This window comes from Pyrus communis, chromosome 1, assembly GCF_041283825.1.
Source record: "Pyrus communis isolate YQ-2024b chromosome 1, ASM4128382v1, whole genome shotgun sequence".
In the NCBI taxonomy this organism is placed as follows: Eukaryota; Viridiplantae; Streptophyta; class Magnoliopsida; order Rosales; family Rosaceae; genus Pyrus; species Pyrus communis.
The window spans coordinates 4,604,566-4,672,525 of NC_142565.1; the positions used below are offsets into that span (position 1 = coordinate 4,604,566).

Here is a 67,960-nt window from a genome sequence, read left to right on the forward strand (position 1 = left end):
ATTTTCGTGTGTTTGTAGGTCCAAAGGGCTAAAGGAGCAAAAAGATGCATTTTGGAGACTTTTGGAGCACTTTTGGGCTAAGGACGGATAGCTTATGCTTGAAGCCAAAGTGTTGGACGAAATTGAAGACCTAATTGGAGCCAAAGTGTTGGAACCTTGTTCTCTTTAGTTTTAGGACATTTAAACCTTTCCTAATCCCAATCATGCCATGCATAACACACATCCATTCTAACACATTGTCATTGCACATGCATTTCCTTCATTAGTTAACCCACATGCACTTATCACTTATCATCACCACATATCATATCACTTAATCACTTATCACTTATCATCACCACTTAACCACTTATCATATCATAACCACATATCATATCACTTATCACTTATCACTTAACATATCATCCACCTACTTCACCTACAACATCCACCTACTTCACCTACACCTACAACATCCACTTCACCTACAACATCCACCTACTTCACCTACAACATCCACCTACTTCACCTACAACATCCACTTCACCTACAACATCCACCTACTTCACCTACAACATCCACCTACTTCACCTACAAATGACATAGCCATATGTTCCCTCCACTACTCCTATAAATACCCTTGCATTCATTCATTCATGGACATCTCATTTCATACACAACACACCACAAACACATCCCTTTCTCTCTTAGCCGTGAGTCTCCCTTAGAATCCAAACACCATTTTTCCATTTCCCTATTAATCCAAACACCACTCCCCAAACTATTCACACCATCAAACTATCCTTAGACCTTGTGCTACAACAACGAGGAAGAGAAGAGTGCCTAAACGTTCATACAATTCAAGTTTGAGTTGTTGGAATGTTTAGGTGTTTCTTTGATTTCAATGTTTAAATTCAATTCTCTTTGTTTGTACGTATAAGGAATGGAAGAGAAGAGTGCCTAAACGTTCATACAATTCAAGTTTGAGTTGTTGGAATGTTTAGGTATTTCTTTGATTTCAAAGTTATAATAAACTAAACCCCCTTTAGCTAGGGGGTGATTCGAAATATATGTTTATGCTTGCATTTTGATTTGATTAATTCTAATTGCGTTTCATAAGTTGTGGTTCAATTTGTTTAACCGTTTGATTGATAACTTATTTATGAATGTTTATTAAGAATGGGCGCTTAATTTTCATGCATCAATATGACGCTAGAATATAAGTGAGTTTCACCTAATAGTTACGAACTTATATTCACAAGTAGTGGAGGTTGCTTATAAACAATCGCGTTAAATAAATTCTTGGCATAAGTTTCATGCGTAGTCCATAGTAACGAATGCCTCGTCAACACTTAAAGTTTTCATGATGCTTAATGATCTTTGATTGTATCTTTATTGTGCTTTTCACGTAAAGGACTTTTGGAGAATGTTGTGAATTGCGTTGCGCTAACCCATCCAATTCATTAACTTAAGGAAAACTTGACGGTTAATTTAAGCGGACCTAATTGACCCGGGGCGTTGAGAATTAATGATTTGTTGAAATGCAATTGGAAATCGTTTTATTATGCAAGTATAACATATGTGGAGATGAACCCCGTAGCTAACTTTCCATCCATTTGTTCTTTCTTTTCTTGTTTCTGTTTTCATGTTTAATTTAACTTGTTATTCAATTATGTTAAACATGTGAAACTAATTTCTTTTTAGTTAGAGGCGAATTTGAAGCCATGGACATATGTTGGTTATGATTTGATTTACTCCAGTTATGAATTCATGAACTTTAGATGTGGGTTACTTTTCTGTTTTGATTAAGAACTTGTTTATGTATGTGGGTTGAGGGTCGACACTTAATTTGCATGCCTAAGATTTGATGCTAGGATATAAGGGAATTTCACCTAATCGTTATGAACTTATATTCATGAGTAGTAAAAATCGCTAGTCACGATTGTGTTTAGTAAACCCTAGGCTGGATTAACATGCGTATTCCATAGTTATGAATGCCTAGTCAATGTTTATGATTTCCGTTGAACTTAATGATCTTTGTTGAATGTCTCTATCATGCGTATTCCATGTGAGAGACTTTGATTAGGAATAATTTGGTTGTAATGCGTATCCCATTCAATCCAATGAATCTAGGGAAATCTGAAGGTTAATTTAAGCGGACCTAATTAACTTGGAGCATTGTCATTCATCGTTTGTTGAAGTCATAACTGGGAGTCAAATTATATGCTTATGTTCATGTGTGGATAAGGAACCCTCTAACTAGTTTTTCTTCATTCTATTCCATCAATTTCGTTTGTACAATCTGTTTTGTTTCCAAGTTTCTATTTTAGTTTAATTTCGTCCAAAACCAATCCCCCATTTATTTTAAAGTGTTAGATTAGTTAGAAATACATTTATTTTGTGTTTTTACGTTTTTTTTTTAGTCAAATCCAAGTAATTAACAATCCCTCCTAATCCCCGGTCCAGAACGATCCCTACTTATACATATACTACAATTTGACGAAAAGAGGGTTTAATTTGTGTGCGTATAAATCTCGCATCAGTTATCAATGTAAAACAACAGGCACATGGCTTTGTGCAATTTGAACATCGCCAGAAGTAATGTTAAGTAGACCTAAAAGGAAATTTTATGCTACTAAATTAGATGGTATAGAAGTAAATATTTTGAGGTTTACCTGATTTGCAGTGGTTTCAACCACAAGTTTCTTCAACTCTTTGTCTAGAGCAAGCCACTGCCAAGAAAGATCAAACGAGCATGTGAACAGGTTGAATGTCGATTGAAGCATCTAGTTGAATGACATGCAACAAATGCTATAAAAGTTGATGGGTTGTAAGAGTTGAAGAAACTTATGGTTGAAACCACCGCAAATCAGGTAAACCTCAAATATTTACATCAATACTATCTAATCTAGTAGAGTAGAATTTTCTTATTCAAATTTAAGTAATGCCTTTTAAAACCGAAACAAAAATGAGTTTGAAGTGTAAACCCAGATAGTGCTTGAAGTGTCGATTTACCCAAAAGCCTAGATAAAATCCTACTAACTGCTCTGATACAAACAAACACTTTTAAGTTAGCAAGTCTGTCATCATTTTCTGACAACTAGTTAATGTTAGATGTCATGGAAGCTGGCCGATGATACACTCGATAAGATCATGTCTTCCTCCTAACTTCTACTTCTTCGTCTCCTAGCAAGGGATACAAACAACAGTGTTGGTTTTAAAGAAAAACCAAATAGAGTATAGACATTGGAGGTAGCGAATGCTAACAGCCATATAAAAACTATTTGAGTAGAGACATATATGAGATACTACTGCCTTATTAGTTTGATAGAAAGACCATGCTAGTCCCCAAGGCAACCAGAAATTCAAAGAGGTCTGCTAGTCTAGCCGACAACAATCTGGTCAACTCGCACTCTATTTCATCAAGCGTTTGCATAGAACATGCATATGATACTTCAAAAAAAAAAAAAAAAAAAAAGGGGGGGGAATTATCAATACCACAGACTTGAAAAACATAACCAAGGCATACCATCCGATTTTTCCCAAGCCTTTGCGCATGTTGATTCCCATGGTTTGCTGTATTTTTTGTGAAATCAAATATTTTTTGTGAAGGCTATATCCCAAAAAGACACAACTTTTGCTATATAGCCTTCAACACAAAGGCTATAGGTGTCTTGATCCTTTCACCAATCAAATTTACATATCCCGCCATGTTGTATTTGATGAAAGTACTTATCCATTTCGGTCACTACACCTCCAGAAACCACCATGTTCAGATAAGTCATCCATCTTCATCACCACCATGTTCATCCTGTCTAGATCTCTAATTTAGTAAACATATTCCCTCTGATTCAAATCCTCCATCTTCATCACCACCTTGTGCTTCTGTGTCTATTCCTATTACTCAACTTTCATCCTCCATTGAAACCATTTCAGTAGATAATTCTTCCAGTTCTATTCCCACTTTAGAACATTCATCTTTGTTACCAAATCAGCCAAGTCATCCTCCTAAGCAAGTTAATTCTCATCCTATGATTACAAGATCTAAGGTTGGTATATTCAAGTCTAGAGCCTATGCAGCAACAAAGCACCCACCTTCAGTTGATATTGACTATGTTCCTACTACATACTTGCAAGCTTCTAAGCATGCTCATTGGAGGAAGGCTAAGTAAGATGAATACAATGCTTGCTGTCCATTGGTACTTGGTCCCTAGTTCCCTCTCATCATTCTTAAAACACAGTAGGCTGTAAGTGGGTTTTCAGAGTTAAGAAAAAGCCAAATGGCACTGTTGATCGATACAAAGCCCAACTTGTAGCCAAGGGCTTCCATCAACAGAAAGGTATTAATTTTCAAGAAACTTTTAGTCCGGTTGCCAAACCGGTTACAATTCGGATACTTATCACCTTGGCTATTCAATATAATTGGTTTCTTAACCAATTGGACATTAATAATGCCTTCCTTCATAGAGACTTAAAGGAGGATGTCTACATGCAACAGACCCAAGGTTTTGTTGAACTACCAGACGAACTTATAATATCGATAATCTCACGGTTGACAACCTTGGAAATCCTGACGAGCGCTCAGATGGTGTGCAAGGTGTGGTTCAACATCTGTAAGAACCCTCTCATGTGGCGCACCATTGACATGCGAGGAGATGACTTATATTCCTTAGGAAAAAAGTACAATTTGAAGAATATGTGTCGACACGCGGTTGATAGCAGCTGTGGTAATTTGGTGAAGGTCAAGTTCAAGTTCGACCACTTCCACGACGCCACTACTGTCCTTGAGTATATCACTGATAGGTATGTCAGTTTTGCATGTTTATATATTATTGTCACTTTAGAATTTGATTTTGTTGTACTTCGGTGGCTAAAATTTTCAACACTTTATGCAGTTCGAGTAGACTTAGAAGCCTCCGACTCGTGCAAATATTGTGTGGAACTGGGAAAAGTGGCCTCGAAGTTTCCATGGTTGGAGTACCTCGAAATTTCATTGTTTCCCGTAGGAATCTCACGTGAATCCTTGCTAGTGGTCGGACGCTCTTGTCCACTTTTGAAATCTCTTAAACTTAACAAAATCTGATACACTGGACAACGCACTTGCAATAGCAGGAACTATGCACGGTTTGCAGCACCTCCAAGTTTTCGCAAATGAGCTGACAGATGAAGGCTTGCGAGAAATTCTTTACTGTTGTCCTCGTCTCGTGTCGCTCGACCTGCGCTATTGTTTTAACCTTAGGGTCGATGGAGATTTGAGAATGAGATGTGCTGAAGGAATCAGAACATTGTGGCTGCCCGAAGATTCCATTGCCGACTATGAATTTGCTGAAGCAGCTCAAGACGACGTCATTTGTTCCGAGTTAGAACCTTGTCAGGAACGGCGTCAGTATAGAAGGTATATTAATTACGTTTATGATTACGATTACGATTACGATCATGATATCCCAACTTACGATGACTTTTATTTGAAAACAAAAGGGCCATACCCATCCTAGTAACATGGATCTTATTGTATTCTTTGTTAGAGTTTAGTTTGCTAGGGAATTTAGGAGCTTTTTTCCTTTGGGGTCAAGTTTGGGGTCAAGTTTGCCGTTGTTTTTCATCCGTTTTAAAGAGCAACACTTCGAAAAATAAAACTTTCATCAACTTGTATAATGACATGTGGTATATAATTTCATTAAAACCTCAAAATAGCATGCAACCCCAAAATTTTTTACGTCAACTTCCGTCAACTTGTATAATGACATGCAAACCCAAAAATATTTACGCGGATACTTCATCAAAAACTCCGGGATTCGATGGAGTAACGGTAAAGGAGTTAAATCAATTTGTATATAACAGACAATAAAATTGCATTACAAATGCGTACAAAATTGAACCATATTCTCTTGAACTAATTGTCCATCTATCAACTTAATGTAATTCGCAATCAACACGAACGAAGAAAGGGCGGGACGGACACCTGCTCGGACATGGAGACGCAAGGGTGAAGAATTTTTGCACAAATAATATTGTCATTGCTCTCTAACAGCTCTACATGCTGCTATTAGTACTCTTAGGTGGGTAAATTAACAAGACTTGAAAGTTTTCGCCATCACGCATGCAAATCTTTGTTCAACTTCCATACAGGGGCAATTTGGGGAGCAGAATCAGTTCCTACACCGCTTCCGTTTTCCACCCCCATTAGAGGATCAGACTCACCCTCTCCTGCCTGAAACCATTTCATAGGAAAAGAGACGACTTCATACATCACTTCGTTATTCAATGTTTACGAAAATGATTCAGATATCTAGAAAGTACGTCATGCAATTACAGAGATTAAGCAAAGTGGGCTAGAACCTGTGGTGGCTGCGTTGCTTCTTCAGCAGCCTTTTTCTGACCCTCACGAGTGCAAAAGTAAGAATATAAAACCATCCCAGCAAGTGCGACTAATATTCCGAGGATGTTCCTCCAGTCAAATGGATCATGAAGCAAAATATAACCAAATGCCAGCACAAGGCATGTCTTTAGATGTCCTAGAACTTGATAGGTGACAGGAGATGTCTTTCCGATCACAAGAAATGTGCTAAAGTTTACAGAGACGGAGATTAGGCAGGATATAATTATGAAAACCTGCAAAATCAGAGGGAAAACGCAATCAGTAATGCTTTCTAGAGAAAAGGGGAAAAAAATAATGATTTCAATTCTCACCAGCACTTGAGTTGTATACTTGAAAGCAAATACATTTTGATTCGTCAAGAACCAATCCAGAAACGGGCCAGTGATTAATAAAGTTCCAGATTGATATGGACATGATTGATACAGAAGTTGTGTTGAAGAAACCTTAAACTTCTTTTGGATGGTATTGGTCATCTGAAAGAAACTAGTCAAGGAAACAAAATTGGACAGCTGAGACCTATCGAAATGACCTAATAAGGGCGTGCATGTCAGCTCTTTCTAATGGAAAGTATCCAGCACTATGAACTGTGAGACCTGAACAGCTTCAGACTTGTACATGTAAGTATGTTTTTCAAGACGGAGAAAACTAATACAGGCAGTGCTGGTGAATTTTTTTTTCTTAATGCAGTAAAAAATAGAAGTGATTTAGAGACTTTGCATCCATGACATTAGACAATATCATTCAAGAATTCTTACGTCCAGGTATTTTCTTTCTTTAATTATGCAGTGGTATATGTGTCAATGGTTCATACTATAACACAAACTAGACAGAGATATTAGTCAAAAAAGAAAACTCTATCGAGGATACAATTTGGGCAACGCATGTTGTAATAACTGCAAGAAGAGACAAGACACTTCCAAGAGCATTAAGTTGAACATCAGTGACTGTTGCAATCCCAACACCAAGGAGCAGAACAAGGAGGGCAATCTGAATGCTCCTACTGCAATAGGAATTGAAGTTAAGATAATATTAGAATGGTAATAGGTAAGGAAATCAGAATATAAGATTATGGATTAACAATCAATGTTTCAGATTAAGAGGAAACTAAATGCAGTACGTTGGAAAGTTGAACCGTTATGTGAAAAGAGTAAATGGATTGAAAAACGTGAAGCAGTAGGTTCATTAAGTACTGAACATCAGCTATCGCAGCAGGAAGTGAACTGAGGTGGTCAGAATCAGAGATGGCATATGATAAATTGGCATCCAACAGTGATAAATGGTAAGGAATGCACCATCATAACAAGACAAAAGTCAACCCCTTGCCCCTCCTCTTCCTCCTCATACTTATTTATTTAAGATATAACAGCATTACTTATTAAAATAAAATGAAAAAGAGGCACAGACAAATTGCCAAAGTACTGTAATTATACCTTTATATGAATTCAGAGGGAAGGAAAATACAAGAAAAACCACAATATCACAATTTTATATTTCGCGAAACAATTATATTTCCACTGGATCAAGAATATAAACACATCATAAGCAAGTATAACAAGATTATATATGGGTAACATTGGGCAACAAATGGCTCCGTTATGAGTTTAAAACTTTGGATATGCTTGAACGAATCGGTAAACCAGCATCTGAGTAAAAAAATAAAAAATAAAAAAGGCTAAACCTGAATTTCTTCGCTAGAAAAAGGGTCTCCAATAGTACAGTACAAGGGATGATTGCCAGCTTAGTCATCTAGAATGCAAGAACAAAAGAGGATTTCAGAATTCTAATATCTGGAAAATGCTGAAACACCAAAGTTTTAGCTAGAAGCTACAAAGTCAAAATGAAATTGAAGGAAACAAATATACCTGATAAAAGCCAACTGAATTGAACCCCAGGCTCAGATTTAACAGTCCAATTGAGATTCCATTCAGAATGCCAAACCCCGTCACAGTCGTTTGATCAAGCGGTTTGTGCTCAAAGAATTTCATCTTTAAAGCCACGTGAAGGGAACAAAAGGTGACTAAAAGATGCCAGCTTGTCAAAGTTGTGGCTGCACAAATATGTATAACAATCTAATCAGTATTCACGGTAAATTCCGGTAAACCAAGTAAAAATTAACAGGATGGCAAAATCTTCCACATAACAATAGTGCACTCCCGTAATTTTCCTTCAAAAAGAACATTTAGTGGTGGGATTTACCAATGCGACCTGTTTGAATTGCTAAAGGACCCAAATTATATCTCCTAACTGCATCCTGGCTGAATTAAATTTCAATGCTGTTTAAAGTTGAACTACAAATCGAAAGCTATAATGAGTGGAATCACCCACAATAACTCCCCCGCCTTACCCTTTAAAACAGAATATAAAATTGCAATTGTTTTGAAAGCTCCAATTTTTGTTTCTACTTAAATTCGTTATTCAATAGCAACAACTTCATTAGTTTCATTTGTTTGCACATGAAACCTTCAAAGCGCATCATTCTTACCAAACTTAGATTTCTAAAAATTAAGGCAACCCAAGTAAATTCAGCATTGAATGCAATAAAACATATGGTCCAGAATTTGAAATACCAACAAAAATAAGGCAACAATGGAGACTGTGAAAAGCTTACCAAAAGTGAAACCCAAAGAACTAATGAGGGCCTTGTTGCAAATGACAATGGAGACCGACGAGACCACAGAGAGGGTCAACGCTCCCACTGTCCCCAGCTGAAACCTCGCGCCTTCCCCCATCTTTTTTGCCTCCGACCCAACCTCAAGCTGTCCACAAACAACCCAAAAACTATAATAAAAAATATAAAAAATCCATAAAACAAGAAGAAAACAAATGCAGAATATCAAGTGAGCTCACTAAGATTAGCAGAAACTGGGAAATGGGCAATCAGAGAAGCGGATATTAATGGGTTTAGAGGGGATCACAGTCTCAAACGACCCCAAAAACTCAAAATTTCAATCTTCTTTCTATGAAATAAGAGAAACAAAGTTATGCAGAATATGAAGTGTACTCACTAAAGGTAGCAAAAACTGAGAAATGGAATATCATAGCAATTGAGATTAATAGGTTTGGGGGGGATCACAGACTCAAACAACCCCAAAATCTCAAAAATCCATTCTTTTTACCATAAAACTAGAAACGAAATGCAGAAATTGAAGTGAACTCACTGAGAATGGCAGAATCTGAGAAATGGGCAATCAAAGAAACATATAATAATGGGTTTTAAGTCACAGAAAAACCCCAAAATCTTAAAAATTCAGCATCTTTGTCCATAAATCAGAAGAAAAATATTGCAGAATATGAAGTGAACTCACTGAGAGTGACAGAAACCGATAAATGGGCAATCTGGAGAACTAGACGTTGAGTTGTTTGGAAGGGATCAGAGTCTCAGATCTGATGGATGGCTGAGATCAGTTGGAGGTCAATGCCCAATTGGTTGTGTTGTCTGTCTCTGTGATTTGCTTGTAGAATTGGAGACTATTGGTCAGCTGATTCAAGAGAGATGCACCTAACAATTTGCGTCCAACATAAAAAAATACTTGTAAGAGGGGGGGGGGGGGAGAGAGAGAGAGAGAGAGAGGGAGAGAGGGAGAGAGAGAGAGGGAGGGAGGTCTCACAGCTGACAGAGAGCTGCTGGTGAGGTCAGTGGGTTTCGTGTCTCTTTCCTTTTATCTTTTCTTGCTGGAGAATGAGGGGGGAAGGACGCCGACGGTTAAAATACTGGATATATGACACTCTTGCAATCAAAACCGATCCCCTTCGCATCCAACCAAACTGAGCCACCTAATCAATGAATCCGGACCATTGATTCAATAATTATAAATAGAGGATCCTTCTAGATGTTATAATAATTGTAACTGTTGAATCAAATTTTAACGATCCGGATTCATTGATTAGTGAACTCAGTTTTGGTTGATCCGGAGAGGATCCTCTTCCGTTGCAATCTAGTCTCTATTTTGAGAATGATATTTTTATGATGCCCTTAGTACGAGAATCTTCGGGTTTTAACCGTTAGATAGTTGTTTAAAATATAAAAATTAAAATGTAACAGTTGAAAAATCATTTTATACGGGGCATTATAAAACTTTTATTAAAATTAGATAAAATTCTTGTATAAAAATAAAAAATAATAAATGAAAATCAAATCGATTACCTTATAGCTTATTTCCTTCTTTATTTTGAGATATTGTATACTGATTTTAAGGTAATATACATGGAGAAGTCATTAATTTGAATAATTTGTTCTTCTCCTACACATTCTTGGTGCTCATGGCTCATGAGAACATTGAGAAGCGTAATTTCTTTGAGGAATGAGAAAAAAATCTTGGTTTAGTAGCTTAACCAAATCATATGTGCGACCATATCACGAAGAAGGGATACTCTCTGATGGGGGGTCCTATACAGCTTAATATTATTTTCACAGAAACATTTCAGTCTCACATAACTATCATCATGCTATTAACCAGTGTTAAGAATCAAATTCAAGACGTGCCGTGTGGAATACGGGTCTGAAATTCGTCTCTAACCACTAGGTCACCCCAAGGTTTTTTTTTTTTTTTTTTAAATTATCAAACGATAGATTTTATTAAATTAAATGTTAAATTAGGAGCTAACGGAGTTCCATCCTACAAAACGAATCACTGTAATAAAAGACCGTTTGCCCCGCTTGTTACATGTTCATTGGTATCAAAGGACAAATATTTGATGTCTAATTGTCCACAATGGTCCCGCCAAACATCCGTACTTTATGGCACATGGAATTTTGTAGATCTGAAGAAAGTAGGTGACCAAAAAATAACCGAGGAACCTGTTCTTTTCGTTTCAATTCTACGAGAAATACTGACGAATTTTATAATTCCTTACTCTTCGGAGAGAAAGATATTTGAATTGCTTGATGGAGAATTCACAAGATTTATGCAGCACAGAGGGAGATGGGGATGGACAGAAGGATGTGGCTTCCACTTCTTACACCACCGCATGCGTCGGCGCTGCGTATCGGTTGTTTGGACGTCAAGAGTCAGTGCACAACTGCTTGGGCGGCGGTCAAGGTGAGAAAAATTGAAACTTTTTGTTTTATTTTATCTTTTAAGTTAAAAAGATCGAAACTTTTAGGACATTTCTGGCGTTTGGATTTGTGGGGTTTCTCTATAATTTCCTTTCCATCTTTTAAACTTTTGGGTTTTGTAATTTGATTATCTACGAAAACGAAAATGTTGTGCTTTTGGTTCTTGATTATCTGCAAAAACGAAAATTTTGTGCTTTTGGGTTCTTGATTATCTGATATGGAGCAATGTTGGGTTGCATTTACTGTGTAGAATTGATTGGTTAACTTGAATGTAGCTCTGGTTAATCTCGGAGTGTCTATGTTGCCAATTGATTAGAAATTAGAGTGACGTTGGATGGCGAAAGCCAACGGATGAGTAAAGGCGCAATGTAGAGGTTGTGGTAAAGAGGGCAGTTGATCAGTTTGCTCTTTAGTTGAAAAGAAATGTGTCTGTTAGTTACAACTGCCGGAGAAGCCTGAAAGTTAAAGAGTGGGAGAATGAAGGTTTTTTGGGCAATCGTTTTCAATTTTCTGTTAGTAGTTGAAGAAAAGAAAGAAAAACTGCGGGAAAAAACAATGTATCTTGTAGCAATCAATGGCATTCTTGGAGTGCAAATTTGCAATTACTTGCGTATTTTAGTGTAGGGGATAGATGTGTCGCAGGGCTTGTTGGGCTTGTTTTGTGAATCAAGTGACCGTCTTTTTGTTCGACTTAGGGAAACTGAAGAGCAAGCTAACTTTAGCGGTTTGTTTGAGTTAATTTGCATCGTATTGACTCTACCACCACATTTACTTTCCAAGAGTCTACTGTTGTTAATCCGTGATAGAGAAGCAAATGACATCTTTCCATAGTGCAAGTGTAAACGCTGCATATTTTTATTATGATCTGATGCATGTAGACAAACTTGAATCAGGTACATATATAGTAGGCTTCTAGTAGTGATCACCCAGTATGCCCCATTATCCAGTTGCTCGGAAATCTCACATTTGCCTATCAGTACGTGTGTACAACGCCTGATTCTTTTCCTGTCACATTCGCTCTTCCAGAAGTCTTTTGGAAATAGCTAGGCTAGTTGTTCCCTCGTTATTCATTCATGCATATGTGAACAACTTGAATGTAGGAATTGGATTTCAAGTATCTGAATATAGTAATGACTGACTCGAGAATGGTTTTCACTTGTTATTTGCATATCTACCTATCTTGTTTTGGCAACATTTTTCATAGTTCTATTCCTTACTACATCTCTTTTTCCTTTTAGCTGCTGATGTTTTGTTGAGGAAGCGGGGGCGTGTTTCCTTCGGCACTATCATTGTTTTTACAGTTACTTGGCTTGTGTTTGAGCGGTCTGGATTATCATTCTTATCAATTTGTGCGGACGTCTTGCTGATTTTGGTTGTACTCTTATTCCTTCGTGCCAACTATGCTGTTTATAGAAATAAGTACGAATTTTCTACTCTCCACTTGTATTATTATCAACCTTGCACAGAAACTGTTTACAAAGAGGATAACTATCATATTCTTTGAGTAGACAATTGCAAACATTACCGGAGTTAGTACTATCTGAGGAAATGGTTAACAATGCTGCAGCATCATTTTGTGTTAAAATCAACAATGTGCTGCTTATGGCTCATGATATCACTCTTGGCAACGATTTTAGACTGTTTTTCAAGGTCAGTGTTGCGTTGCATCTTACAATGATAATGTTTTGGAATCTATTTTCTAGCTGAAACCACAAGGTGTTCTCTTTCGACTTCTCATTTTTATCTGTTACTGATTCGAATTTATATGACTTTTACGAAGCTACTATGCATTTGACAGGTGGTGGTTTGTCTGTGGCTCTTCTCCGTCATTGGAAGCTTTTTCTCCTTCTTTACACTTGCTTATATCAGTATGTGCATCCTCCTCCTGTGTCTGTCAAATGAATGATCTTTGTGACTGTCTCTTTTAAATTTTTGTATATAAGTTGTCAAGTTCTGGACCCGTTAGGTCGAATATTTTTCTTGCAGAAACGAGGTGGTTGGCACATGTAAATTTCTTGTGAGATTTTATACTTGAACTTCTTTGATGGTGGCAGGTTCAATCTTATCAATAACACTTCCTGCCTTGTACAGCAAGCATGAAAAAACCGTGGATGGGTTTACGGAAAGATCCACCGGCAGTTTTCAAAGCATTACAAAATCGTGGACGAGGGTGTTTTTAACAGACTCCCCAGAAATGTACCAAAGGACAAAGATTCCTAATCCGGAAAATTTAGATTCAAACTCCTTGTCATCAGTAGCATACCGTTGAGTTTGGGATTTTGTTATAGAGATCGATATGTTACAAGGCCTAGCGGATTTTTTCCCGTTGTTTTTGTTCTTGTTCTGTCATCTGCATGTTGCTTTCTAATTGGTGTTGGTCGGGGTGTGAAACTTCAAGCTCCTTCGAGTGAAGTTTTCAGCGTAAAGCCATTTTCCCCGTTTCGCGTCTGAGTCTGGATTTGGTTTCTTGTGCAAAATGAACGTAAGCTTAGATGTATAGAACACAACACTTCTGCAATGCATGCATTTCATATAATTCCATGGTATTTTTTGCGATAATATCTCGAGTACATTGGCAATCTACGATATGCTTTATTTCACCATTTCGTTCTGCACATTACAAGCCAATAAACTTCGGTTCTACATAAGAGGTTCTGCATCCAATTACTCTGAAAGAAAGGTAGTCGTATATCTGCTAATTGCTTGCTTACGGTGCATTTTAAGCCTTAAGCAATTGATTGGCCTTTTTCACCCAAACATCGTAAATATCGTCTGCGAAGAGAACAAAGTGCACCTGCAACGAACATCGAATGAAAATGCCAGTGAGTTTTAGAAGAATATTCAATTGATCCATGAAAATGTAGGGTACAAGCATACATACCTCCTTTAGGCCATCCACAAACTCCTTAATTGTGGATAAAGATACTGTAGCTGCTTCATCGTAAGGATATCTGGAACAAAATGACAGTCAAGACGAGATTAATCTGTTAGTCGCTTACAACTTTAATGTGACAAGTCAATGTGATCAGATGTTACTATGATTCTTATCCTTCAATGTAAAGCTTACGTACTCGAACACCAATGGGAGTTTCGTTGTCAACTTACCCATACACACCACAAGAAATAGCAGGAAACGCGATATACTGAAGGTTGTTTGATTTGGCTAAGGTCAAGCTATTCCTGTAATCGATTTGCACAGGAGTTTTAATAAGGAATAAAGTACCAACACATTAAACCACATATCAGCAAGAAACAGATTACAACCTGTACGCAGCACTCAGAAAGGTTTCCGGGTTGCTGCCAGAACGGTACACAGGTCCAACAGTATGAATTACATGAGATGCAGGCAACTTAAAACCCCTGCATAGTATACAACGCAAGTGATCATTGATTATGTTCTCCACGAAACTACGAATCAAAACCAAGTGATGCCATATGCATAAATGGTGGCTAAATCATGAGAACTTACGGGGTGATCCTTGCTTCTCCGGTGGGACAGCGAACACCGGGCCTGACTTCTGGGACACTATAGCATGCTTGCAGAAGATCTGGGCCAGCAGCCCTATGTATAGCTGGAAGATCATTCAAAATCAGTAAAGCTATGGCAGGTTCGCTTTGAAATGTCAATTCAAAATCGTAAAACAAAATTACCTCCATCTGCACCACCACCTCCTAGCATCCGCTCATTCGCTGGATTAACCTACAAAAAAATGCCCATCGATATGCTCACATTCATAGAACTGGATGCTGACCAAGGAACTAAATTGCATTGAACCGGATTATATATTATCGAAAACATGGCACAAGAACACAATGGGAGCAATTTGGGACATTCATGGAACGAAGATACAGTGTACTAACATGGAGCAAGAAACAATATGAACCGTAATCAACCGGTTTCGGTTTCGGTTTGGATCCTCACATTCATGGAAACATGGCACAAGAACACAATGGGAGCAATTTGGGACATTCATGGAACGAAAATACAGTGTACTAACATGGAGCAAGAAACAATATGAACCGTAATCAACCGGTTTCGGTTTCGGGTTGGATGCTCACATTCTATCAATACGTGCACAAAGTTATATGCTATAAGCAGACAGAAGCACAAACCCCAGAAAATAGCAATCAGAAATTGTAAAACTAAAACTAAATTTACACAGAATTTGATTTGATATTTTGATTTCCCAGTAACAGAAATTCAAACCCATCAACCAATTCAAAGTTAAGACCCCGAAAGGGTGCAAAGTTATCATCTTTTCTTTTCCTATTATTTTCTCGAGAAACAAACAGAAAAAAAGAGAGAGAGAGAGAGAACGACACAGGAATCACAGAGTAAAGAGAAAGAGAGGAGGACTGACGATGGCGTCCGTGGAGCCGTCGACGGACCACTTGGTGATATCTCCCTTTTGGATTACGAGAGTGCTTGAAGCGGATAAGGGGAAGCGAACAGCTCCTCCATTAGACATGGTCGAAAGCTTAACAGAGCAGCGAAATCTTGCCGGGTTCGAAGGTGCGAGTCTGATCGTGGGAGCTGAGCTGAGAAGTCTAGATGCTCTGCAGAGGTAACTGGGCATCGCACATTGACTTGAGAGAGAGAGAGAGAGAGAGAGAGAGAGAGAGAGTACGAGGTAGTGTTTCCAGAGACTACCCGATTCGTTACTTATCTATTGGGCCAGCCCAGACCCCAGGCCCAGTCATGTACTTTGACTTTCAAGCTAAGCTTTTTCAACCACGAACGTCGAACTGAAGCTTTTCTTCTTTTTTCATCGTAACATTCATCCACCAAAATCAAGTCTTCCATGATTCCATTTGACACAGAAGCCATGAGCAGGTCCCGATTTGATACGATCCTCTCCACCTTCGTTTCGGTGCACCCTCACGAGACCTCAGCTCTCCTCCACTCGTCATCCTGCTTCTTCTTCGTAAGCTCTCCTAAATTCTCCAATCGTTTTTTCTAAATTTCAACGCTTTCTCAAATTTCAAGAACTGGGGTTTGGGATATGAGCTAAAGTTTGATTTTTCAATGCAGATTCTGTGCGCTTACTTCGTGGTGCTTCCGCTGCGGGACGAGGGTGCAATTTCCTTAGGTCTGTCGAGCCTGCCGAGCCTGTTTGTGGGGTCATTGGCCCTCACCTCCATTGCCGCCCCAGTTGCAACTCTCATCTTCTCTCTGCCCAACGTTTCGAAAGGCAAGGTATGTGTGTATTTCCGCCATTTTTTCGACGTGGTGAGCTTTGAAATTGTTGTTTTCTTGTGGTAAAGATCGATTATTTTCATGTGGGGTGTCTCTGTAACTTGATAATTTGGTTGAAAAGCAAAAGGGTATAGCTGGTTCTTGCCAGATTTCGATATGCGTGGTTTCTGTTTTTTTCGATATGGAGAGTTCGAAATTATTGTTTTTGTGGTAAAAATTGATTCTTTTGATATGAGGTGTTTGTGTAACTTGATAATTTGGGTTGAAGAGTAAAAGGGTATAACTGGTTCTTTCCTTGTTTTTTATATGTGTTTGTTTGCATATCGCTCTGTAATGGTTGCTTCTTGAAATTCCAGGCTTTGGTTTTGATGCTCAGGTTTTTTAGTGTATCACTTGTTGCATTCTTCTTTCTATGGCGTGCTTCGTCAGCCGGATCACAAGCTGAGGTGAAGGTGAGATGAAGTCTCATCGGGCTTCAAGTTGTTTCTGATTTGGTTGCTTTAACACTCTAGAAATATGTTCATATTGTACTGAATAGCTGCCTTGTGTATGGCTAGGGCTTGGTCACTGTAGACTCCGCGTCAGTAAACGACGAAAAGGTTGATGTGAGTCAAGCTGGCACTGCGTATTCCATAGCGTGGGAGAATCTTGGCTGGTTCTATGTCTCGGTCAGAATTGCATTGTTCCTCTGGGTATGATGAATATATCTAAATTGCTTCTTCTTCTTTTTTCCAATATCTATTAGAACCTATTTCTGAATATGTAAAGTTGTTTATTTATCAAACTTTATATGGTGATAAAAGTTTGTGCTGTTTTTTGAAGATTGCCTTACTTAATCTAATTACAATTTCTTCGACTTGGGCTAGAATAATCGATGTTATGGACAGTGAGGTATGTATCCTATCCCTGCCACACAAATTTGATTGCAATACAAAATTTTGTTACACGTGTAACTTGTTGGGTATTCAGTCAGGTGCAAGATTATTTGGTTTTATTGGTGCTGGTGCCACGCTAGGCCAGCTTTTTGGGTCATTGTTTGCCACGGGAATGGCTAGGTTGGGGCCATGTATGTTTCCTTATTCCATCTTTTGGAATCTGACAGTTGCGATAGTTTAAGTGTATCTTTGTGTGTGTTTGATATGTCTTAAACCATGGATTGATTTGTTGCAGTTCTGCTACTGTTTTCTGCTTTGTTAATGGAATTTGCTGCACAGTCGTCCAAAGGGATAACCCTGGATTTATCCCATGTCCATGAGAAATTAACTCCGATCAGGTCAACTATATTATCATATTGTTTTGTCACCGGATTCTCTGAAATTGTTGCATGCAACATTTTATAAAGCACAGACAAGAGTCAAGACTGAATTCTCTGTTACAATTTTGTAATAATCTGTGTAGCTCTTCCATATTAAGTGCATTATGAGCTATGGGCATCTCAAAAGAATGTCATACATGTTCTTGTCTTGGATTGTTGTTTCTTGTGTTACAGCTGTGGAGTGAATCACATAACTGTTGCAGCAGACATCTTAGATTTAACAATTAAGCCAGTCAAGAATGAAATTTATTGGGTTTCAAATTATTTCCAGTCTGCAGTTGAACAATCCCGAAAATTATAAGCTTGCATTCTTTGGCTTAACGTGTATAATATATGCGGTTATAAAACTTTGTCTTTCTTGACATGGTCTCTTTTTTGGCGTTAGAGAGTCTGAGCCTGATCGGAAAACTGAGCCTAATGGGCAAACCATTCGCAACAAAGGAAATTCTCCCAACTCACCTACTCCGGTGGTGAAGCCTCAGATGTGGGCCATTTTAGATGGATTTTGGCTTATACTGTCATCGTCTTACTTGTTGTATGTGTCCTTGTTCCTGTGGTTGAGTGCAGTTATCTCGTCATTCTTTTATTTTCAGGTAAGACCATCCACTATCACGAGGTCTAACTTAATTCTAAATTAGCCTCTCTATATTATCTGACTTGACTCAAAAGGGAGTCTTGTCTGCGGATATGTTGCTCTACCCATATATTTTCATCTTCCTTTTCTCCTGTTTTCTGTCTTCCGTCTGTCGTTATTTTTATCTCTACGCTGATTTTTATCTCTAATTTTTTGTGACTTCAGAAAGTGAGTGTAATTGCCATGACTGTTACTACCTCTCTTGGAAGAAGAAAATTGCTGGCTCAGATAAACAGCTTTATTGCTGTTTTTATCCTTGCCGGACAACTTACCATAACGGTATGCTGTTTTTCGGAGATTTTGTTATATAGCTGATACTTTGTCTAGTTTCTATAGTAACTAACGTGAGATATCCTTGGTAGAATATTTTCTTAGCTCATTTCTTGCTAAAAGCAGATTGCCCTAGTTTCATGTTTGCAGCTGTGTTTAACATTATTGCTTTTCTGCTTTCCTGCTGAAGGCATTCTGGTGTCCTATCTTGTTATGTTTGTGATTAATATGTTTCTTCTAGGCATCGCAAGAAAAATTAAAGATTCTTGAAGCAAATTAGGGAGTGTTTCTATAAAGCTGACTTTTTGGATTTTGGTAGTGGTTCCAGGATGAATTTTCTTTGAAAGTGCAATGCAACTCATCTATGACATTGTGAAACTGTTTATTTGCTGTCATAAAATTCGAACAAATGTTTCCATTGATGTGTATGCTTTGTATCATACATCATTATAGGTATTTATGTATAATCACATCCCGTGTTTTATGGCACTTTCACAGGGGCGTTTTCTAACTATAGTAGGGGTTACTACAGCTATTTGCGCGGCTCCATTTGTTGCCTTCTTAAATTTGGTTGCTATTGCTTTCTGGCCGACTTGGGTAGCTGTTGCAGTTTCTGAGACCTCGCGGAAGGTTTGTATTCTCTAAATTGCGCTTTCCCTTTAAGATAACTTAATCAAGACGGCAAGACGTATGCCTGTAAATTGCTAAAAACATGTTAAAACATACGTAATATGCATGGTGATTTTTCTTTCATTCAGATAGAAATGACGGTCAAAGTCTCAATATGAGAGAACATTGTGAAGTTGGATCTTAAGCTTTCTTTTTGTGTTTCTCTGCAGTTTGTTACTTATGTTATGACCAGGCCCGGCAGAGAACTCCTGTTTACCGTTGTCTCGCAGGATGAAAAATACAAAGCCAAGGTACGAGTTTCTGAATTCTTTTCCACAGGATTTCTTATTTGGTGCCCTACATTGCATTGATCCTGTTCCGTGAAATTTTAAGCAAATCACCCAACAATTTGAAACATTATTAAACCGAGTATATTGCAGGTTTGCATTGATGTATTTGTTCAAAGACTAGGAGATGCTACAGCCGCAGGAATGTACAAGCTACTTTTCAGCACTCTGAACGGAAGGGCACCAACTGTCTCGCTCTACAGCCTGCCTGTACGTTTAAATTTGTAAAGCATTTGCATTTTGTTCTTCCGGATTATTTCTATCGAACAAATAACGATGAACTAACGCTGGTCCTCTTTGTTCTTCTCCAGGTCTGTTTGCTATGGATAGTTACTGCATTTCATTTAGGTCGCCGTCAAGCAGAACTTGCAAAACTCCGGACACATTCCACTTCCTAATGTTTCTTGAACACATTTTTTGCTGTTTATCTACTGTAAAGATGAATCGTTTATGAGCGTTTAAAGAACTAATTATAAAAGGGTTCTGTTAGCTCCTTTTTTCGAGCAAGGGCAGCTTGCTGCTGTTTTGTCAAGAATAACAACGTAGAGCGTGTTGCCTCAGAAAAACCGAAAACAACATAGAGCATGTTGCTCCGGAGATAGATAAACAGTGTTGTAGGAAATGCAAGTGCTTTCCGTACTGGGAACAAATCTGCCGAAGATACACTACGATGAACTGCACTTAAAATCTTGACCAAAATATGAAAAGAACTGCACTTTTATTAAACTTGTAGTTGCAGATTCGTAAAATATCAGACTCGCAAGGACACAGCTTAAATACCGCAATCACCAATGAACCATTTCGATGCCACATAATTCTGCGGCCACATTATTTTGTTTAATCTTATACACTAAGCTAAATAATATATGATCGCACAGGGTAGATTGAAAAAAAATGACGAGCAAGCTTGATAGGCGTCCAGCGTCGAGCATTGCCCAGAAATTAATCCGCCATCTATCCCCTCTACCAACTCTTTGCTGCATTGCCTTGATCAACGATGTTGAGCTTCTAATGGCATGGGAACCTGTCAAGAACCAACATACCTTCACAATATTAACAAAGGATTGTGAAAAGACAACCAAAACACAGTGCAGAAACAGTTGCTTGGCCATGCGTTGGGATCGCTCGAAATCATTCAACACAAAAAGTATGTTTCAGAGCAATTTACAGCACCAGTATCTTCGGACATGGTCCAAATATTCGAGGGTAGACTGTCCTGTGATTATAGATTGAAGTTTTACCTAAGTGATCAAGTTCCACGGAGAGAATAGACGCGGTCTCTAATCAAGTTCCTTTCCCAGTCTGCTATATCCTCAAATGCATACTCAGGAAGACTCTCAAAGGGATCCTTCCATGGGTCAGTTTTGGTCAGATCATAGGTAGCTCCGCGTATTGCCCTCTTATTTGGCCCGCAAGGTCTCTTGGAAGTTAGCTCATCGTACGCTGCATTCAGCTGCACATAGTCACAATAGCTATCAAATTCAAACTATTCGTTAACTGAAAACAGAAAATCTCAATTTTCTTGAATAATATGGGCATGTTTCAGATTTCATAGTCATTTAGATGGCATAGAGGCTTCAATACTTCACTGGAAGTCTGGAACACTAAAACGGTCGCATGTTACCAAAGGGTATGGCATTATGCGATTTCTTAATGGAAAGAAGCAGAAATATAGCGATGAACAAGGACTCACATTCATTCCAAGGAACCAGTACATGTAAGCAATTGCTACAGCCGGGGCCCTTCCCAATCCAGCAGTGCAATGCACATACACTTTTCCTTTTCCCTCTGAGATGGCCCATTCGAGTGATGAAACTGCTTTAGGTAGACCATTTCGCAAGGAATCTGGATCGAAATCCTTTGCCTGCAGTAGTCGATAAACAAAGTAAGGCAAATGCACAAAGGGTCCCAAAACTTATTTTGTTGTTGGTCTGGAATATTTTCCAGAATCAAGCACGATGCTTCTGCAATCCGAAATCATGATGTCAGTAAAAAGAAAGACTTTGCTATGTCTAGAAAGTTTGGGACTTTATCCAGGTCATTTTAGTATGAATGCACTTTATCTGTTAAATGAAAGTGGGAGGGGATATTTGCTCACGGGTCTCCTCATGTGCCGGATTCCAAGTTCTTTACACCTTTTTATTATCGACTGCAAGTCAATTCCCCAATATTCAACATCCGTGTCCTGCTGCAAGTTTAAAATGTATGCCACATTCTCTTCTTCCTTCAGGTGGTCTATATCCTCCGGTTTCTGAGGCTGGGAGCCGACTATCAAGTCATCAGTAATCAGTGTGTAGTTCATGCCTGAACATTGAACACGAGCAATCACATTAGTTGAAGTCACTGGAATAGATTACAAGGTACTAATTCTATACTCTTAAATATTACGGGAATTGTTTATTTTCTTCCCAAATGCAGAACCCAAAATTCCCTTAGGTTAAACTTCACTTATCACCGTTGTCCCTACTCATTCTGAATTCGTAAAAAGACGTCCTGAATCACTAGTCAATTATAAAAAGAAAAGTCCTAATCCTCAACAAATTCAACAACAAGGCATTGCTGCTGCTGCTCAAAATCGTGGTAATCTACGCAGACTGACTGATATCTGATGAACTTTTCGCATCAAAGTACTGCAAAGTAATGAACTTTTCGCATCTTGTATCAAACTAAAAACAGTTTTCAGGACCAAAAAGAAGGAAAAGCAAAGTTGATTGAACTGGTGCCAGAATTTCTTACAGAAAAGGTGCAATGAAAAGTTAATTAGTAACCATCTTAAAGCACTAAACCTACATTTAAGTATAGATCAAAAGTGTGCAACTGGGTCATATATATCACACAAAGGCACAAAATTTAAAATCCAATAACATAAATTTAATTGGGCCTTGTCAATAAATTGCATTTAGCACTTTCAAGTTCAATCTTTTGATCAAACTACACCACTAATCAGAAAATAGAGAAAACCCCACAAAAGATAACAAATTACAGAATCATCAATTGATAAAAAAAAAATGAAATGCAACCTGAAATTACAGAAATTTATACGTGGGGAAATTACGAGACTGACCCAGATCATGGTGGTACTCATAGGGGTTCCTCATCATCTTCTTCATTGCAGCGTTGTATTCCTCCACCGTGTTCTTTGAAATGGAGGGTCTGCTGCTCGTGGGGTTTTCTGGCAATCCACAATAAATTTTGTTGGATTTGGAGGAATTATTGGATCCCATTAAAAAATTGCATGGAGATTTCTTAATCTTCTTCAAAAACGCATCGTTTTCAAGCGGAGCTACGAAGACTGAGCCAAAGCAACTGTTGCCAACAGTTGCCATTTCTCTCCACTTCTTTCTTCTTCTGCTGGAACCAGAAGTTTATACCAGACAGGTGATTTGTCCAAAATACCCCTTGGAATCAAATAAAAATTTCTAAGATGTGAGGGCAGTGAATGTGAATCTACCAAGTTCCAAGATGATAATTTTCTAATACAACAGATGGGTTTGGGATCATAAAATCAGGTTTCTCCTGGACCATATTATTGGTTCACTAAAGACCATAACCTTTTGGCAAGCTCCTTGGGCATATGGCTTTCACTTTTCCAAGAAGTTTTAGTTTAAACCACTTTTCAAGCCTTCACCTTTTGTGCATGGTTGGCATCTAATTTTCTAATATTTATAAGAGAGACTTTGAATTCGATCCCTAGCCATTAATATTTTTTGACTAAAATCTTAATGATATTCAATTTTTTATCAAAGTTCCTTAATTATGTACACCTCATTATTGCTATTAATATGTATTTCCATATGTTTGATATTAATTACTTGAAATGTTATGAGATTTAAAATCTCATATTATATGGCATATAAATTAAAAACGATTACAATAAAAAAAGAAAAAAAATTTGATTGAATAAATAGATAAAAAGAGGTAACAATATAACTTTGAATAATAATTGTCAAATGAATGTACTCATAGTGTAAAAAAATGAAAAAGGGTAAATTTTATTATAAAATATGTATACATTATAAATAAAAAATAAATAGATTTCACATTAAAATATGGGTACAATTTACATAAAAAATGGTACATTTACGGAAAAAAAGGGTAAATTTTACATATAACAAAAACGTTATATGTAAATTATGAGTATAAATAAAAATTTTGAAAATACGGGCACAAAATGAAATTAATATATGGGTAGAAATCAAAACTAAAATGACAATTGGTACAAATTAAAAAAGGGTTGCCAATTAAAAATGGTGCAAACTAAAAATAGAAATATATGATATAAAGTTTAACCATAAATATAAATATGCCAAATGTAATTTTAGAAATAAATTATGTTGATATGTAAATAATATATAATTGAAATAATGACGCTCATTAAAAGTTAGGGACCTTGATAAAAAAAATTAAAAAGAAATAAGGTTTTAATCAATGCAATAGAAGAAAGAGGGATGAGAACCTAATTTCTCCTTTTTATAAACTGTTATTTATAGTAGGTTAAACTGCGACTTACACGAGAAAGACTTGCATGCAATTGTTGCATTCAACGTTTTTCTCGTATGTACAACATTATATGAGTATGATATAATTGTATACGTGAAAGAGATGTTACATGCAAGTTTATTTCAACTTGCAATGACAAATATTAAGTGTCACTTGCACAAAGTGGAACTTTCTTATAGATCCCAAGATGCATATACCTCATGGTTTGATGTCACACGTAAACACACCGAGATATGAACAAATTTCGATTTGAATATATTAGGTAAAAGTTACACAAGAAATATACAACCGTTGTATGCGACGTTTTTTTTTTTTTGTATTTGCAATTTTTTTGTGAGACATAATTGTATACGTGAAAGAGGTTGCATGTACATGCATTTTTTTTTTTCAACTTGCAATGACAAATTTTAAGCCTCACTTGCACAAAGGCGAACTTTCTTATATATCCCAAGATGCATATACCTCATGGTTCGATGTCACACATAAACGCCCCGAGATATGAAGGAATTTCTTGTTTGGATACATTCCTAACACCATCAAGTTAGTGCCAGACACACTCAATAAAACATATATCTAAGAAAACTGGTGTATATTCGCATGAAAATCCCTGCACACCTGTCACTACTGTGGCTACAAATCATCAAACCACATTCTTATTTATCTCTTGATTTGCCTTTGGAAAGAACTCCAAAGCATGACTTTTTAGGATTAGAGGACACATGCACCATGGTTTATGTTTCGTGTCAGTCCAACACCATGCAAAGAATATGTTCTCAGAACCCTACTTTGCAATTCTCTATCCTTTTTGCCTTTTTAAATTTCACTGCAGAATAAGAATTACGGTTATTAACTTATCATATATTAGCACAAAAGAGTAATATTATCATCTGTCAGTTATCTGCTAAACTAGTCAATCACCTATCAAAAATCTCCTCCCAATGTACGTTTGTACGTATAATATTAGTCTCAATTATTTGTACACAGAAACAAAAAGCAGGATTAGTTCTCTGGTTGTGAGTTTGGTGCATACTTTTTGATCAATCCGTTAAAATCCCCACTAGAACAAGACAGGTGTTTGGTCAGTGGAGTGGTATCAAATATCCCCCCACTAAGCACTGCCTGCTTGATTTAGATGGTCCCCCTTCAAGAACGTTTTAAGTTGTGGTTTTTATAGAGTCCAATTAGCCTAAGCAAAAGCTACTATGCTAGATCATGACTAATCAACGTTTGACCTAGTGACAGTTGTCTTCGCTTGGTTCGAGGAAGTCTCATATTCAATTCATACAGGTGTGAGATTGGTATTATACATGGTCGATCTAAAGATAGTTGGCTTTTATTATGATGGTCCAAGTTTAACTGGCTCCTTTGTGATGGTCGAGCTCTGTTGTGAATGTGTTATCCAAGAACCTTTGAGAAGAGAATAATAATTTGTTATACCGAATCTGAACTTGAGCCTGTTCTGGACCTCTGGTTTGCCCGATGGAATGGCTAGTGCCATTATTCGCTTGGTTCAAGTATACTTTATATGCGCAACTTTTGTTTTCTTTTATGTTCTTATAATATAATAGTTATAGTTAATACTGGAAGAACAAATTATCCAGAGGACCCATGAAAGTGATAGATCGAAGAAAGGGAAAACTACATTTATATATGCACTGTTGTTGTCTTTGGAAATACAGTAACAATGAGAGAGACTCAAAACCAATTTTGATGAAGACTTTGTAACCCATTTTGGTGAGGTATTAAGAGATAAATATCCTAATCCGGTTTTCTTTTTGGTTTTGGCAAATAATCCCGTGTGATTTCGAAAGAAAGAAATAAATAGGGTTTGATTAAAGTGTTGATTAAGATAAAATTTTAGAGCACATCTACAAATTTTATGATGTGTTACTAATAGGAAATAAGCACGTTAATTAACACTCAAGTAATAATCCAATTATCAACAACCACGTCAGATGGTTTACAAAATATGATTTAAATAAATGGTCTACCCGAAAGATCAAGTCATCGAACATAAATAAGGGTATGTTTGCTATTGTTTTTTCCCAACTCAAAGCAAATCTAACTACGTCTTACAAAAAAGGTGGTGTTATTTGCACTCATTTTTACCTTCCATACACACCTCTTAATTTTTTTATGTCGGATTGAGTGAATTGAAGAGGGCCAAATGACATAAATTAACATGAAGTATTTAAAAAAAAAATTGAGGTGCGTGGATAACAACACCTTACAAAAAAATAAATAAATAAAGAGCTTATGAGTGTTAAAAGAGAGTCCAAGTGCTTTTTAAGGAAGCACTTGGTTTGTCAACAATATAATTTACATATTTAAAATAGAAAAAATATTTATCGCTTGTGAGTATAAGTATTTCATACAAATATTAAAAAAGAAGTTTACAGGTCAAATGATTGTACCTTAAATTCAACTCTACATTATTTGTATACAAAACAAAATAGATATCAATTTCAAAAAATAGAAACAAAAACAGAGATCCAAAAAGTCTAGCAAGACTTTTGAAACATGTAAAGTATGTACATGTATCTATGAACCCATTGACCACAATTTTTGCTATATAGGTGAAAATTGAAAAGTTTAAACTCCAACTTCAGCCACTTTTGCGTCTTCTTCTCTAGTTTGATGATCATGTGCCCCATTGATCACCCCACCTCCTCCGACCTTTACAATCCCTAATTTGACCAAAAGTTCTAGGCCCCAATCCCCTACGTGCAACACTACGAATGTCCCAATCCCACCAATCAGCCCATACGCTATGGAGTAGGTCAACGGCATTAAAAGCAACGTCACAAAGGCCGGGATCGCCTGCCTCATGTCGTCCCACTCAATCTCCACCACGGATTTCATCATCAGCACCCCGACCAAAATCAGGGGCGGCCCCACTGCCCAAGCCGGTATCGACGCCAATAACGGCGTGAAGAAAAACGCCAAAAAGAAATACCCCGCCACCGTCAACGCCGTTAGTCCTGTACGTCCGCCCTCCCGTATACCTGTAGATGACTCAATAAATGCCGTCACGGGTGACGTGCCCAGCAAGGAACCCACCACAATGGACGAAGCATCCGACATGAAAGCAAAATATTGGCCCTCGAAATTGCCGTCGTCGTCGGTGAATCCGGCGAATCGGGCCATCGAGTACAAAGTACCCGTGGTGTCGAGTATATCTACGTATAAAAACGTAATTAGTGCCTCCCAAAAATACCCCTTTCCAATATCCTTGAAGCTCAATGCCCCCGCCGTACTCTGGATTGTATGTATATCAACCACCTTTTTAAAATATTCATACGCTGAGTCTCCCGCGTCCGTATTGGGAAAGGCCGTTACTTTGGTGTTACGGAACCATGAAACGCCCGTCACGAAAATAATCCCGTAAATCATCGCCCCCTTCACATTTTTAACCAAACAATACGCAATAATTACGAAGCCGACCACGCCGAGCCAAAACGTCGCGCTTTCCATTCGGTCCCGGAGGCACATAATATCCCCCGAAACGGTAGCGCCCTGGATCAAACTAACGGTGCCGTTAGCGGCCGTTATGACGGGAGCCAAAGATGCCCGCGAGGAAGCGGGGCAGGCTCCGAGCGTCACCAACGTCGACGAACTGTACCCGATTAACCCGATTCCCTCATTGTTCTGCAACCCGATAAACGCCAGAAAAAGTCCAATACCAGCGGAGGAGCTGATCCGAACCGGTTTCGGGATCAATTTTGCGAGCTTGGCGCGCAACCCGATTGCGGAGATGAAGAGGAAAATCAAGCCTTCGATAAACACCGCGGCCAATGCGCTCTTGTACGAGACATTACCCGATCCGTGAAACCCGACGACGGTGTATGCGAAATAGGCGTTGGTGCCCATACCCGGGGCTAAAGCCAGCGGGAGATTCGCGAAGGTGCCCATGATTACGCAGCCGATGAGTGAGGAGGCAACGGTGGCGACGATAAGATCTTTTCGAACTTTTTCTATGCAGGTGGAGTAGCCAGGGTTGACTGGGTCAAATTTGCACGTCGAGTCAGGTTGGATGACCGATCCGGTGCAGTTTTGGAGAGACTGTGTCGAGTCTGAGCAGAGAGGGATGCAGTCCGAGACGGAGCAGGTGCCGCCAGAGTCGGAAAGAATGGAGGCGTTGACTGCGAGGATGTAGGCCATGGTGAGAAACGTGGCGGTGCCGGCGCGGAGCTCGGTGGTGAAAGTGGAGTTGCGCTCGGCGAGTTTGAAGTGCTTGCCGACTCGGGTTTTGGCAACGTACTTGTTGAGCCGCGATAGGGCTGACGGCGGCGGCCGCGGCTCGTGAGCCTCCACGTCCATCGAACTTTGTGTTGTTTTGTTGTGTTTGGAGAGATTGAGAGCTTGGAAGTCTCTGCTACTGCGGTTGTTGTTTAGTTGGCTTATACAAGGAAATAGTATTGTGGGGTTGTTTTATATAAATATAAATGTAAGGATGTATATAATCCATATATTTATATGTATCTATATGTAGAAGAGGTAGAGTAGTGGAGGACTAGTAATGACAAAACATTATGGGGTATGATATCTACACATCCTTTTTTACTTCTTACATACCTTTTTAAATTTCAGTTGTCGGATTGGATTGATTGAAGAAGATCAAATGATATAAATTAACAAAGAGTGTGTAAAAAGTAAAAATAGATGTGTGGATAGCATACCGCAATATTATTTGCGTGTTTGAGGGAAAGATTCCGAGAGGGAGAGGGAGAGGGGATCTTTTTTATGCAGTTTGGAAAGTATCTCCGTGTTGAAATTGTATTTCTATTTGGATACTGTTGATTTTGCGTTTATGGTTGTGCTTGCAACGGTCTATCATGCATAAAAATGGTTTATTACGAGTTTTTGCATTGTGAGACCTACTTGTAACAACGATTAATAGCTACTACCACGTGTGTGTGGGAATTAACAACCGTTTTTTTGCAATTCTCTTGTGTTTTTATATTAGGATGGTAGTTTTCTCACTTCTCATTTTCTTCGTGTACTTCTCGTTTTTCTAGCTTTTTATCGAATAAATTAGAAAATAAAGAAGAAAGATGCTGAAGGAGAAATCAAAACTGTGGAAATCAATACCGTGTATCTAAAACGATAAGCGTCCAGATCGATTCAAGTGAAATGGTTTCCCAAATACCAAACTAATCAACGGATTAGAATTCAAAATTCCTCTAAGTTTCCCAAATGAGTTAGGATTCTTATATGGACAGTTGTTGTTTTTCTTAAATAATTAAAATTAAGGTTTAAAGGAAAATCATTTTGGAAAGAACTTCAAAGAATATTCGTACTTGCTCGACTGGAAAAAGAAATATGTTGTATCTTGTGTTTTTCTTACTAATCATCATGTGCAATTTGAAATAAACCATGCATTGCATTTTCCCTTATTTGAAAAGTATAATTTGCCCACATGGGTACATTTTGAACGTTTTGTGGCGGTGTGATGTTAGAGAAATCAAAATTTTAAACTATTTTTTATAAATCGCATAATATGACGATTGATGATTAAACTTTTTTTTAAATCATTAAAAAAGAAGCATAACCATCAACTATCACAACATATTGATCTACAAAAAAAAATATCTAAAAATTTAGTTTTCCTAATATTTTCCTTTACCGAAACATTTTTATGTGGTCAGATAATGACGAATGGTGACAAGTGTGAATGTGGTGTGAACAATAGTAGCAGTCTTTCGAAAGTTTGAAACAAAATCAAAACTTATTTCCCAATCGAACTATTAAACGATTAGTATGAAATTTGTGATCAAACCCACCTAGAACCTTATAACCAATCGTTACTCGTGTATATAACAGCAAAGGTTGTAAAAAGTTGAAAGTCAAACTATGACTTCAGTCCACCCTAACCAGATTGATAAAGATATATTGCGACTTTTTAGTTTGTTTTAGGTATTTTTCTGAATTTTCAAGCATAAATTGCAGTCTATAGTAACGGCCTGATCTATAATATACCAGCGGTGGTGGAGCCAAAATTTTTGTTAAAGAGAGTTTATTTTACGTGATTACAAAATTATGATAAATTGAGCTTATATGTGAATATTACTTAAAAATGATCATAAGTATAGAAAATATTCTAATTTCCAACCTTGATATTGTTATGATTTAACAAATTACATTATAGCAAATGACACTTTACAACAATTGCGAAAAACAATCATGCATATGCACGTTGGTGCAAATTCGAATAAAAATAATTGGATATGGGTGCGAGGGTATTAAATTAAACATATTTTATTTGATTAAGATTTAAGAGGTAAAGAATGAAATTATAAAATTAAGTGTTGGACACTCAACCATGACCAAATTATATTTATAAGGAAGGTCAACTATAAATATATAAAAACCAAGCTATCTATATACCACATATAAATACAACATTTCCAAATATGTGAGAAAGGTCATATGCCCCTCCTAGGCTTTAACTTGCTCCGTCGGTGAATACAAGTAATATATGTACTAAACACGATAACATAATGTTGTTTTTCATTTAAATGATGTAATATGTGAATTTGTTGGTTGTTAATAATTAACTTTTGAGATTTAACACAATAACTATGTTGGTTTATCTTATCATAACTTGTGTTCTTCTTTTCATAAAAATATCTCCTCAATTATGCAGTTGTAAGATTCAAACTTTTTGGTTGTGACCATCAATAAGGGAACCACTAGTTTTAGTTCATAGAATGTGGGAGCATGTAGCAAAGTGGCTGCTGCTGTCCAGTTGCGAATTTTGTTTCTGAATTTGAAAAGTAATCGCTGGTAGAGACAAATAAACACAGCAAGTAGGGAAAAAATTTTAAAAATACAACACAGCAATGCCTTGAGGTTGAAGTTGACCTTCCCCCCTTGCTTTCAATATTCAGTATATATGTGTGAATTTGGTCCACGAGAAAACTGCGGCATGCATGTTTATCATTTGCGAGAGATTTTTCAGTGTATTTGAAATACAGTTTGGTATATTAAGTGTAATAGTACAATTAGTTAGAAACTTGAAATTCTTTTTAACCAATTATATTAAATACTTGATGTACCGAGCTATGTTTTCGGCACACTAAAAAATTTCTTCTTGTTTATGTGATTTTTATACTCAACTTCGATACCACTCTCCCTAATAGTAATATTTTCTTTTTTTTCACATTATAAAATAAAACGGGTTTGGGAATGCGGGGATATTCAATTATTCATTGCTGATACTCTTGATTATTTTGTTTATTTTTAAAATGAACACGAGCAATTAATTTAAACCTAATTACCAATCGGAATCAAACCTTAAAGTAAATGATGCGTCTTACAAACGCAGCAACAGTGCGCAGCTGGATCTACAATGCGGTGGTCCAATTAAGCAAAAGGGAGAAAGCTAGGGGTCAATGTGCAATAACTTCCACCTTTCAAGGATCTAGTAGTGGATTCCAGGTAATTGACCAGTAAAACACATTCTATGAACTGATCATGGTAGTATGATGAAGGGGGTGGCAATATTCTGGAAATTAATATATTATTTAATTGGCACAACTGATGGAATAAATGATTATTGCGTATTTGAATAGTGCATTATATTTCGTTAGAGAGTTGGTACGTGGTGACACTAATTGCAAGAGAGAATTTCTTGTGACAATAGCTTGTATTCGAGTTTACTTATTTATATGTGTTGTGCTCTCGAGTTGACCAATGTGCAAACATATAAGTATAAGAATAACAATAAAAAATAAAAAATAAACTCATTATACTATTAATCATAAAAATAAGGAAAAGTTACATCACATTATACTATTGTATTATTATTATTATTATTATTATTATTATTTTGGGCTCAATTATTGTTTTACAAGAGTTGTTAATAGTGTTAACCTTGTACATACATAAGGTGAAAGTTTCGGGTTGTTTCAAGGTGTCGTGTCGTGTCTAAACATGCTTATGCACACAAAGTCAATTGCCATATGTCGGTATACAAATAATCTTGTTTATTTTAATTGGTTTGCAACCAAATTTGTTTCTTCTAACTAGAGGGCTTAAAAGTCATTACCCATGTCCTCTTCTAAAGCTGCATGGAAAGGACATAAATGGATTGAAATCTCCCGTACGTATTCATGCAAAGTTACGACTACATATCATGATTCATGAGAACCCTAATTATTTGAACTGGTGAAAACAGATACTCATCGTCATCAAGTGTAAAGATAAGCTAGGTCTTCAATTATTGGGTGACAACTTCACGAGAGCAGCGGTGTCCTTGTTGGTCAGGGCACAGTGGTTTTCAGTATTGAATGCTGCATCTACTTCCATACAAAATCCGACAGGATATGGCAAGAAAAGAAGACTCAATGGTTTTTGGTCCTAGCTGCCCAGCAGCACAGAAAAATGCATGCACAATCTGGCTCAAAGTTGTTCGAGTCAGGTGTATTCTGAACAAATTTTCGATGTCTCGCAGCACGGTCATAAGGCATTGATGGTAGAATAATCTTCCTTTCATGCAGTCTCGATATATCATGAGACGGTAGAGTACTTTTGACTTCCGAAACAAATGATATGCCATAACAAAGAGCCGGTGGTCTATCTGTAAGAGTCCGAACTCGAATTTGGAGTTCTGATTAGGTCTTTCCTTGTTCCACTAAACCAACTCCTTGGGTTTGACGTTACTACTTTATGTAAAACGTGCACTTGCTCTTTCATTAATATATATTAAAAGTATGAAGTATCAATCATGTTGTCTATTCTTAACAAGTAGAATGATATACTATATGACTTGTATTTCTAGCCTGGATAAAAATTTCTCTTGTTTTAAAGAAACCCTATAAGAAGCTGCCAGCTAGTGATGTTGAAAAAACGCTTTTAATTTCCGTGCCAAACCGACCTACCTATTCCGTGACTTTCCACAAGCAAATCATTTTTACCTGTTTCCATGGTAATTAACTATAATAAGATGGTTTATGCAAATTAAAGCATGATTAGTTATGCTTCTTAAGCTGGATGGCATTACTACTTTCTGTGGGTTAATTATAATTATATGGTAGTAATGTAAAATTTCCTTTAGATGATTATGACAAGCACATAGGATTAAATTTTAGATTAAGCAGTAATTTCTTGCTTTATATGAAAGGTTGGGCGCCATGCACCCCACCATTTGAGGAACTTTTCTAAGTTTCAAAGTCTCAAATAAGAAGTGATCGAGATACATTGTGTCATTTAAGACAAAGTTCCTGCTAATTGTCTTTGATGGAGCACAATTGAGAAATACATGAAGTTAATTAGTTTGAGAAAAATGACATCTCATACTGCCCACTTGTATAATCATGGCATCTAGTACTTGGCACATTTGTGCTTTATTTTGATTATATAATTGTTAAACTTAAATTAATAGTTGGTTGCACTTTCATCGACTACTCTTTGATGTATAATTATTGGACGTTTATACACCAACGGTTGACAATAATTTACATGCGCATTTGCATACTATATATGTACAATTATCACATTATATAAAGCAAAGTTCATTTGTACTCGTAATTGAGATATGCTTAATATAAGAAACATTTCTTATTCCCTAATCATAGGAGTTTCACTGAAATTCCCAACCAATTTAGACAAAAAGAAAAAGAAATGCACTCATACACTTGGTATTGGACCCACAATTTCCATAGTGGCACTTTTCTCTGATACATCCATGGTGTGGAACTTTGAATGGCCAAGAAGAAGTAAGAGTTTATTTCTTCTTTTTTTTTTTTTTTTTTTTTTTCTTTTCTTTTAATCTGTGGCACTCCACAGTCCACACTCTATTTATTATATACACATTTTAGCATGCAGCAGGACAAAGATCTTTTGGCTTTGCTTTGTTTAGTGAAAGGTGATTTTATGTTGAAGTACAAGTTGCTTCAAATATCACAATCTTGTATCTCTCAATCCCATTTGCGTCCAACCATGACCATCCAAAAGATCTAAACTTTTCTTTTTAAACAATACTGAATCGGATCTACTAATTCATTTATACTTCAAACCATTTTTCATCTTATCAAAGTTAATTTAACGAGCAGGTCATTGACTATTGTAATCCTAACTCATTTTTCGGTTTTCTCTAATCCGCTCGCTAACTCTAGGGTTAGGGTTTGAGGCTTAGAACTAAGTAAGATGTCTCATATAAGTTATTAGTGCCGGCTCTGAGAGTATGCAAAAGATGCCACTGCACAAGGCCGTCCTAATTGGAAGGGCTCCCAAATTTTCTTTACAAGTAAACACCTACATAACATATATTTTAATGTGCCGGATAGTACTAATAAATCTTCCAGCGCTAGCAGTGGAAGCTTTTTGTCTATTCGCCCAGATGCGGGGTTCGAATCCAAGATTGCAAACTGTTTCGAAGTGGAGACCTTTGAAGAAATAAAGCACTATTTTACGCTCAAACAAACTTATTTTTAGTGCCGGCCCTGCTTTAAGTTATCCTTCTGCTAAAGCTAGGTTTTGGGTATTTAAAGGGAAACTAGACAAATGAAGAGGTGTAACTTCTTCCTTCAATGTATGACGGCATTCGTTTGCATAGTAATTACGTTTATGGTTGTCATGAGTTATATGACGGCTAAAATGGTTATATCTCATAGTAGTCTGACAGTTACATATGTGACATGATAATTAATTAAGAGTGTATACAACATGGAACTCATCCATTTTTGAGTTGAGAATTAAGGATATTAACCCTACAAAATCAATTACTTAAAGTTTCAATCTTTTAGATAAATTACTTACTCGAAGTTTCAATATTTTAGATAAAAGTGGTAGAGCCCCCCATTCACACCAAGCAGGCGAAGTTTCATGCATCTATTGATTCTATACATTTCTAGTGTCCAACTTTGAATTTTTTTTTGGGTCACTCCCTCTATATCAATATTAATTATCTTGAAATTAAATTAAATTATGTTTATGGACCAAATTAAAAACTGAAAAAAATGAAAAAAAGAGAGCATAATGCATGTGGTATGTAGGTTGATTTATATCAAAAGATTAGAACTCAAGAGAAGAGAGACTGAATGATGCAATAGCTTTAGCAAGGGGAGAACCCCCTCATGGCATGGGTTGGAGACAATTTAGGATGATTTATGATATATTTATACCATCTCTTTCTCCTGTCTTCTTTGGCCATTTTCAATGGGACAGTGGAGAACCAATTTTTTTTTTTTATTCTATGATTTTCTAAAGTATTTTTTATGATGGAAATCATGTGGGCTTACTCATCATTACCCTTTAAATCTAATTGTAATTAGTCCCTTTAATGTAATGGGAAATTTTTTATTAAATCTCGATGGGGGATGATTCGAACTTAAGTTCAAAGGAATAGACATAGTGCTCTATCAACTAATTTAACTTACATTCGTTAAAACGAAAAACCTTAAGAACATGAACATAATAATAATAATGTTGTTAATTGTTCATCATCTTTTTAGAAACGAGAAAGTTTATTTTAACATAGCGTGATTCGAACTTAAATTCTAGAACTGCTAACTGTTGATAATCTTTTCCCCTGCAATCCCCGAGCCGACCAACCCTAACATTTTTCATTAATTTGAATAATAAACAAAACGATTCGGATTCGGAATTTGAGTTGTGAGTCAAAACCCTGTGGGTTGCCAGCAAAATACCTGCTGCGATTCCACCAAGGATCACGTGGCCGAAGCATGTGATCCCAAGTTGATTCTCGTAGACCAGATTTTGATTAATCAAAAAGGGTAATGTTAAGGAGATTAAATTTGTAGGTAAAATTTTTAAAATTAAATGACATGAAAATTGATGATTGATTTATTACTTAAACGTTGATAAATATACTTATTCCTAATGATTACACATCATTTAATTTGCAAATTTAGTCTCTAAATTTAATATCTCTAACGTTACTCCATCAAAAATAGTTAGCCTTTAAGTTCTTGGAATTTAAGAGGTGGCAAAAAAAAAAAAAAACAAAACAGAAAATATATATGCTTCTGCTTAGCTTCCTCACAATATTAATCTGTGCATTTCTTTTTCTATGCGTCTTGCTCCATTTGGGTGCCATACAGCAATCAATATTGGAATATGCTAACATGGGGTCATATGCCAGCTGCTCCAAATGATGATGATAAAAGTTAGGCACCTTTATTAGAGTTCAAATTTTATGCATTCTTTTTATGTATGGTTTCTATTTAACCTCTATTATTGATTAATACATTTTAATAAACTTAATCTTTTTTAATTTTGTTGTCATAATTAAATTTAACATGCGTCAATTAATAAAGACAACAAAGATACCAGACACAAAATGAGTACAAAAAAATTAATCTTTCTTTATTATTACTAGTGACGCATTGGAGTGAAAATTCTCTTATGTAGACCCTAATAATGCATATTAGATGTAGAGCTCATTCGGATATGTTTTTAAAATGACTGGAAACACTTTTGGTGAAAATGTTTTTAGAACCAATCTTTAGTAAAGGTGCAAATAAACCCTAGAAAAGCACTTTAAGTGTTTTTGGAATCCAAAAACATTAAATTTCTCTAAAAGCACTTTCAATCATTTTAAAAGCACATCCAAACGAACCTGTAAATATGCATGGTTCTCCGATCGGCTGTATTGGTGCGTCTGTGAAGGCCAGTCAACCTGCTTATATATCTAATGCTTACTATTAGGGTTTGCGTGAAAAACTGGCTTCTCAATGAAATACATGCACTTTATTGACAGAAGATGGTGCATAGAATGTAGTGGTATGCATGGTCTGTTTAGTTTAAGTATACTTCACCTTGATATAAAATTGAAATGAATAAAATAATTAGTTTTGTTCGATTTGAATATGGATAATTAGTGAGTGGACCATAACAAAGTGGACTGATCTCAATTCTGATTCACAAAATTGGAGTTACATTAAGTTTACTCATTGATTTTTTTCTGGTTTGGTTGGACCCTGTTTCATCTTTTTCTGGTTCAAATATCTACCCTTGCTAAAACGGATATTGTAACGAACATCATAAGTACAATTTATGGTGTGAGCCCAAAAAGTCTAAGCCCAACGAAACTTGGGGATTGGTCAAATGGAACAAAAGATTGGAAAACCTCACTCATAATATGCAATCACGTGTAACTTCAAGCTTACAAAACCAATTGAGCCTTGATATAACAATAACTTCACAATAATTACAAGAAGTAATTCATCAAACAATAGTTTAAATTAGAAAAGCTTGAGATCATTCAAGTATGAGATGTGCAGACTTAGGAATAAGAATAATGCATATGCTGTTTTTGTTCTTGTTCTTGTTTCTGCTCACCGTGCCATGCCCACACATCTTTGAGAGCTGGTCTTATATCATCTTCCAACATCTTCCTAAATTCCAATGTGTCGCCATTGGATTTCTTCATCTCAACTAAATGAAAAGATGAAGTGAACTCAAAAATCTCAGCCTCTATTGCCAATGCACCCTTCCTTCCGTTATCGGATTTCTCGAACTTCAGTAACCCTCCATCTTTCTTGACTTTCAACTTCAAATGATGAGCAATGTTCTCCAGCTTGGATACAATTGATGAGGCAGATTGCACAGATGTGAACTTCACTTCTTTTTTCACATCTTGTTCTTGTCCCATAAACAAGCCAGACAAATCAAATCCACCAGAAAGAGAGATGATATCAAAAGAATTTAAATATGTAGGTCTAGGTCTAGCCAACTCTTGCTGCTTTGCCAGCTCAGTAGTCTGATCAACATCCGAAAAACCCGGGCTTCCGACTTCTGTTATAGTTGCAATTGGTTTGGAGTTGAACCCTTTGCTAAACCAGGGATTTTGCATTATGTTTGAAATGAAAATCCTTTTACTAGGGTTAGGGTTGAGGATTTTAGAGAGTAGACGTCGCGCTTCATTCGAAAACCACTTAGGGCATTCGTAATCTGCTCTTCCAATTTTCCTGTACATTTGTATCAGATTTGTTCCATGAAACGGCAGATAACCAGCCAAAAGCACATACAAAATCACACCACAAGACCAAATGTCAGCTTTTGCCCCCATCATATGCTTTTCTCCCCACAACTTCAGGAGCTACATAAGCAGGAGTTCCACAAGTTGTGTGCAAAAGACCATCTTGCCTCTTGGATTCCGCAAGCGCACTCAACCCAAAATCCGACACCTTCAGCGTTCCATTTTCGTCCAGCAGCAAGTTCTCGGGCTTCAAATCGCGGTGGTAAACACCTCTGCTGTGGCAGAAATCCACAGCGCTGATCAGCTGCTGAAAGTACTTCCTTGCCATTTCCTCCTTGAGCCTCCCTTTCGACACCTTGTGGAAAAACTCGCCGCCTTTGACATACTCTAAAACAAAATAGATCTTGGATTTCGTAGCCATGACCTCAAAAAGTTGCACTATATTCGGGTGCTTAACGAGTCTCATAACAGAAATCTCTCTTTTTGTTTGATCAATTAGTCCAACTTTCAGAACCTTTTCTTTGTTAATTACCTTAATGGCCACGCTATGGCCAGTTTGGAGGTTTCTTGCATGATAAACTTTAGCAAAGTTTCCTTGCCCTAACATTCTCCCGATCTCATATTTTTGCATCAAAATCTTGCCCTTATTTTCCATTTTAAAATCTTAAACCCTAAACCTAATCCACAACAACAACAACAGCAACGCTAAATTTATTGCTAGAAATTATGCTACTATGAGAATTTTACTCACAGGGCAGGAGTCCTTCGGGCGCTTTCAACGCGACAGAAATTCTTTTTGCAGCTTCAATTTGCATTTGTACGACCCTGATCTCAATTTCACAGTGTGTTTAGGATCCAGCCTCATCGAGAACAAATTACAAGGGAAGCAGGCCAGATTGAGTTCTACTTCATAGGCTTGAATAATGAAAGAAAAAACACATCTGTTTTGCATCCTCAGTTGCCGTATCTTGCTAAAAAATTCCAAAAGAAAAACCCGTTATCTATCTAATTCAAAGAACATGTGAGACAACGTTAATATTTGAATATGGTCACACATAATTTTTACAAAGTTAAAGCAGTCAATGAGAAAAATAAGAAAATTAAAGTAAAAAAAAAAAAAAAAAGTAAAGGGATTACCTTTTTTAGGAGAACACAAAGAGTCTAGAAGATCTGAACATTGGAAGGAGAAAAGAGAGAAAATAAGAGGAGAAATAGGGATACAGAAAGCAGTGTGTATAGTTGTATATATATGTACGTTACGGCTGTTTGTATTATTTGCCACTAAATTCGAATTATAGTTGTTAAGGAAGGTCAATCGACCATTGTCAGCATGCCCCTGTACCTTAGTTGGACACGCCAACCAAATTGTAACAGCTTAGTCGAGGCCCAAGGGTTATTATTTCTTTCCATAGAAGGAAAGTGGTGGGATTTTAATACATAGAACAATAGGTGCATGAATATACGCTTTTAAATACTTAAGCTATAATTTTTTTGTTCGATATCTACAAGTCTTTTATTCAAGGCCAGTTTGTTTGTGAATTGTTAAGATTACGAAGAGTCGTAGATTGATGGGAAGCGGGCCATTGGTGATAAATTGGAATGATCGGATGTTGCGTTGTGATCAGTGATTAGTGACGGTAAGATTCGATGGTTGCAAGGTTTATGTGATATCCACATATCTCATTTTATTTCTCACACACCTTTTTAATTTTTGGTCGTCGGATCGGATGAATTAAAGAAGATCAATAGACATAAATTATCAAGAGGTGTGTGAGAAATAAAATAAGATGTGTGGATAGCACACCCCTATGCTTACTTGGGTTTAAGATCAATTGTTGATATTCTCGTGTACCAACCTAGCTTGCTAGAAACAGGCATGCATGTTCATGCCCCATGGTATCAAACTTTGACAATTTTGCAATGCTAGTCTCTGTAGTTTATTAGTCATTACAAGGAACCGTAGTGCGACTGATTTAGAACAATTACTCTATATCATGTGTTTGATTTTACCTTTTTCATTACCGTTGTACAAAGAGTGACTCGTTAGTTATTCCAATAGTTTCGAAAATAAGCACATACCAACTGACCAACAAGAAAAATAAGAGCCTAAGAAGGAAAAGCGAAAACCAACAAGGTTTTAGTTCAGTGATAATTTTCTTTCCAATATCGAACATGCCTAATGTTTGAATCTCTCTCCCAATTAATCAGATAAAAGGAAAAGCAAAAGGTTGGTCCATAGCATTAAGCAGTTAACCTAACAGGTTTGCACTAAATTATTCGCCAAGAAAAGAAAACACCAAACAATTTAAGCAGGTGCTAATTATTCTAATTTTATTGTGCAATAGATGTACGAACAAATTCATCATTTTCTGGGACAAGGTTGGTTGGTGAACACATGCTTACGGACGAAATAAGAAAATATCTTCTCCATCCAGAATCCCAGAAAATGAGTGTTTGCCTACACGCGTTGAAAATGCAGTGTATGATTTTTCCTACACTAAATATTAAAGCGATAATTTAAGACCAAATACTAATTGAGGGCCCTATTCAAGGAGTTGAAAAGGGCAAGCCAAGCCAACAAGGCTTCCGTTTTTCGAGAATCAATTGGGGACTGGGCGGGGGTTTTGTGGGTTTGGGGAGGGGGGTGGGGACTCTTACTTTGCAAAGAGGTTGTTTTTACGACTCAAACTTGTGACTTTTCGGTAAAAAATGAGCAACATGCTCAAGGAGTTGCAGAAAGATAAATATCAATCGACTTTCCATGTTCGCCCATCAAGTCCTCAACAAATTACAAAGAGCAGTAAATTTTTATTTTTTATTTTTTATTTTTTGAAGAAACAAAGAGCCGTATTAATTAAGCAAATAATTAACAAGGACTAAAATGGGAACAAAAATTACAAAGGAAAGAGCTCAACTAAAGAGGAAATCAATTCAAGCTAAATATATTTTCAATATCTGATATCTTTAGCAACCTCAAAGAAATGGGCAACATTCTCCTCAGGTGTACCAACTACAATGCCGTGGCCAAGATTCAAAATATGTTTTCCTCTACCGGCTTTCCTCACCGTATCGTTTATTCTACTGGTGATGAATTCTTTCGAACCAAAAAGAACACCGGGATCCACATTACCTTGAACTGCTATATTTGGTCCCAGTCGCCTTCTACCTTCCGCCATATCAACTGTCCAGTCCAAGCTAACTACATCAACACCGGTCAAAGCTAGCCTCTCAAGCAAACCCCCAGATCCACTTGCGTAAAGGATTAAAGGGAGATCTGGACGGGTCTCTTTCACAGCATCCACGATTTTCTTCAAGTATGGCAGACTGAATTCCTCAAAATCCACAGGGCTGAGTTCTGTGGCCCATGAGTCAAAGATCTGAACGGCTTGAGCTCCATTATCAGCTTGGTATCGAATATACTTTGTCATCGAAGTTGTAAATTTCTGAAGTAATGCATGGAGGACCTGCGGAAAGAACCAAAGGTCAACAAAATTGGCATATACCAGCAGGAAGCATCCCACGTTAAAAACCAAACAAGAATAATACGAAGGATATTCACACCTTTGCTAACAATGGAACACTCCCAGAAAACACCAAATATATAAATGATAAGTCGCAAGATGGGTTTGAAACGAAGGTGGGAATACCCTAGGAGCTACCATCCGATTGCTAAGGGACCCTACTTATTGGCACTCTCAATGTATGTAACCATGACGTTAACAAGTTAGGAGACAAAATTGAAAAAAAAAAAGTTGCGTACACCAGATATAGGCAGCCTAGAGTTACCTTTGGTTGAGAGAAGGCTAATCTCTTTATGTTTGAGAAATGCTTTGATGAACCACCTTCCACCACATACGATGCTAGGGTGAAAGGAGCCCCGACAAAACCTAGCACTGCTGCCTTATTATCTACCTGGAAAAGTAAAGATATCAGTGAGGATACCAAAGGTTATGATGCTGACTGAAGCAGAGAAACCAGTCTCAAATCACATCCAATATCAAACTCTATTAAGCTTCAAAATGTAAATTACACCATAATATAATAGCATTTAGGGCTCATAGCCATGGTATGCAGTGTTATATATCCGAGGTCCCTGCAGTCTAACATAATATTGTAAGCACTCAAATGAATCACACCTTCGTAAAGGATTCAGATCTTAACTTCGAAATTTCATGTGATATATTTTCTTCTTTTTTATTCCTTTTATGACAATATTATTGGCACCATAGCGGCAAGGTACTACTTTTAGTGAATTGTACATGTAACAATTCCAAGTTTAGGATGAAATGAAAAATATATTCAAAGTTGGAACAGAATAAGTAGAGAAAATGTTAGACCTCCTTTCGCAAGATTGTCAATGCTTCCCCAACATACGGAACCGATTCTTGTGGAACAAACTCTCTTACTTGATCAATATCATCAGCAGTATGCAGAGGATTGAATATTACAGGACCCTTACCTTTTACAATGTCAAATGGTATATTCATCCCGGAAAGAGGAGTTAGAATATCCGAGAACAAAATGACCTGTCACAACACATGGGGAGACTTGTGAGAAAAAGGAAACGAGCAACCCAACGGAAGGGATAACAAGATTATAACAGGTAAGTGGCTAAACTGGAAAACCACCAACACTGAATCCCAGAGTGACATCTTACACCATCAGGCTTGAAGACCTTCCAGGGCTGTAGCGAAATTTCAACAATGAGGTCAACATTTTCAGATCTTTCTCGAAACGAAGGGTACCTCTCACAGAGAGTTTGGTAACTCTGTCATATCAAAATGCTTAAATAAGTTAGTAAGCCAATTTACACTAAACCAGAACTAATTCCAAGTGAATGAGATGGTAATCGATATATGCATAAACCTGCCTTCATGTACCTCCCTGCTTGCCTCATGAGCCAAACTGGGGGTCTCTCAACATCGTCCCCGCGAACTGCATTGAGCAAAAGAGGCTCGGCAACGGAGGCAACTTGGGGTTCTGCCACGCTCCCTGAAATGAACCATACAATTAGACAATTGGGCATTATCAAACTTATTAGCAAATTATTAAGGACAATTTGTGTGCTCAATGAAGAACCGAATTCGAACACACTCAAAATCAACTAGACAGTACCCCACAAAACCCAGCTGGAGTAGCTTCAAATTAAGCACGTGGGCATTATCGAACTTGATTAGCAACCATATTAAGTACACGATTAAGTATTAAACAAAGATCCCAAATTGGAGCAAACCCAACATCAATTACACCATATCTCAAATAACCCAGTTGGGGTAAGCTTCAAAGTTCATATTAAGCACAGAAACGACACCGTATCTTACATAAAGACCCCAAATTAGAAAACACCCAACACCAATCAGACCATTTCCCACAGAATCCAATAGTCGAAAGCTCCAAATTAAGCAACGACATCGTTTTGTAAATACCTCCGAGGGCGCAGAGAAAGCGAGGCTTGTAGGCGCATCTGGATCTTGGCGAGAACGAAGGGGAGGTGGGAAGAGAGATGGAAGCTATGGAGCCGTAGCTGTGAATGCAAGCCATGTTCGGATGCGGAGGAGGAATTGAATTGCAAGTCTCTCTAATCCGAAGCTCCCTCAGCGATGGCGGAGAAGAAGGGAGAGGAAGTCTGTCAGAGTTGGATGACAATAACGATAAGGGGAAATTTCCCACCCGTGTTGATTTTTACCATTTCACCAGTGCTTCAACGGTCAACGGTAACGAAATTAAAAGCGTTTCGACGATTGTCGTATGTGTATTGCGACATGCCGTTTGCCTACGCTGGATAAGGATAAGGGAGACTAGGACCCCCAATCTTATCCATTGATAATTGACTCAAGCAACAGACACGGACGTTTTCTAGAACAACTTACGGAGATCAAAGATATCGACGCACTAGCATTCTGGTCTAATAATACAATGCAACATGAAGTAAGATTAACATATAACATTAATAATTGGACCAGAATGTGTCGGTTCCGCTTACATTCTCCATGTAAGTTTTTTTCATTCTTTCTCTTTCTTTTGATATGTAGGAGAGAGCAAATCAAACTTGAAACCCCTTTTGATATTCAAAAATGAGAATCAAACTTGGAACTTCGTAGAGATAGAATTAGTCCGGTACAAATCAATATCTAATGGGAACCACTTGTAGTTTGCTCTTATGCTAGAAATTGCATCTTTTATTGGAGATTTGATTTATCTAATCTATTAAGATTACAAGGTTATTCAAACTTGGATACAAAGTTGCGAGCATACTGCTTTGGCCAATTGGTCTAACCAACATCTACTTGAACAATGTAACGTTGATACGAGTTTCTTTAATTTTTCACTATAAGAAGTTCGTATATCAAGAACACAAACTAATGAGATCAATTACAAACCAAGGAAAAGAAGATGATCGGCTTGTAGATTACAAGAGTGGGTGAGAGGTAGAGAGGATGAATTACAAAAGGGAAAAAATGAATCAGAAAATAGTATCTACCGTAAGCTTCCTCTTCGGTGGAGATTTCTCTATAACCTGCTTCTGCAAGTCCATGAATGTAGAACCCCTGTTTGCAAATAGTCTTCTAAGATTGATCACGGAAAGTTCGTTAAAGCTAGCAACTGCAAGATCAGCCTGCACCAGGTCATACCTGCATGTGCCACCGTCGATCTCAATCAATCTCAGAGTATACAGTGCCACACCTTTGAACGTGGACAAAGGTGTACTTAACATATATGTATATTTAGATGCGCGAGTGAATGCGTGTCTGTATGTGTATTCTGTTAATTGTATTTGATAAAACTTTTATATCAGAAGGATAAACAGCGCTATCAAGGGTGAAGAGGATGAGAGTACATACGCAGGGTGGGCGCCAATCAGTGCCACAGCCATCATTGTACAGTTGTGAGCAGCGGTTATACCCCTAGGCTCATCCTCAAACACAACGCACTTGGATGGCTTCCGATCCAGCTGCAAGGAGAAGAATGCAATTGGTCAGAGAGTCAGAGAATGATACCAGGGAATAAATCGAGTACGCAATTTTTTTATCCTACACGATAACATGCGAACATATAAATACTGACAGAACGACTCCAGACATGCGAGCGTGCCTTAAGTGATGATCCAACCTTCCAATTCAAGAGTGACACTTGCAATCCATATTTGTAAATTAATAATAGCAAGTTGCATACAATACCTTCACGGCTGCTGAAAGAAACCTATGAGCTATCGAATCCATTCCATCTTCCTCTGTCACAATTGCCTGTATCCGCACAAAGAGGAAATCGTTGATATAAGTCGAATCAACCAAAAACACATGAAGGATTCTGAGTTTATCATTTACATCTCAATGAAAAACAACAAATGAAAGGTGTGATGGTCTATGATTATGAAAGTATTCAACCCAACGGTAAATTTCAATAGAAACATTAGTGTAAGTCAAAAGCACACCAACCTGAAAATACTTCTTGAGACCCATTCGTTCTAGGGCTTCTGTCATGTTTCTCCTATCAAGACTTGAAACTACAGCACAAGGGATACGAGCCGTGGATACAGCATCTAACCACTCTTTGAGCCCCTCCACGGGTTGACTAAGCTGAAAAACAAGAAAAAGCAAGTAAGATCGTTGCATCTATGAGACAAACTGAACCCCCTCAAATAAGTTACAAGTGGCTTCGCACTCACCCTGCGAAGATTATCACAGTATAATTGTGAAAACTTTAAAGCCAACCTATCCAGTTCTCCGTCTGCTTTATCCCAGAGTAAAAGCTGAACGTTTTTGGAAACTTGTGAGTTATTCATATAAGTGTCAAGAATTGATGGTTCAGACGTCATCGGAAATAATCGTAAAGTTTTATTAGAGTAGAAATAGATAAATACAATCAGACAAAAATTCCTGAAATGTACACTAATCCCAAACCTTATGCAACACATGATCAGCACCTGCATAAAGCATCTGTCTTTGCAAAGCTGCATCTTCGGGAATTTCCTTTCCTGACCAAGAGTCAAAATTTTAGGGAACGAAAAAAAAGGTTTTACAAGCACATGAATCAGCATATACCAGTTCAACATATGATCCAATATTGAGAATCAATCGAAAGCCATGAATGGGCTATTTAAGAGAAGATATGGAGATGTACCCTCTTCCGTGGCAAGCTGCTTCCAAGCATTTAATTTCAAAGTTCGAGTATCAGCCTGAAACACATATTTTACGCATCAATAATTGCACATTTAAAGTTTTTTCTTGATCCATAAGATGTCATAAATATGATTTTCCACACTTCATTACATTTTCATTTCCAGACATCAGAACCTGAAACGTATAACTAATGAGCGTTATAGAAACTTACCACGACATTGTCAAAAGAGAATATTAGACCATAAGCTTCATCTGGTTTCATGGCATATCGTATTCGTTTAAGAAAACCTTCTTGCAGTCTGTCGTTCAAAAAATCCTACTCGGAATAAGAATTAACAATAGTAAGTCTAGCAGCAGAAAGTATAACAAGTAAATTAAATTTCACAGAACACAAAAAACAATTTGAGTACTATACATATAGCTCCATAAATTACTTACCACATCAACCTTAAGAGGTCCATCTGGTCTAAAAGTTTCAAAACCTTCTCCATATTCAGCTCCAATCGCCTAAAAACACCGAAAAGCGGAGGAAAAACATAAATTCATCAAAATTACCACCCAAAAATTTGTTAAAAATGGAAAATAATCAAAACCCAGAAGCTCTGGTTTCCAAATAACATTAAAATTGAAAATTCAAGCAAAACTGCAATTCAAAACCGAAAATTTTCAAGCTTTATAACCCATATAAAACACACAAAAAACCCCCAACAAATAAAGAAAATATGAAAAGGGGCATGAGAAATCATTACCTCCTGCATGAAAAGCTTGCTGGGTATGACCGGAAACCCGTTGACGGAGCCATTTTCGTTGAACCCACAAGAACTCCTGACCACAGTTTGATGCTTCGCCATGTCCAAACGCTTCACTCTCTATGAAATTGAAGCAATTAACAACAAAAATACTGCAAGAAATTGCGGGACAACGACAAGGGCTTACCATAAATTTGAGCTTGGAAGCGAAGGAAGTGTGCGGGTGAGGAGACGGGGATCGCCATGGAAGGAGTATAGACGAGCTTCTGAAACTGCTGCAGGCATAGTCCATCAGAGACGAATACAGAGCCGTTTGTACAAGCCTTTTCTGTACTTACAATTTTTATTGTTTATTTTAGTATTTTTAATTTAATATAATGTAATTATCTTGCATTTTGGGTATAATTATGAAAAATCATTTTTCTTGTTGCGAGGGTCGGTGTGAGATTGATATGGAGTCCACGTGACCATAAGTTGCTCCTTTCCGTGGGAATCACGTGATTTCAGAAAAAACCAATATTTAATTTGTGGTTTTTCCATAGGCCGATTTCAATATTTTTTCAATGAAATATTTGTCGTTTTAATTCGCAAAAAAAGTCAATATCTCTAACAACATTTTAATTTTGAGACGTTTTGATACAAGCGCCTCGTTTTTTAATTTTTTAGATTAAACATACACTTCTTTTGAAAATTTGATCAAACATTTTCTTCAAAATTTTGGTTATTAATTTCAATTTTTCACATAAGTTCAATTTTGTTTAGAATTTTAGTTTTTCACGACTTTTCCTGGATATTTTGTTTTTTTTTCTTTTCCTCTTATGCCTATATTTATGCATTTATTATCCATCTCTATGCATTTTTTTTTATTGTTTGTTATAATTTTACTTCTTTTTTTTTGTGAATATAGTAGAATATTTGTGACATCCCGTCCCAAATTCATAAAAACGTACGTGTGAATTGACCATTTTACCCCTAGTTCGTTACATTTACGTGTAGTTTTGTGTTGTGTGGTGTTGTAGGACCACACACACACACTCATACACCCTGTCTCACTCTCCCGGGATTCCCTCACCCTCTGTCTCTTCTCTGTCTCTTATCTCTTTCTCTCCCCGAGTTCTTCATTGTTCTTCTTCTTTCTTCAACATACGGACACACACACAAATGTACTCAAACCTTCACAAATCAAGAAACTAAGGAGACCATCGAACTCGTGAAGCTCGTACGAGTGCAACCATACCATTTTCAGGTGAGAAATCCTACGTTTTCACGTCGATTCGACAATGGCCGATTTGAGTACTATTTATGCAAACTTAATCTAGCTTGTTTTTGGAATTTTTAAGCTCGTAGATGTCTTAGTGAGGTCCCAAGGAGCCTCGGAGTGCTTCGTTGGACGAGTTTGGACGTCGGGAAAGCTTGGTTCAAAGTTGGCCGGTTTTTTAAGTTGTGGACAGGTATGATCTAGTAGTTTTTAGGCTTTAAAACTAGTCTATCGTGATTCTACTAGTCCTAAGCTTCATTTTGATTCAAGAATCATGAAAATTGGTTGAGAAACGAGTGAGAAAACACGATTTGAAAATTTCCCAGTTTTCCGGCGCCGGAGTCTCGCCGGAGAAGGTGACGGAATATTCCGTCAAATCTGACGGAATATTCCTGACGTCGTTAACGGAATCTGTCAAAACTGACGGAATATTCCTAACGGCTTCAGTTGACGCCGTCAGTGTGCATGGCACGTGGCCGCGCGTGGGGGCGCGTAGGTCCGTGCCTATTCTGGCGCGTGGGGGCGCGTGAGAGGTCCAAAAATTATTTTAAAAATATGGTTGTGTTCCTGAGGTTGTGTAGAGCACGTTGGTATATTCAATTGTCCATTTTGAGCAATGTATGAGAAGTTATTACGAGAAGTTGGTTAGGTGTTTTTAAATTAACGTTTTTGTAGTTGTTTCGCGTATAGGTGATACGTATCCCGAGGACGAGCGTGCACACGCGAGGCAGGGGGGCTACGACCCTTCCACTTATCAGTGAGTGGGCTTTTGGTTTTCCGTATATACCTATATACATTTATATTCCCAGAAATGAAATAAAAAGGGTTATTTGTTTTATGCCATGCATCATATGAATGTCGTTTACGCATCATCGCATGTATTAGTAGTGGCATACATGTATAAATGTGCGTATTGGGTGCTGTGAATGCACAGGTAAGTGCCAGGTAAATGTTATTCGTATTTACATTCAGCAGTAGTTTGAGATGCTTAGAGAGCTCATAACCTGCACCCCCGGTGTTAGTGCTCCCGCCCTGAGCAAGGCCCAGTCCTTCACGTGATGTTCACCTCCCCGCACCTCATGCTCAGCTTGGATCCAAGCTAGGTGCACAGGCCTGTCGTACATACCACATTAGGTGGTTCCGACTCGTAAGTGACCCGCGATTATTCGCCCAGCCTTCACGTGATCGTAGCACTAGAGCGTATATATACGTACACCCAGTCCTGTCGTACAGACCACTTTAGGTGGTTCCGACTCGTGGTCAGGTTCAGTTATTGAGTTTGAGATTTGAGCTCTATATGCAGCCGTACATGTCACGTTAGGTGACTCTCGGCTGCCAGATTATATGTTATTGATGTGAGTTATGCTTGAGCACTTACATTTATTATGAGATTCTGATGTGGCTTATTCTCGAGCATGAATGGCATATTTTGGAGCATGATTGGCATATCTATACATACGTATATATGTTCATTTTCTGGGAAGTATACAGGTTTTACGGCAAGGGGTTAGAATGTATTTTGCTAAATGATTTTCAAAGAGCTTTGTTTTTGCCCACTCACGCTTTTGTTTTGCGCCCCTCCAGGTTCTAGTTGCTTAGCAGTTTCGGTGGTTTTCCCAGAGGGCGTCCCGGCATTTCTGACAGATACTCACCATTGTAGGGTCACCTTCGGGTGTACTATTGTCGTATTATTTTCTTTGGATTGCTGTTGACCTTATGCTCTGAACTTAGCGTTTCACTTACGCTAGCACTTGTCTTAGTACTTTGTATGCTAGCTTTTAAATTATTCGTACTTTCACATTACTCTCATTAGCTTCCGCATGTGCACATGGCTACGTCACCTTCACGTGACGGCCAACATGCCCTGATCTCGGTCGGGGTGTGTCAATATTTATAAAAAAAATTGTCAGATTTTATTATTTAGAAAACCCAACACATAATAAAGATTTGTTTGATTATATAGCTACATCTAGTTACCTATAATATGGACACATTTAGTTGTATAGTGGATTTGATTTTTTGTATTTCTCGGTACATTTGGAATGTAAATATACCAAAAGGGTTATATGATAGAGATATTTGGTTTTGTGGTATATTTATGATTTTTTGCTCATTTGGTCTTTTGGTACATTTGGAATCTAAACGTACCAAAAGGATTACCTGACAATGGACACATTTGGTTTTATGGTACATTTGAAATTTTGGTACATTTGGTTTCTCTGTACATTTGAAATCTAAACGTACATGTTTGGACCCGATTTTATACTATCGGCCTGAGTAATCGAGACCGTTGAATAAGCAGAATTTTAGACCGTTGAATGACAAAGTGGTTGAAATAATTTTCAATTATTATCAGGAAATAATGTTGTGATTTTAATCATGATATTATCTCTTAATAATATATTAAATTATTTAAACCTAATATTTATCTAAATCCCCATTGATTTTGAACATATGGGATATTGGGATACGCACGGCAATGAAGCATGCAAGGATGGGATTATGCATACAATGAATGTATGTGTGAGTTAATGCGATAGGGTGATAAGCATGGTGATGTGACAAGCCTAGGTTTTGTTTTTGTTTTTGTTTTTTTTGAAAAGTCATGGATAATCATAAAGGACCTTGAGATTTTGTCAAATGGGTTTTGATAGAGAATGGTCTCTTAAAGTGATCAGGTTGTGTTGCAGATAAAATGCAATTTACTACGCATGCACGGTTTCACCTAGACTAACATGGTGGAAAAAGAGAAGTTTTAGTTGGAATAGGATGCTTTCATTTGGTGAGGTCACGTATGCGGAAGTATATATTTATTTTTTCAAGGGAAATGAGGAGATAGCCTTTATCATATCTTAGAGATATTTGACAGCCAAGATGATTAGACACCAGTTCTGAAGTGATGTTCAACATAGTTTTAGTTGGAAATGGACTCTACACGATTATCTAGCCGTGCCAAGCAAGTACGTCAATCCTATAAATACAGATGCAATGGCAACGGAAAAGAGGACTCTCCAATTCAACACACAATTGTCATGCGCAAACCTCTCAAACATCTTAAGAATTTTTATTTTCTTTTTCCGCCAACACATCTTCAGTTTGGATAAACAACACTGTGAAGGCAATCGGCGAACATCTTCAGTTTGGATAAACAACACTATGTCGGGGCCGATTGGTTATCTATCCAAGTGTCGGTCGAGAAGGGTTTCCGAATCCTTATTAGCAGAAGTCATCTTATTAGCCTTCTCGGCGAAGTAAGGTGTTACGAGTTACGACATTCGACACATTGAACGCCGAGTGATTTTATGATTGGATACTCACAAGTGAGTTTCAGAGTTCGGCATTCTGACGACCGAACCACATTTACCATCAAGACATACATTACCTTTAAGTACTTGTGTCCATATAGTCTAGTGTCGATTCGACGTGCTTATACTCTCACGAATATAATCACTGTGATCGAATCCAGTGCTAACGATTCGTGAACTTCGTAGAATTAGCAGCCTTGTCTTCAAGCTCGAGAATCCAAAAGCCGAGACTTGTTCCTTCCTCGACCGCATTCGCAAGATCAACAAGTCAGCAACGCGCTTAACGCAACATCAACAAATTGTACTCCTCGACTAAGCTTGGCCGACAAGTTGGCATGCTTTGCATCAACTGAAAGACGTAGTTAGCTTATTAGTTACTCGGTATGCCCGCCACGTAGGCTTTGTAATTTTTAAGGTCAACAGTACCATAAGGTTACATAACAATGGGTACATTTGGTTTTATGGTACATTTGAATTTTTGGTACATTTGGTTTCTCAATACATTTGAAATCTAAACGTACTAAAAGTCGATACTTTTGTTCTCAAATGTACCATAAGTTTTTAAGTATATTTTTTATATATCTATACATGAAAAAATATATATTGAAGACTTTTTATTGAGACATTTTTAATAGAAAGATATATATATATATATATATATATATTTTAAATACTGATAAGAAGGTAATGAGGAATTAGTTAATTAATTTTTTATTTTATTTTATTTAAAAAATATCATTTAATGCGTAGAAGGGGATTGACAAAATTAAATTCCTATATTGTGACATCCCACATCGCCCAGGAGAGTGATCCTTATATGTATATTCCCATATCTATCTAGCACGAGGCCTTTTGGGAGCTCACTGGCTTCGGGTTCCGTAGGAACTTCGAAGTTAAGTGAGAAAGGGGCTAGAGCAATCCCATGATGGGTGACCCACTGGGAAGTTGCTCGTGAGTTCCCAAAAACAAAACCGTGAGGGAATGGTAAGCCCAAAGCGGACAATATCGTGCTACGGTAGTGGAGCGGGCCCGGGAAGTGATCCGCCCCGGACCGGGATGTGAAATATATTATAGGCAATTAGTTGCTAAGCTACCTTATATCTCTATATAAATGCATTTAAATTAATGACATCAAAATTAAATAAATAGAAAATTATTAAGGTGGCAATTGATCAAAGCATCTTAATCAAATTTTTAAAAGAGATGAATGTTTAATCTAACAACTATAAAAAAATGTAGGACATTCTAATTTTTCCTTAAATTTTTCTTTCTTTTGTTTTCTTCTCTTTTATCCTCATTTTCCCAAAGCTTTATTATTTTCACATAAGGAAGTAATTTTGCTATGCCTTCCACAATTTCATCACGTGATAATATTCATTACATAAATGACATTTCTAAGACCGTATTTTCTTTTTGAACATACGATATTATACAAACTAACGGGAGAAGTAAGCACAACCTCACAATAAAATAGTAACAATATGGTTCAAGTTCACGTTTGATAATTGAGGCCAATACGTCTAGACATTTGATCAAATGTGCCAAAATTATACTGCCTCTAGACCCGGCAGTTTCTGACACGACACGATGACACGACACAAAAACGACACGAAAATAACGGGTTTCGGGTCAACACGATAACTTATCGGGTCATTATCGGGTGACCCGTTAAGAACCCGTTAATAACGGGTTGTTAACGGGTATACACGCGGGTAACACGTGGGTAACCTGTTTCGACCCACTAAGAAAAAAATGATTTTGATAATTTTAAAGTTTAATTACTAAAAGATTTATTATAAAATACAATAGCCCTATTAATATATTATATGTACAATATATTCTATATTAAATATATAGTTTTGTATTATTATTCTATATAAGTTAAAAAAAAACAAAAATTTTGTCATTATTTATTTTTATTATGAGAGTTCCTTATTATCAATACTAGGATATCATATGGGAGCTCTCCTTCCTTGAAGGAGAAAATTCTGACCCATAGGTTGTCAAGCAAAGGCCAAAGGGTTAGGACTTAGGAGTCATGCTGCTTCATTTGATTTTATAAAACCATGCACATTTGATTTTAGGGAGAGAGAGAGAGAGAGAGTCCAACTTATAAAATCAAATATGCTTCCCTAAAAGACTTAAAGCCTTAAACCATGCTACCAGAAGGAAACCGTGAGCCAGGCCCACCTCAATAGTCAATACCCTTGAAAAGTTTAGGATAATAAATTTTATTTAATATGTTGTTGTCCAAAATTAAAATAAACTAAGAAGACATACATACAAGTATGAAAAATATCAAAGAATATATAAACACTTGTGATTCATCATTATTCCTCTACCAGTATATAATGGTTACACTTACATTATCGTTTAGATTTTTAAAATCCTCCAAATCCTCATAAATAATGTTTTTTATTTGAGGGAAAAATTAATAAAGTTAATAATAATTATTGTAGAAGTGTAAAAAATGTAAAAAAAAATATACAATCACTCATAATGACAAGCTTTACAACTTTCATGAAGGGGTCAGCTTTGAAATCCAACACTATAATCCATAAACCTTAAATTTATATTTAACCGTTGATTGTCATTTACGCCTTATTCTTGTTACTGAATTTCATTTTTTAAATTTTCTTTTTTGAAAACATGATCATCTGGCGGATGTAAGAAGATGAGCGGTTTAGATTTTTAATATCATGTTTCGATATTTACGGTTAATTGAAATACGAGTCGATGTCATATAGTTTGTAGAAACTTTATAAACATCAAGCAATATTTTCACTAACCATAAAACTCTGAACATAATATCAACGATCCAAATCGTTCATCTTTTGGCATCCTCTAATAGATCATGTTTTCAAAAAAAAAATCTGAAAAAAAAAAATTTGATGAGAAAAATGAAGCGTAAATGTAAACAACAATCAACGGTTAAATTTTAATCTATGATTTATATGATTATAGTGGCGAATTTCAAAGTTAAGCTCTTCACGAAAGTTGTAAAGCTTGTTATTACGAGCGTTTATATATTTTTTTCTATATTTTTTATACTTCTACATTAATTAAAAAACTATTAAAGACTTCAAACAAAATAAATAAATAAATAAATAAAAGCCATTAACAAAGCCAGCCCACTGACTTTGAGAGCCCAGGGCCCAGGCTGCCAGCCCACTGCCCAAATGCAAATACCCAGCAGCCCTAAATAATAAATCTAATCCCTTTCTCTAGTGACCCAAATCCTCATAAATAATGTTTTTTATTTGAGGGAAAAATTAATAAAGTTAATAATAATTATTGTAGAAGTGTAAAAAATGTAAAAAAAATATACAATCACTCATAATGACAAGCTTTACAACTTTCATGAAGGGGTCAGCTTTGAAATCCAACACTATAATCCATAAACCTTAAATTTATATTTAACCGTTGATTGTCATTTACGCCTTATTCTTGTTACTGAATTTCATTTTTTAAATTTTCTTTTTTGAAAACATGATCATCTGGCGGATGTAAGAAGATGAGCGGTTTAGATCTTTAATATCATGTTTCGATATTTACGGTTAATTGAAATACGAGTCGATGTCATATAGTTTGTAGAAACTTTATAAACATCAAGCAATATTTTTACTAACCATAAAACTCTGAACATAATATCAACGATCCAAACCGTTCATCTTTTGGCATCCTCTAATAGATCATGTTTTCAAAAAAAAAAATCTGAAAAAAAAAAATTTGATGAGAAAAATGAAGCGTAAATGTAAACAACAATCAACGGTTAAATTTTAATCTATGATTTATATGATTATAGTGGCGAATTTCAAAGTTAAGCTCTTCACGAAAGTTGTAAAGCTTGTTATTACGAGCGTTTATATATTTTTTCTATATTTTTTATACTTCTACATTAATTAAAAAACTATTAAAGACTTCAAACAAAATAAATAAATAAATAAATAAAAGCCACTAACAAAGCCAGCCCACTGACTTTGAGAGCCCAGGGCCCAGGCTGCCAGCCCACTGCCCAAATGCAAATGCCCAGCAGCCCTAAATAATAAATCTAATCCCTTTCTCTAGTGACCCAAATCCTCATAAATAATGTTTTTTATTTGAGGGAAAAATTAATAAAGTTAATAATAATTATTGTAGAAGTGTAAAAAATGTAAAAAAAAAAATACAATCACTCATAATGACAAGCTTTACAACTTTCATGAATGGGTCATCTTTGAAATCCAACACTATAATCCATAAACCTTAAATTTATATTTAACCGTTGATTGTCATTTACGCCTTATTCTTGTTACTGAATTTCATTTTTTAAATTTTCTTTTTTGAAAACATGATCATCTGGCGGATGTAAGAAGATGAGCGGTTTAGATCTTTAATATCATGTTTCGATATTTACGGTTAATTGAAATACGAGTCGATGTCATATAGTTTGTAGAAACTTTATAAACATCAAGCAATATTTTCACTAACCATAAAACTCTGAACATAATATCAACGATCCAAACCGTTCATCTTTTGGCATCCTCTAATAGATCATGTTTTCAAAAAAAAAAAATCTGAAAAAACAAAATTTGATGAGAAAAATAAAGCGTAAATGTAAACAACAATCAACGGTTAAATTTTAATCTATGATTTATATGATTATAGTGGCGAATTTCAAAGTTAAGCTCTTCACGAAAGTTGTAAAGGTTGTTATTACGAGCGTTTATATATTTTTTCTATATTTTTTATACTTCTACATTAATTAAAAAACTATTAAAGACTTCAAACAAAATAAATAAATAAATAAATAAAAGTCACTAACAAAGCCAGCCCACTGACTTTGAGAGCCCAGGGCCCAGGCTGCCAGCCCACTGCCCAAATGCAAATGCCCAGCAGCCCTAAATAATAAATCTAATCCATTTCTCTAGTGACCCAAATCCTCATAAATAATGTTTTTTATTTGAGGGAAAAATTAATAAAGTTAATAATAATTATTAGTTTGGGCGTGCAACATTTTTTTCACGCAAAAAAGTATTATATTTTTTTATTTAATTATTTATTAGTTTAAAATATATTTTTCTTAACAGGTAATAGGTCGGGTCATATTACCCGTTAATATTATCAGGTCAATTTCGGGTCGGGTCATTTTAGCCGTTTATTTTAACGGGTGTTACACGACACGACCCGTTAAGATATCGGGTATGACACGAAAACGACACGAACACGGGCAACACGACACGAATGCCACTGCTTACGAAACTTCATTTTGTAGATTAGAGTAGTTTAATATAGTTTAAAAAATGAATTAAAATGGAATGGAAGTAGGTTGAATCTTGGTAAAGCATGCCTCTAACCCCCTTTCATCTAAAAAGATTCTAAACTAATCCAACCCTTGAAGTGAAGTTTGTTCTTGCACCAAAGAAAATAAATTACCTATACCATATCAGTCTCTATTTCTCTCGCCTTCTCTCGACGCAAAAAAAAGAAAAGAAAAGAAAATACAACATATTACATGGATTATATAGCAAATGAAGGCATAAATACGATAATGTAGACATTCTTTAAACCATAATATAAACACAAAATGTCTAGATCTCAAGTATTTCACATCAAAAAGTAAAACTTTTTCAACTCTACATTGGAAAATAACTACCCCTTTGGTACTATACAATAGCCAAATGACTTGTTCTTGAAGAAACAGGTAACGGGAAAATTAATCTAAAAAATGATCGAATGCTTCCATTACCCCCAAAAATGATCAGTTAAAAAAAAAGCAATTTCTTAGCTTTAGAGTCCTCAAAAACCGGCCCTAAGTTTGCTGTCCTCGCCAGTCGCCACTAAAGATATCAAATCAATTTATTGGGTTGTTAACAGATACCCATTAAGACCCATTTAATTTTCTTTCACCTTACACCATCATCACCACTATTCATCTCACCCTTATATTAGAGCGATATCAAATTAAACAAATCTTAACATATACCCATTAACAACACAATGGTTTAATTTTCCACCTCTACTGGCGACAACAGACCCGCGGGCTCAAAAACCATGCACCATTTTCCTGTTTCATGAGGTGCACTCATGCACTATAGGCCTGTTTCAAGAGGCAAATAAAGATAAAAAAAAAAAATTAGCAGGGCAATACAGACTACAAAAAAGAGAACAATAAAATTGGTACGTGATTTTCGCACTCAATTTCTCCAATTCCAAACATAAACACACATTTTGGAGACAGAGAGAGAGACCCATGGTAGGTGTGCCAAGACCCGGTTGTAGCAGAGTGATCCCAAAATACATCAGAGCCGTCAGAATTCTCGTAGTCTTCATAAAACTGTGTCCCATCCATAAACAATCAGAACTAGATAGATGGTGATTAAAGTTTAACCCAACCAACCAGTACCGAGTAAACCACAATTTTATTCTGAGCCTTGAAGAAGCAAACATACCTCACCAGCCTTCCCATTGTTCCCCGCGGCCGCGGCTGAATCTGCCTCATCATCCACCTGCAAGATGAAACTACTCATTCAGTGAAGGTAGGTCTGCAAACCCAAAACTTTCACACGTCTAGGAGTGATAAAACGGGAATGTCATTGCGGCAATATCTCAAACCAATCACGCATTGTCATTGGTTTCATTTCCTCGCATAGCATTGTGTGAACCAATCACGCACTGCCATTGGTTTCGATTTCCACACAAACAGTTGGAAACTTCATATCAATGAATTCAAAACACAAAACCAGGCATATACGTATTTATCATTGGATTTACCTCGAGTTTATCATTTTCTTCTGCAAGCAAAGCTTTCTGGTAAGCCTTGTCGATCTTTTCAGCTTCTGCAACATACGGTTGCCTCTCCTAACAAAACAAGTTCCAAATGTACATGGTAAAACACATGAAATCCATAGTATAACAACTGGGCAAGGCTCGTAAGATTAAAGATCCGATCTTTACCTTCTCGGACATGTTCTTCCATGCCTCAAACCCTTCTCTATTAATGTCAACCCAATTTCCAGCGTTGCTCGTCTTGGTATATTCTTTCCTTACAAACCCACAAAATTAGGATTTAGAAAGTACTTATGTCCATAAGCACTGTTACTGGATGCACTTATTTAATAAAAGTACATCAACAATTTTAATAAAAGTTCAAGTGGTGTCTCGAGGAAGCAATTTATCAACAATTTTAATAAAAGTTCCAAGTGGTGTCTATATAAGCAATTGAAATTGCTTCCTAAAACAGCACTTGCTAGGTGATTTTCTATTAAAGAAGCTCCCCAAGGTCCTGGAATTGCTTTTAAAAGGGCTAAAGTCCTATATAACAATAAAAAATGCTTATGGCAACGTTTGGCGGAAAATTTAAAAGTGCTACTAGACCATAAGCAATTCCTGAAAAAACATCCAACTTTCAGAAAGCACGAAGCACTCTCAAGTGCTTTGTCAAGAAGCACTCTCAAGTGCTTTGTCAAGAAGCACTCGTAATATTTTGACACCAATTTCTACATGCAATTACTTCTAGCAAAAGACCGTAAACAAAAACAATCCCATACCTTTAACTTTGCTTTAAAGCATTGCCATAAGTACTTTTAGTTGTCTAAAACCACTTTTAATTATAGTAAAAACACTTTCGAACAACCCCTAATCAACCGAGACAAAGAATAAATAACAGAATCAAGAAATTAAACAACTTCATAAACATATGAAAATAAAAGCTCACATGAAGAAATGAAAAGGGGCAATGACTACGAGCTGGTCCCAAATGCTCTGTTTCTTAACATCCACGCCTACGCCTTTAAACCTCTTCACCTTCTCGTTGAATTCACAGTCGTGCATCCCAGCCAAAGCTATGGGCACTGAAGCTCCACAGGAATTGCTACAAACAAAATTATCAAAATCCCAAAATATTATCCAAATTAAATTATGAAAAAGTCAAAATTTAATTAAACGCAAAAAAAATTGCATTTTATGGCACACCACTTTTGAAAGGCACTTCCGTCGGGAGCTCGAGGGATTGGACGAACCCTCTTCCGGGTCCTCGGATTCACCATTGAAGGACCGCTCTTCAACTCTGCAACTTTTTAACGTTAAATTTGCAGCTAATTTATAGGACTCGCGTAAATTAGTGGAAGACCAAAGGACGGGTGCAACTAGCCAAGATGCGCCGGTTGTTAAGTGCGCACATGATTATGCATTTTGCGGGCCAATCCACTTAATTTTAACCCACTATGCCGACGTGGTCTGGTTCCTGGGGCGCACGGTAGTGTAGTTCTATGTGGATTGCTAACTTGCGCGCGGATTTTTGGCGGGCGGGGTTGCTGTAAAATTTAAAAGGGGAAATGACTTTCCCGCGGTAACATTATAATGCGCGCAAAAGTGGAAATGACAGCATGGCGCACAATGATTTTTAATGACAGGTGACAATCCAAAGCACAATGCCCTTCATAATTTAAAGGTGGGTAGTTTCCATAAAAAAAAAAAATAAAAAATTTAAAGAAGGGTAAATTACACAAAATTACTTCAATTATGAGTCGAACCATAATCTCATATTTTATATTTTAAAAGTTACAATGTCATACCTTATATTATAAAAAAAATTTAATGTCAGACTTCAGTTAGTTTTTTTGTCAATTTTTATGTTAAATGCTAACGTGACTTGAAGCTGACCAGTTGGATTAAAAAAATAATTGAAATTTAAAATTTAAAAACAAAATCATTTTAATATTTTTGTAAAAGAATGTGGGACCCACATCCTATTTTCCCTTCTGCCCGTCCCTTCCCTCCACCACCCAAATCAACATGAACGTGACTTACAAACTTAAACCCAGATCAACAGTTATAATCTTCCTCAACCCACCACCCAAAAAATTCAGAAAAACAAAAGAAACTAACATTTTACAACAAACTCCACTTGACCCACCACGTGAAAACCATTAAAATCTAGAAAATCTTCAAATAACGAATCAAAGAATATAAATTTAAATTTACAACTCAATCATATTAGAGTTCATCTTAGATTCAAAATTACTTCTTTTCGTGATGTTGTCGAAGTATATCGAGAGCTCGACGAAGAGCAGGATTTCGAGATCTGGTAGGGTCGGCTGGCAATGGTGGTTTTCTCGTTAACGGTGCATGTGGAGGTGGTGACTGAAACTCAGTTATTTCCTCTCTTCTGATTCGAATTTCGGGTTCTTCTGCCTTCACATTTGTTCGAACACCTTTATGGTGAAAAGGTGGGGGATGGACGGAAAGGGGATGGACGGTGAGGATGGATGTTCAAACCCATTCCCGTCGTCAAATCTCAAAAATTCCACGGTTCGATCTGCAATGAACGGCGGCAAACAGAAATCTGGGTGGGTCTTGTTCGTGTCACCGAGAACAGTGGAACGGTGGTGGTGGCAACAGTGCTTGTCGCTAGAGTTCGCCTTAAAGTCACCTAGGAAACGAGTCGGGGCAGACGGAAGGGAAAAGAAGAAAGGTTGGGGGAGACGGGAAGGGTAAAGGTGATGGGTTAGTAGGGTCCACAATTTTTTATAAAAATATTAAATTATTTATTTTTTTAAATATTTATTTAATTTGTTAATCCAATTGAACTAGGCAGCAGGGTTTGCTTCAAGCCACCTCAGCATTTAACAGAAAAATTGACAAAAAAAACTAACAGAGGTCTAACATTGAAACTAATTTGTAAGATGATGTATTAAATTATAACTTTTAAAACATGAGATACGAGATTATGGTTCGACTCATAATTGAGGTAGTTTTGTGTAATTTACCCTTTAAAGAATTTGAAACTTCTATGAATTTGTTATTGGCGTTTTGAAAATTTTGGACTTGGATCATGTTCAAAGTGACAATAGCAACTCGTTTTTTTCACTTGCAAAATTGATGTACAACAAATGGCCGAATGGATTGAAGACAAATTGGACTAAAGGAAAACAAAAGGACGCAACAGAAGTTCATTGATTTGGCGTCTGTACTTCGTTTATGACCCATGATACCTTTTCGAAAAAAGTGTAGTCCCGGTTCAAACACACAACTATGTTGTGATGTATGATAAATTTTAGCTATCTGAAATCGTTTCGGCTTCCAAAACAGTATTTAAAGTTTGTAATGAAAAATCAGACTTTTCGTTTTATGTCTGATTCGTTTTTAATTCCCTAACACTATGTTTGGATGAAGAAATTTAAAATTACTAAGGAATTTTAAAATGACAGAAATTGAAATGACAAAATTTTATTTTCTAGAATTTGTGAATTTTCTTGTTTGGTTAACCTCATTATGTTTGGATGAAGAAATTTAAGATTACTAAGGAATTTTAAAATGACGAAAATTGAAATGACGGGATTTTATTTTATAGAATTTGTGAATTTTCTTGTTTGGTTAACCTAAAAGAACAATGGAATTGAATACAGAATTTGTTATTTTTAAATTCTCGATCATAGAAATTGGAAAATGACACCTATTTACATAGAATTTAAACTTGGGAATCGGAGGTCTCAAATTCCAAGTTTTTTTTTTTTCCACGCGGAAATTCTAAATTTCCATGTTTATGAATTAAAACAAGAGAATTAGTGCATGTTAATTTATAAATTCTGACTTTTATCCAAATTTCAAGTTTATTTTCAACATCCTAATGTAAGACTTCATGGCTTCCCCAGGGTGATTAAGCTTATTTAAGCCATTTGACTTCCAATATAATATCAATATGGTACAACATAATGTATCAGTTCGGAATTAATAAAACAATCTTTGAGTTTTATTTAAACTATGGTGGATTCCAAAAAGCTTGGTTCTCCGAGGATTTACGTTCGCATCCCTAGACACTCGTGTTGCGTCACAAATAAGAAACTTGTCAAGAATGTGTCATCATATTTTATCCTTATATAGTGGATGTGTCGTCCTTGATTATTAATGACATGTACAATAAGGATGAAACTCCATTGGTCAAAATTGGGAGAGGATCCTCTTTGGAGCCGGTTCCACCTGATCCTCCTCTTCCTCTTCTTTCTCTGCACTTTTTCGGTCCCCGGAGTCGGCGTCATGGGCTCTCCGAAACTAGTTATCGGCAATATCGTAGTAGTCATCGTCGACTGTGTGGTTTTGAAGTTTTCCGATAACTAGCTCAGAGAGGCTACGATGTCAACTCCGAGGGCTGAAAACCTGCAGAGAAAGAAGAGGAAGGAGGAGGATCTAGAGGCTTCAGAGAGGATCCTCTTCCATCAAAATTACTCTTGGCATTTTTCCTTACTAAAACTAGGTACAATATGAAAAATGATTATTCAAATTCTTAACTTCTGTCACGTTTACTAACCACCTAAAATATCAACATGTAAGTCTCACCTTAAAATTAGTAATCAAATACTAAAAATTGAGAAGTAGAATAACCTAGGACGACTAGTTGATATGATTCGCGTACATTGCTTTCTTTGTTCATAAGCTTTCTGATTTACTTCCTCAATCCTAGTAAGTAAACATGCCATTTATATAAATCCAAGCATAGCTAACTACTGATGAATTTATAGCAATAGTCCATGTGAATTTAAGTATGGAAAAGGATCCTCTTCAAATCCCTTTTACATAATCCTCCTCATTAAACAATTCGGGCCATTGAAATTTGATTAAACGGCTAATAACACGGGCCCACTTTAAAAGTTATAATAACTTTAGCGTTGGATCAAATTTCAAAGATCCGAATTGTTTGATGAGGAGGATTAGGTGGAAGGAATCTAGAGATGATCCATTTCCTTTAAGTATGACCTAAAAGCGCAACCCCAAGGCAAAAGATTCCTGCTTCACAAGGGTCGGAGGAAATGTCTATATAATTACACGTACAAATATTTTAGTAAAAAACTACACTCCAATGCATTAAACAAAGTAAAACAAATATCCAGCCTCACTGCATAATACAGATTAGTAGATCACCTATACAGACTGCCAAACAATAAAACAACACCTCCAAGACACTGACATAAGCAAAACCATAACTCAAAGAACAAAAGAACTGAACAGAAACTGTTAATCAATCTAATGTTGTCACACCGCATTCGAAGTTTGCATCTTTTTCTTATTCGGCTTCGACAAGGGAAGGGAAATCTGGATGAACCCGAATTTCTTCCTATGTGCTAAAACCGGCTTCTGATCATTTCCATCCTTCTCGACTTCCGAAGGGAATGTTACATCCTTCCTTAGAGCATGAAGCATTTCACTCAAAGCTACTCTGTGCGTTTCAGTCCGGCTGCGTTCCATTTCTTTTGATGCCACAACATCTTCGGGGAGAACTTGCTTCCTGCTAAGTACATCTCGCATTGAACATGTTGACCTTAAAACTGGCTTCGGACCATCATTTAGTAGGGCTGACTTGTTCATCCCGTTCATCGGAGAGTTCAGGCTATAATCTGGCGATTGGAAGTTGTTTAGGTTGCGAATGTTATAACCTGATGCTTGTCCCTTCAGATCGTGCTCGGTTCCCCAACTCTGAAGAGCCTCTTCAGCAGCGAGTTGTTTTCGATTCGCAAGTTCTACTTTGTTCAGAGCCTCCTCCAAGAATTGCTTACTGTGTTTAACCTCTTCTGTTGCATCTTTCAGCTTCCTCAATATAGCCAGTTTAGAAGTATGAGCTTCATCGATTTGGCGCATGGCATCCACTAGCTTCTTCTTGAACAAGCCCTTAGCTTCTTGAGCTTTCGAGTTTAGAGGAGATTTCATCTGAGAACTAAAACTCATTTTCTCGGGCTCTGGAAGGACGTATCCTGACAAGCTCCCACCACTTGTAAAAGCCCTGATTTCAGCAAGAGCAACGGCCTCGGCTGCCCTTGCCGCTTCTTCCATCTTTTTAGCTGCAATCCACCTCATTTCAGCAGTCTTCATAATGTTCGTGGCATGCTCATTCCTAGACATTGCCCCGGATGCTTCAAAGTTCACAGTTTCCGGTATATTCCTAAACTGCATATGCTCCCTTGAAACAAATGCTGAATTGTCAAAGCCGCTCTTAGTATCTGTTTCTGAATCATCACCTATTTGTTCCTTCACTTTTATGTTCTTCATCTCCTCCTCCAGCGACGACACCCCTGCAAACTGCGAAGTCAGCCTCTCCTGGGTCTTTTCAAGTAACACTTTCTCGTTTCGCATCTTCTTATTTAAACATTCGACAGAAGACTGAATCACCCCAAGATCGCTGATTGTTTTACCGAGGTTCAATTTTGCTTGCTTCAACTCCATCAAGATCAGATCAGGAGCATTCGGGTAGGGACTCGAATTTCCCATCATGTGTTCATGGTTATTTCCCGGAGTCCTATAACTTTCCTTGTCCATTTCTTTGATGGCAGGGGATGATGAAATGTGTTCTTCAAAATGGAAATCCGGGGGCAAGACTGTCAAGCATTTCAACGCCTCTTTCTGCAGCTGGCGCTTTAGCTCTTCCACGATCCTTTTCGTTGTTGACAGTTCCTCCAGGACATCAAGTGTCTCCAGTTCTTTCACAATCAGATTCTTCTCCAGCTCTGCTGCCTGCTCCTCCACTTTCTTTAGGTCAAACTCTTCAACTCCATTCTGCTTATCACAATGTTATATCAAATCTGAATCAAAACAAACTAAACATCCGAAAGACTTTTGAACAACTGAATAATTCAAGAAGCAAGCATGATTTAGAAGTGGAAATACCACAATTCAGTAGGAAATGAAGAAATGCGTATATAGATCTCATTAGTTATTTTCTGGATAGGACGTTTGGTCAAAGACGTTCATTCTTTATTAACATTAAATGATGAACTATTAGTAGTGTCGCAATAGTTTCGGTAAACTACATGTTACTATAAAAAAACATCGACATACATTGTTTACATTATTATACAATATCGAGATTATCAATACAAAATATGCTTTAGTAAGACTGTCGTCTTGCACCGAGAATTTCTACATCTCATAGCACAAAATCTTTGAACTTGTTTTATTTTTTTAACATATGTTACACAAATATGTCAAGCTAAAATTCCAATGTAACCAAAATTTAAATAGAAGAAAACAAGAAGCTAGACTTACATAGTTTTCTCCGAGCTTGTAGAATGGTATCCAAGACCCCTTCCCGCCAAAACGGGTGACAGCCTCCTCGACCGACCCGAAAGGCGGGGACGTATCAATCTCCGCTCTTAAACTCACCCTCCTTATCCCCGGCGGACACGGGGATCCGGGAGCTCCATGTCCATGACCCGAACCATTGCTAAAACGGAACTCCGTCCTGGTTTCGGACCTCATTTCTTTTATGGCGGGTGTACTCGGAACCGCTTCTGCGGCCATTGCAGAAAGCTCCGAAATTGTTGAGGCGCAGTTCTCCGCAGCAAGACGAAGGCTTTAAAGAGGAGATTTGGGACAAGCCCATGATGGAAAGAAAAAAAAAAAAAAAAACATTCATTTTTGCTGGTGGGGGTGGGGGACCGAGTCGCGACTCTGATCGGTGAAGCCGGCTCCACTCAGCGAGTAAAGATTTGCAGTGGAAACGGGAAAGGGAGGGTCTTTTTGGTTTTCAGTGTGAGTGGGGTTTAAGTGATGGGGGTGATTATTAACGGCGTGGCGAACGAGAGATTAGTTGGAGGGAAAATCATTGATTGTTTTTGGACAAATGTTATTTCTAACAAGTTTTAAGTTTGACTTTCTGTGAGAATCAAATTTAATATTAAATTATTATTTATGAAGTAGATTATGTGCATGATTCAATATAAATTCATCACTTCTAATCGTAAATTAATGGTTATTTATAAAGTATATGAATCGTGTTTATAAATTAATGGTTGAAATTATGGCAAAGTTTTTTTTTTTTTTTTTTTTTTGTCAAATGAAGTTAATTTTTTTTTAGGGTAATGACAATGTTAATTAAAGAAGCGTTTTATTTCGATTAAAAAAATAATTTAAAGAGGCCTTTTAATTTAGACCCCATCAATATAATGAAATATGTAAAAAAAACCCACGTATTTTATTTTGTCCATTAAAAAGAGATGTCAAATTTTAAATTAAATTGAAGGCTTATGTGGTAATTTAATTTTTAAAAATTTTTCTCATTCAGATATGACAAATTTAAACTATTATTTATTACGTTATTTACTTTTCATAGTTGCAATAATTATTTCTAAAACAACAATAATAATAAAAATAAGGAAAAACATTTATTAATCACTAAAAATAAATTTAAAGTTAATGTCAAATTTGACAATAATATTTTTTTTTTTGTGTCAATTTATATCATGTCATATAGGAATTGGTATTTTAATTAAAAAATATTATAAATAACACTATCATTCACACACGACACTTCAATGGCCATATACTCATGCCAGAAAATTAGGATGAGGGAATGCAGTTGTTGACTAGTCTAGTTTTTGTGCTTTGGATCACAAGCGTGATTTGCGGTCTTTGGGAATGTCATTACCCAGTAGAGTTTATGATTGACTTTTAAAAGTCGATGGAAAGTTCTTTTTGGTTGATAACTTAGTTTTTATGATGTTTTGTTTTCTCTTTTTTATTTTGTAAAAGAGAAATTTTAAGAGATTCTCTTAAAAGTGAGACTTTCTATAAATTTTTTGTCATTTGATGTTTTTGGCATAATATTTTATAATGTATGCATGAGAAAATGGCAGAGTGTCAAAGTCCCATGAGAAAGTTACTTTAACATTTCTCTTTGTAAACTTGATTTTTTATTTGCTTTTCTCAAAAGTAAAAGCGATTAAAGTGAGAAAGAAATCACTTATACATTCACATGGCAACATTATCCTAACAATCATATGGTGTAAATTTTTTTTTTTAAATATGGAAATGGAGTTAAATCCTCAAAACAAGTCATTTGGACTTGAACTTAGAAAGCCCATGTCAGATTAGTACTCAATGCATCCAAACCGTAATGGAATGAGCCTTTTCAGACCTCATTCACTTCAATGATCATTGATCCACTTGATCACAATTCGCAAGCCCATAATACTTCCTAGGTTCGACAGTTCCACAGAAATTCTCTCATCCACACTGCGGTCGTAGAGATGAGTTGTGCATGATTCATATTAACTGTATATCGATAACATATCCCTACTGTATTAACAGTGTAAGGATATTGTTGTATTTCTTAACATGTTGTCGATATACTCTCAATATGAGTCATGCACAATGCATGCTTAAGGCCCGCGTGCGCATGAGAGAATTCCTTGACAGCTCCACGTCCCTCACTAGAAGTACGTACCGCAATTAAAATAAGAGGCTTCAAACGTACTACCAATCGATCTTATGTCAACAGAATATATTATTAGAGCTAATCCGGTGAGACTAACTTACTTGGGGGATCAAA

The 67,960-nt window shown here is 36.8% G+C and overlaps 9 protein-coding genes and 3 pseudogenes across 15 annotated transcripts; 3 read left to right on the forward strand and 9 right to left on the reverse strand.

The window, feature by feature from the left end:
• Positions 1-4,010: 4,010 nt before the first annotated feature.
• LOC137721199 (putative F-box/LRR-repeat protein 21) lies at positions 4,011-5,550 on the forward strand. The gene is made up of 3 exons (XM_068460301.2): positions 4,011-4,147; positions 4,243-4,782; positions 5,036-5,550. The coding sequence occupies exons 1-3, from the start codon at positions 4,011-4,013 to the stop codon at positions 5,472-5,474; spliced, it is 1,116 nt and encodes a 371-aa protein (XP_068316402.2). The 3' UTR covers positions 5,475-5,550.
• Positions 5,551-5,754: 204 nt separating this feature from the next.
• Positions 5,755-10,084, reverse strand: LOC137720224 (UDP-xylose transporter 3). Of its 3 annotated transcripts, XM_068459265.2 has the most exons (9): positions 9,967-10,084; positions 9,664-9,857; positions 8,967-9,114; positions 8,221-8,405; positions 8,037-8,104; positions 7,226-7,358; positions 6,670-6,831; positions 6,319-6,591; positions 5,755-6,190 (listed from the first exon to the last, which is right to left on the reverse strand). In XM_068459265.2, exons 3-9 carry the CDS (start codon positions 9,085-9,087, stop codon positions 6,074-6,076), a joined length of 1,059 nt encoding a protein of 352 aa, XP_068315366.2. In that variant the 5' UTR covers positions 9,088-9,114; positions 9,664-9,857; positions 9,967-10,084; the 3' UTR covers positions 5,755-6,073. The 3 variants fall into 3 exon arrangements, with proteins under 3 accessions (XP_068315366.2, XP_088549766.1, XP_088549763.1); XM_088693640.1 differs by lacking the exon at positions 9,967-10,084 and having other exon boundaries at positions 8,967-9,136; positions 9,664-9,858; XM_088693637.1 differs by lacking the exons at positions 9,664-9,857; positions 9,967-10,084 and adding an exon at positions 9,517-9,655.
• Positions 10,085-11,093: 1,009 nt separating this feature from the next.
• On the forward strand, positions 11,094-13,738 carry LOC137721472 (reticulon-like protein B16; annotated as a pseudogene). The gene is made up of 5 exons (XR_015962220.1): positions 11,094-11,397; positions 12,653-12,833; positions 12,923-13,064; positions 13,213-13,282; positions 13,469-13,738. The product of XR_015962220.1 is annotated as a reticulon-like protein B16 (transcript).
• Positions 13,739-13,924: 186 nt separating this feature from the next.
• Positions 13,925-16,051, reverse strand: LOC137721471 (appr-1-p processing enzyme family protein). The gene is made up of 7 exons (XM_068460566.2): positions 15,776-16,051; positions 15,066-15,114; positions 14,884-14,986; positions 14,679-14,774; positions 14,520-14,594; positions 14,296-14,365; positions 13,925-14,208 (listed from the first exon to the last, which is right to left on the reverse strand). The coding sequence occupies exons 1-7, from the start codon at positions 15,989-15,991 to the stop codon at positions 14,134-14,136; spliced, it is 684 nt and encodes a 227-aa protein (XP_068316667.2). The 5' UTR covers positions 15,992-16,051; the 3' UTR covers positions 13,925-14,133.
• A 91-nt stretch (positions 16,052-16,142) lies between these two features.
• Positions 16,143-20,293, forward strand: LOC137721469 (uncharacterized). The gene is made up of 13 exons (XM_068460564.2): positions 16,143-16,339; positions 16,447-16,611; positions 16,968-17,063; positions 17,169-17,303; positions 17,434-17,502; positions 17,581-17,677; positions 17,782-17,884; positions 18,312-18,519; positions 18,726-18,839; positions 19,329-19,460; positions 19,670-19,750; positions 19,880-19,996; positions 20,098-20,293. Exons 1-13 carry the CDS (start codon positions 16,217-16,219, stop codon positions 20,182-20,184), a joined length of 1,527 nt encoding a protein of 508 aa, XP_068316665.2. The 5' UTR covers positions 16,143-16,216; the 3' UTR covers positions 20,185-20,293.
• Positions 20,294-20,487: 194 nt separating this feature from the next.
• LSF2 (dual specificity protein phosphatase (DsPTP1) family protein) lies at positions 20,488-23,423 on the reverse strand. The gene is made up of 5 exons (XM_068460565.2): positions 22,851-23,423; positions 21,885-22,090; positions 21,480-21,650; positions 21,028-21,239; positions 20,488-20,810 (listed from the first exon to the last, which is right to left on the reverse strand). Exons 1-4 carry the CDS (start codon positions 23,110-23,112, stop codon positions 21,036-21,038), a joined length of 843 nt encoding a protein of 280 aa, XP_068316666.2. The 5' UTR covers positions 23,113-23,423; the 3' UTR covers positions 20,488-20,810; positions 21,028-21,035.
• A 3,255-nt stretch (positions 23,424-26,678) lies between these two features.
• Positions 26,679-28,740, reverse strand: LOC137720885 (adenine/guanine permease AZG1 pseudogene; annotated as a pseudogene). Its single transcript, XR_015962229.1, has one exon. The product of XR_015962229.1 is annotated as an adenine/guanine permease AZG1 pseudogene (transcript).
• An 8,629-nt stretch (positions 28,741-37,369) lies between these two features.
• Positions 37,370-39,035, reverse strand: LOC137721376 (CBL-interacting protein kinase 2-like; annotated as a pseudogene).
• Positions 39,036-41,125: 2,090 nt separating this feature from the next.
• Positions 41,126-43,929, reverse strand: LOC137720100 (uroporphyrinogen decarboxylase). The gene is made up of 6 exons (XM_068459112.2): positions 43,658-43,929; positions 43,102-43,223; positions 42,889-42,999; positions 42,569-42,757; positions 42,018-42,143; positions 41,126-41,695 (listed from the first exon to the last, which is right to left on the reverse strand). Exons 1-6 carry the CDS (start codon positions 43,770-43,772, stop codon positions 41,180-41,182), a joined length of 1,179 nt encoding a protein of 392 aa, XP_068315213.2. The 5' UTR covers positions 43,773-43,929; the 3' UTR covers positions 41,126-41,179.
• Positions 43,930-44,389: 460 nt separating this feature from the next.
• LOC137720099 (5-amino-6-(5-phospho-D-ribitylamino)uracil phosphatase, chloroplastic) lies at positions 44,390-47,474 on the reverse strand. The gene is made up of 11 exons (XM_068459111.2): positions 47,288-47,474; positions 47,101-47,220; positions 46,790-46,858; positions 46,563-46,667; positions 46,353-46,407; positions 46,133-46,206; positions 45,898-45,981; positions 45,668-45,808; positions 45,410-45,475; positions 45,074-45,183; positions 44,390-44,863 (listed from the first exon to the last, which is right to left on the reverse strand). The coding sequence occupies exons 1-11, from the start codon at positions 47,390-47,392 to the stop codon at positions 44,695-44,697; spliced, it is 1,098 nt and encodes a 365-aa protein (XP_068315212.1). The 5' UTR covers positions 47,393-47,474; the 3' UTR covers positions 44,390-44,694.
• A 9,712-nt stretch (positions 47,475-57,186) lies between these two features.
• Positions 57,187-59,776, reverse strand: LOC137719411 (high mobility group B protein 7). 3 transcript variants are annotated; one of them, XM_068458452.2, is made up of 7 exons: positions 59,617-59,776; positions 59,360-59,515; positions 58,600-58,687; positions 58,417-58,503; positions 58,095-58,151; positions 57,894-57,979; positions 57,187-57,742 (listed from the first exon to the last, which is right to left on the reverse strand). In XM_068458452.2, the coding sequence occupies exons 1-7, from the start codon at positions 59,688-59,690 to the stop codon at positions 57,715-57,717; spliced, it is 576 nt and encodes a 191-aa protein (XP_068314553.1). In that variant the 5' UTR covers positions 59,691-59,776; the 3' UTR covers positions 57,187-57,714. The 3 variants fall into 3 exon arrangements, with proteins under 3 accessions (XP_068314553.1, XP_068314552.1, XP_088549833.1); XM_068458451.2 differs by having other exon boundaries at positions 57,871-57,979; XM_088693707.1 differs by lacking the exon at positions 57,187-57,742 and having other exon boundaries at positions 57,744-57,979.
• A 3,700-nt stretch (positions 59,777-63,476) lies between these two features.
• LOC137719502 (WEB family protein At2g40480-like) lies at positions 63,477-66,079 on the reverse strand. The gene is made up of 2 exons (XM_068458552.2): positions 65,677-66,079; positions 63,477-65,187 (listed from the first exon to the last, which is right to left on the reverse strand). The coding sequence occupies exons 1-2, from the start codon at positions 65,929-65,931 to the stop codon at positions 63,673-63,675; spliced, it is 1,770 nt and encodes a 589-aa protein (XP_068314653.1). The 5' UTR covers positions 65,932-66,079; the 3' UTR covers positions 63,477-63,672.
• Between the last annotated feature and the right edge of the window lie 1,881 nt (positions 66,080-67,960).

What these genes read in the sequence shown, in the direction of transcription:
- LOC137721471 (XM_068460566.2), bottom strand. Translation starts at nt 15,991, where the DNA reads ATGCCCAGTTACCTCTGCAGAGCATCTAGACTTCTCAGCTCAGCTCCC. An exon ending in AGGTGGTGGTGCAGATGGAG is followed by an intron (nt 14,987 to 15,065) that starts GTAATTTTGTTT and finishes ATGATCTTCCAG; the next exon opens with CTATACATAGGGCTGCTGGC. An exon ending in TTGTGGATGGCCTAAAGGAG is followed by an intron (nt 14,209 to 14,295) that starts GTATGTATGCTT and finishes TGTTCGTTGCAG; the next exon opens with GTGCACTTTGTTCTCTTCGC.
- LSF2 (XM_068460565.2), bottom strand. Translation starts at nt 23,112, where the DNA reads ATGGCAACTGTTGGCAACAGTTGCTTTGGCTCAGTCTTCGTAGCTCCG. An exon ending in TCCGGCACATGAGGAGACCC is followed by an intron (nt 21,651 to 21,884) that starts GTGAGCAAATAT and finishes CGACTACTGCAG; the next exon opens with GCAAAGGATTTCGATCCAGA. An exon ending in ACTGGTTCCTTGGAATGAAT is followed by an intron (nt 21,240 to 21,479) that starts GTGAGTCCTTGT and finishes GACTATGTGCAG; the next exon opens with CTGAATGCAGCGTACGATGA.
- LOC137719411 (XM_088693707.1), bottom strand. Translation starts at nt 59,690, where the DNA reads ATGGTGAATCCGAGGACCCGGAAGAGGGTTCGTCCAATCCCTCGAGCT. An exon ending in AAGAAAATGATAAACTCGAG is followed by an intron (nt 58,152 to 58,416) that starts GTAAATCCAATG and finishes TTCATCTTGCAG; the next exon opens with GTGGATGATGAGGCAGATTC. An exon ending in ACAATGGGAAGGCTGGTGAG is followed by an intron (nt 57,980 to 58,094) that starts GTATGTTTGCTT and finishes GATGGGACACAG; the next exon opens with TTTTATGAAGACTACGAGAA.
- LOC137720100 (XM_068459112.2), bottom strand. Translation starts at nt 43,772, where the DNA reads ATGGCTTGCATTCACAGCTACGGCTCCATAGCTTCCATCTCTCTTCCC. An exon ending in AAGCAGGGAGGTACATGAAG is followed by an intron (nt 43,000 to 43,101) that starts GCAGGTTTATGC and finishes TTGATATGACAG; the next exon opens with AGTTACCAAACTCTCTGTGA. An exon ending in AGGTCTTCAAGCCTGATGGT is followed by an intron (nt 42,758 to 42,888) that starts GTAAGATGTCAC and finishes GTGTTGTGACAG; the next exon opens with GTCATTTTGTTCTCGGATAT.
- LOC137721469 (XM_068460564.2), top strand. Translation starts at nt 16,217, where the DNA reads ATGATTCCATTTGACACAGAAGCCATGAGCAGGTCCCGATTTGATACG. An exon ending in GAATTGCATTGTTCCTCTGG is followed by an intron (nt 17,304 to 17,433) that starts GTATGATGAATA and finishes TGTTTTTTGAAG; the next exon opens with ATTGCCTTACTTAATCTAAT. An exon ending in CCGGACAACTTACCATAACG is followed by an intron (nt 18,840 to 19,328) that starts GTATGCTGTTTT and finishes GCACTTTCACAG; the next exon opens with GGGCGTTTTCTAACTATAGT.
- LOC137721199 (XM_068460301.2), top strand. Translation starts at nt 4,011, where the DNA reads ATGATTACAAGATCTAAGGTTGGTATATTCAAGTCTAGAGCCTATGCA. An exon ending in GCTCATTGGAGGAAGGCTAA is followed by an intron (nt 4,148 to 4,242) that starts GTAAGATGAATA and finishes GTGGGTTTTCAG; the next exon opens with AGTTAAGAAAAAGCCAAATG. An exon ending in CTTGAGTATATCACTGATAG is followed by an intron (nt 4,783 to 5,035) that starts GTATGTCAGTTT and finishes TGTCCACTTTTG; the next exon opens with AAATCTCTTAAACTTAACAA.
- LOC137720099 (XM_068459111.2), bottom strand. Translation starts at nt 47,392, where the DNA reads ATGGACTATGCCTGCAGCAGTTTCAGAAGCTCGTCTATACTCCTTCCA. An exon ending in CTGATCATGTGTTGCATAAG is followed by an intron (nt 45,982 to 46,132) that starts GTTTGGGATTAG and finishes AAAAACGTTCAG; the next exon opens with CTTTTACTCTGGGATAAAGC. An exon ending in GTCTCAAGAAGTATTTTCAG is followed by an intron (nt 45,476 to 45,667) that starts GTTGGTGTGCTT and finishes GTGCGGATACAG; the next exon opens with GCAATTGTGACAGAGGAAGA.
- LOC137719502 (XM_068458552.2), bottom strand. Translation starts at nt 65,931, where the DNA reads ATGGCCGCAGAAGCGGTTCCGAGTACACCCGCCATAAAAGAAATGAGG. An exon ending in ACAAGCTCGGAGAAAACTAT is followed by an intron (nt 65,188 to 65,676) that starts GTAAGTCTAGCT and finishes TGTGATAAGCAG; the next exon opens with AATGGAGTTGAAGAGTTTGA.
- LOC137720224 (XM_068459265.2), bottom strand. Translation starts at nt 9,087, where the DNA reads ATGGGGGAAGGCGCGAGGTTTCAGCTGGGGACAGTGGGAGCGTTGACC. An exon ending in TTCTTTGGGTTTCACTTTTG is followed by an intron (nt 8,406 to 8,966) that starts GTAAGCTTTTCA and finishes ATATTTGTGCAG; the next exon opens with CCACAACTTTGACAAGCTGG. An exon ending in TTTCTAGCGAAGAAATTCAG is followed by an intron (nt 7,359 to 8,036) that starts GTTTAGCCTTTT and finishes TTCCTATTGCAG; the next exon opens with TAGGAGCATTCAGATTGCCC.